This window comes from Gallinula chloropus (assembly GCF_964237585.1).
Source record: "Gallinula chloropus genome assembly, chromosome: 5".
NCBI classification, from domain to species: domain Eukaryota; kingdom Metazoa; phylum Chordata; class Aves; order Gruiformes; family Rallidae; genus Gallinula; species Gallinula chloropus.
The window spans coordinates 24,018,799-24,090,887 of record NC_140090.1 but is presented as its reverse complement, the minus strand read 5'-3'; positions in this window follow the sequence as shown (position 1 = coordinate 24,090,887).

Sequence of the window (72,089 nt, the reverse complement as noted above, 5' to 3'; positions counted from 1 at the left end):
ATGCAAAGTGAGCTGTTGGTGTTAATGCAGTTTTTAGTTAATAAAGGGTTATTGCACGCATGGTATCCTTCACTGTTTTGCACAGGGATTTGGGAACTGATGTGGCTTAAAGCTGAGTCACATTGTGAGGCAGAAAAGGGAAAGTCAGACGTGGTCTTGTGGCTAATCGTAAGGCGTTTGAAACTCTTCTATAGATAAAGCAGATTTGTGTTTGAAACTTATTAACATTTTTACTACAATATTCTTTCACTGACATTGCTTGCAAGAACCAGTGTACAAATAAAAATGTTTGAAAATTTAGCAGTAAAATATCTAGAAACAGCATCAACACTGAACTCACTTCACACGGGCCACCTAGGAGACATCAGATGCTAATGAACTTCAGCCTTTGCTGAGGTGGTACAGTACAGTAGGTTACTGAGCTGAACGAGTGGAATCTACCAAAAAAAAAAAATTATATGTAGTTAGAAAACAGAAGTATTTCTAACAACATAAGTTGAAATTATACATGGGGGATCAACAAATAATTTGCATCCTGAAATATGAAACAGAGATGGGCCCAGCCATGCTCCAGTGTTGACATAATACAGTCAGCACCCAGATCTAAAAGCATCATACTGATACGGTGCCTTTGCTTGCGCTTAGCCCAGAGTGATTTCACTGTGGCAAATTCCTTGCTTGAGCAGAGCTGAGGTGCTGATGCAATGGAGACACTGTAACGGGACGCGTTTAGGAAGTCTGTTACTCAGCCACGATGCTGACAAGCTTGAGAGTCAGTGAGTGCCACGAAGACCACGTGCCTTGGAAATCAAGGAGAGACAGCTAGTCAGAAGTAACTGATTTGTGTCAAGCTGTATCTCCTGCTGCATAATGCAGGCATGAGGATAAGTTGCTGGGTAGCCAGTGATATCAGCTATATTTTTGTTAAATAAATATGTATTTAGAAACCCTCTGTGACTCCACCATACTGCTCCCTATGAGTTTTTCCTCCTACTGAAACCTTCTTATACACATCTTCAACCTTTAGTTGATGTTCTTCCTTCTAACAAATTGCACTGGGAAAGAAGTGTCAAACTTCCAGGTTTTTCCTCCTTTCTGAAAAAAAGCAGGAAAGAAGGAGCAGAGGATTAGAAAATCCTCAGTCTTGTTTTGATGTCAGTAAGAGTTTCATATACATTAAAACAGCCGCTCCGAGCTTAGAAAGGACTCTCTGTGACACTGTTTTTATAAAGACATTTGTAAATGTTATGTAGGCTGAACTCATTTGCAAGACCTAAACTTTTCATTGCTTTTCACTGCAGAGGAAAGTAGATATTATAAATATGTAAAATAAGGCACCAGTACATTAACATAAATAACTCTAATAAATTGTAAAGCTTTGTAGAAAACAGAAAACTGATAATGGAATAATGCACATTTGTTGATTCTTGGAGCAGACACTGGCCATACATCATGCACCAAAGCAAGTGCTAAGAGCATCAGCACGTAACAGCATTATTTAAACTTCTTTTATGGGTGAGATTAAATAGTCATCAAAGCATCCTGTACCAAGACTGTTGATTTGTTCCAACAGCCACTGATTCTTTTTTCTAGTTTTTGTTTGAGTATCACAGGAACTTCAGTGTTTGGGGTTCTCATTAATGTTTACATCCTTTAAGCACTACCTTCATGGCAGTTGACCACCAGATTATCAATAATGAAAACTACCCTTCCAAAAGGACCGGCCTAGAGGTCAAAAGCACAAGATTCAGTAATTCCTTCTGTCACCCTGCCTCACTCAAGCTTGCCAGACACCCTCCAGAAAGGATTATCATGGGGTCTGTCACTTCATTTCTTTGCTGTTTTGACCAACAACAGCATCAATAAAATGTTATAATGGGCAGAACAGTGGTGTGGACACACAGCCCACGGGAACCGAACCAAACCCATCAACTCATCACATGTGCAGCACTGAGCACAGCAACAAGATACATGACATAGCGCTCTAATCTGGTGTGGATTCGAACAAAGGAGTAAAGAATATAGGCAAAGGCACACAGTGGTCAAAGCTCCTGCGGAGGTGGTTAATGCCCATATTTCCCAAAAATGTGGATTTGTATGTAAAGACCCTGATTCTGGAGGGCCAAGCATTCCCCCCTGCATGTTCCCACACCCTGCAGGGTTGCTCATATTCTTAAAACTAAGCCCCTTGCTGAAATGGAGGCCAAAACATACAACCCACACAAGCCTTCCTCCATTCAGGCAGAGATAGGAAACCAGGAACAACAAGTAAAACACTCTTCTGAGAAGCAAGCCTATTAAATTACATATATCCCGACAGGGCATGTGGAGAGCCAAGTGCCCTGGCTGCACTCTGGTGTACTCTGCAGCTTTGTGAATTTGGCCCATCCTCCTCGTTAAGGAATGAAAATACTTTACAGCCAAGTTAAAGGGATGAATCTCAGACTGAAAGTCCGTGGGTTGTTGATGCTCTTTATGCTAGATAAAATAAATAATAGAGCTCGATGGAATGGAAATCTCCATATTCTGCCATACATTGAATTTGTTTATGGTTCACTTGGCACAAATTTTTTCCCCTTTGGCACTAAATGGACTTTTAAACTGAAAGTGAATTTTGATATTAAAAAAGCTCTGGCTGTAAAAATGGACAAATTAACAGGAATGAGCACTTCCACACAGGAGAAAATGATTCATTAACTGCTCTTTCACCATTGTAGATGAGCCCATTTTTGGCTTGTCCTCAGAGAGTCCAAGGATGCTTATAATACGAGCAACGTTTAGAAAAACTTCATTACACAGAGAAAATTCCAGGCTTCAATTTTTCTTCTTGAGAGAGTTCAGTAGTTGCTTTATTCTCCGTGTGTGTGTGTGTGTGTGTGTTTATACACAAAATTAGGTTCTAGAAAAGGGAAAGTGCATTTATGCAAAAAGCAATTCATCAACCACTTCTGTGCTCAGAATTCACTGAGGTAATTTAGATACTTTAATGGCAAGGTAGTTTAGGTAAGGTATGCAATAAATGTTTCCCCCAACCCCTCCAAACAGTTAGAGTAATGGAAAATGCACTCTCTAAATGAATCTTTTCAGCAAAGTAATTCTTGTTTTAATTATTTATCAGTTAGAAAACATGAAATATAATGACATAGCAAACTTCTCTGGAACCTCTTCTCATGTTGTGGGAGCACTCTTACATTAGCTGGAGTTTTATGCTGGCTGTAACTAAAAGGCTAACGTCATGCAGCGTGCAGCACTAATCTGTTTCTCGTAACGTTAAATGTGCAGCAAGCAGCTACCACTATGAGGAGACCCTTGTAGGTGGATCTATTATTTGCAATATTTTCACCGTGGCCTTGACCTTAGTGATGTCAGGCATATATTACATCTCCACCATAATTTACTATTGGCATCATGGATTAAATTTGTTGTTTCAGCTAATGCAACAGAGCAAGCAAGGTAGATTGTGAAACAAAGCCAGCTGCTGAAATACGAGGGTTGTCAAGTATAAATTTACAAAAGATATTCAGACTGAGCGCAGAAGACAAAAATAAATGGACAGAGAAGCAGTTTTTGACAGACTGCAAAGGGCTAGAGACTTAAACTTGAGCATTGTAAATCCAAATGTCACAAAACACTGCTACAGAATGTGAGACATGTCTATTTCTCAGGAATATAAATGGTGATATGAAACCAAACTTTCAAGATGCCGTGCATTTTTGCAAAGTCTATCGCTACCTCCTGATAAGAAATTCAGTGATCTTTTCCTCTTAGCTTTGAAAGCGGGGAAATTAATCATTTAAATTCAGTGACCAATATAATGACAGTATCTGGGGCAGGTAGATTACAAAAATAGCAAAAAAGTAAGCTTTGTATAGTTTTCTGGATTTCTAGAAAAAAGTATTAAACTGACTGATATGTTGGTGAAATTTAGCCAGTGCATCTAATTAATTCTTATTTGGGTGTATTTTTTAGCTAAGTCATGTGCCTGCAGAAGAACAGCGCTATATAAAAATGAAATTCTTTATTATTTCATGTAAATTATGTTATCCCCATAACTCAGGGTGGGTTCTCTTGCCAAGGATTTACTCTGGTTTCTAGAATGACGTATTACCTCACTGCCTGCAGACAGGGCTCCATAAAGCCAGACACCCATGGAGCGAGGTGGGCAGCAGTGGTCATGCGTGCCTACTGCTGAGGCTGGGGAGCATCCTGGGGAGCATCCTTTCAGCTTCCAAATTCTCAAACCGCAAAACAAGTAACTGAGGCTGAGAAGAGAGGTGCAGCGTGCTGGCTGAAGCCTCCACCTTGGAGATTTTCAGCTCAGTGTCTGACTCGGCAACAAGCGTGCACTTTCTTATTTCTTTACAGCTTGAGGGAATAAATCTAACTTGAGGAAATTAAACTTTGACTCCATGACCTAAATAAGTTGTCAGCACAGATTTAATAGGAACATATCACAGTCACAGGACTATCAATGAAGTACCTGTGGGTCCTACCAAAATATAAATAGAGGGCACCGTTTGGGGATAAATGCAGAGACAGGAATGATACCTTCTGTGTGATGTTTGGAACACCTCCAAAACAACCGTGTTTTGCAGAATACTTTCCTCCAGTGCAAATGCAGTCGTGGCCTGACTGATGGGATGGATGCCTCTAGCAATCGAAGAGCGCAGGATGTGAAATAACAGCAATAGCAGACTTTGTTTCAAAGGGGCTCGTGGGGGTTTTGTTGGGTTTGGGGTTTTTTTTTTTTTTTTTTGCTACTGATCAGCCCTCACTTTAAATAAAAATTGGGATGGGTTAAAGCAAGGTTTTGACACATGACTAAAATCAGTGTTAAGACGGATGGTCTTTAGCCTTTTCCTATTGTGTCAAAGATGCTGTGGGAGATGATCAATGTAGGCCAGACCCAGAGAGATGCCACGCACCACTGGCTGCAAACACCTCTCTGGAGCAGCTCAGATACAGTGCTGCAAAAGGTAAGAGCAACAGCATGCTGCGTGAGCTTAGCATTAATTTTGATTCATTTTGCAGATCAAGCATGAAATGCTTTTTGTAGTGTTTTCTGGTGCTAAACGATTTACACCAGTTTAGAATTTTCCAATCTTAGCATCAATTATTTGTGACAATTTCAGATAGCTATCTAATTTTGGCGATGCAGGATTCGTACCTAGGGCTTCATCCAGCCTATATATTGATTTCCTCTAAGCTCTGCTTTTCTGGGAAAATCTTTTACACTGATACACCTGGCCAGCAGATGTGGCTCGGCTATTATATGTGATGCAATTAATCTGGAAGGCTGGCGTCACAGGACTTTCCATGATGCTGTGGCAGCATTATTGTGATTCATTAGTGTCACTTCCTCAGCAAGTTGTAATTGGCAGTGCTATATCGTTTCTGTGAAAAAACGGTCACTGTGGTGGTAAGAAAAAGAATGCCATATTTTCTTTTCCAAGGAAAACAAAGGTTATCCTTGTTTACACATCTAGTGTAAATGCAAAATGAACAAGCTCCATCCTTAATTTACCTCTTCTACCTCACTGCAAAGCCTAGGTGTTAGAAGACGGCGTTGAGATGCATTCACTAGACAAAAAGTGTTTCCTATTATTAATGGCTGGAGGAGCCCTCTGTGTAATCAAAGGGCACAGCTGCCGTGATATACGGCCAGTGACAAACGGAGAGATCTTTCCTTCTCACTGCTACAAGCTCACCAGCTTGCAGCCAGCAACTTCCAGTGCTGTATATCTGCAAGATAAATAGCACAAGATATGAATATACGCAGTGCTTACAGTCTTGAAAAGTATTGTTATATCCCCCACATACAATCATTCTAAGTATGACTCGAGTGCATTTTTCACAATTTCAGAGCTATTCTTGCTGTTTGTAAATAGATACAGTTTCTGAGCAGAGATTTAAAACCCTCTAACAGTGCTGCTTTCTGAGGGCTGGTTTGGAAGTGGGTGCCATACAGCTGATGGTGTCAGCAGAGCCGCTTTCATGAGATTCATAGCCCTCTTTTGCAGTGACAAGCAGCGCTGAACTTATCTGTGAAAGGAATCAGCTAACGAATATACAAGAAATCATTTTTATTTCTCTTATGCACCTATGCCAAAGCAACCTAAGGGAAGAACTCGTTCTCTTTAACACGTGTGTATTTAAGAAAAAGTGGTGTTAGCGGTTTCTTCTGTAGTTATTTCTAGTTGCATTTTAGTCCCATCCTTTTACAAAGCCAGGTATCCTGTCCAGTACCATTTCCTTCAGCCAGGGATGTATCGGAACAGAGACAAAACTTTAAAGCTAAATAGGGAGCAATTGCCAGTGAAAAGTAAGGCGAAAAAAGGCGCTCGGTAAATTAAAAGCAATGTGCCCTTTTCCCTGGTTTGACTTTGTTGCTGTGGGTACCAGTGGGTCCAGATTTCCACAAACGTGATGCTAAAGCTGTCAGCGTCCATGGGCACAATGGCAGGAGGATGTCCCCACGCGCACGCACACGCAGAGGAAGTCAGTGCCGCTCCGTGACCTCTCCATGAACTTGCTAGGAGATGCAAAGATCAGTCAAGAAGACAAAGGTCAGCATTCATGCTGGTCACAAACAAAAATCAGATTTAGCCAGTTGCTGGAAGAGTGTTTCTGGGCCCGTGGATTATCTGCGCAAAACACTAATAAATACATTCTGCATAGGGAATAATTGCCTTAGTCAGGGTTTACTGTCTCAGCATGGCTCAGGTTTGCTACATTCCTCTGGAATATTGTTAGAAGTTGTGTTCATTTTTCCTCTGGAATGTATCTATGCAGGAGAAAGATGGAATTAACAAATTTGAAGGAAGTTGCATAATGTGGGAAGAATCTAGGAGTTCAAAGTGAGCAGTGCCACTGCTTGTGTCCTGAGACACGAAAGCATGAGCTGAAGAAAGGAAATTATATGTTGATTGCCTATGAAGAAAAACATTGAGTTAAAAGCAAGGCCACAGTAAATGAAGTCTGCAGTTTCAGTTGTAATTGACTTCCCCAGCCTCTCGCGCAGTACTTGGTACCAGACTATACCACACTGGTATCTTTGTTTAAATCAGGGGGGGAAAAAAAATCAGGATGAAATACACAAGTAATACAATCCTACTTTCAGCAAGTCAGAAGTGAAAACAAATGTGGTGATTTTGGTTCTGCTCTAGCCCGAGGTGGACATTTGCACAAGTGACAGCATCCGAGATACATTTCAGCACAAAACTCCCATTGACTTCAATGGGGCCCCGACCTCACCCGGACACAGCGAGTGCTGTATCCTAGGAGAAGCACAAACCCCTGCCATACGAGCGGCTTTACCACAGCAGGCTGGGAGGATCTTGTTCTAAGAAATGAGCTATTAGGAACATAGATTATTTTGTTTCCCTTTGCCTTTGCTTCTCCCAGTGGTGCAGTCCAACAAACTAATGCAAATAGTTAAGTTCCACTTAGGGAAAATGATGGGTGAAGCTCAAGAAGGATTATAGAGATGTTAACTTGTGGTTACGGGCTGGAAAGGATACCTTTAGCTTGTAATAGTGTAATTACAGCAGGTGGTTCATCAATAGACTTTCATCTAAGATATTAGGAAATTTTTCAGTATACCTTTCCAAGTAAAACAAAGTAAAAGGAAAAAGCTTGAAACATTTTGCCCGTGTGTAATTATTGGTGACTTCAATTATTTCTCACGCTTATTCTTTTTTAGTCATCTGGATTATTTTGACCACTTCCCCACATCTTTTAGGTCTGAAAACAAGTGGGCTTTCACAAGTAATTGCTCACTCTGGGGCTAGTTTTACTGTGCTTTCTTTTGTTTAAAAAAAAACCCAACCACCAAACTGTTAAGTTTATTCTCCAATTTCTGCACTAGAATATGAGCAAATCTCTTTCTGCGAGATCCAAAGGTGAGAGCTTTGGGGCACTTCCTGCCCAGTCAATGAGAACTAAAGTGTTTTTCAAAACAGTGAGGAGCTGTCAGGAGCACTGGGGCAGCTTTGTGCCTGCCTGAGCACTGGGAAGGCAGCTCCTCGCTGCCAGGAGCTGGTGTGTACAGACCCCTGTCTGGACCAGAGCTGGGATGAAGCTTCCAGCTTCTCCATGAAGGGGTCTGGAGAGTATGGCCTGGACAGTAATTCTAGTTGAGGCTTGGGCTGGCATGGTGAAGCAAGGCACAAATTAGGCAAGTTCAAGGCCGACAGTATTTAATAGGTGGTATTTAATATACCTAATCCAAAAAGGGCTTACAGCCAGGGCTACTCTTCGGTCTCTTTTGCAGATCAGAATAATGGAAAATCTGATATTTTAATCTTTCTGCAAATATTTTAACTCCTTTAAAAGTCCTTGCAATGATACCATTCACTTCCTATTCCCGCCAGCACTGCTGAGTGTCGGAGTCCTCATAGATCCTGAAGTGGCTGTGGAGCCTCTTCTTGTCCCATCAGCCAGCAGAGAAATATTACCCAGCAGCAAATAAACAGCACTGGCCAAATTTTACTCAGGGGTACGAAAGCATCTTGCCAGGGAACACTCTGATCTACATACACTGACTTTTTAAAAAGCTGGAAGAGTCTGAGAGGAGTGTAAAAGAAGCCAAGGTCATGCAAATGTTTTAAAATGTTAAACGTGATGACTAATAGACATTCAACCTATTAAGCTGAAAAGAGCCGTCGCCCCAGTCTTGGAAGCTTAACATCAGAGACAATCAGTAAATAATTAAATGACGGCAGCAGAACATTTGTCTCGGCACATTTTCAGGGAAGTTAAGTCTTGTCAGACAAGTGTGATCTTGGGGGTTTTGATGAAATAGCAAGTTCTATTGATAAAACTAAAAACTCCAACAAAGCAACTCACATTAAATGGACTAAACCAAATAGACTATATTAAATAACTGAGAACTAAAAGCCACCATCCTCTACTGAGGCCTCACAGGCACTGGCCCTTGTTCCACTCCTATTCCATAGCTGAGGGTCACAGCAAGGCAGGAGCAAGCGGAGCAGGTCCAGCAACAGTAACCACATCTGCCAAAAGTTCACGCATCTCAGATGAGTCCGTAGGGCTAAGGCAGGTCTGAGGTAAAGCTAGGAAGCCAGGTCAGCGAGGCCAGATCAGGCTTGGCACAGGCACACTTAAAATATAATTGGGCTAGGACCAAGGGCAAAAACCTGAGGCAAAATGCAGCTTCCAAGCCAGTGGACAAAAGCCCCACACAAAGCTTCCTCCAACTCTTCCTTGCGCAGGTGTTTCTCACAGCATAGCTGTTTTCATGGGAGCTCACTCCAGGGTTAGACAACCACACCATGTTAGAGCAGCCCTGGAAGGCAGGCAGAGCAACTCAGGGCCTCAGCACGGATTTGGGAATAATGGTAGCTGAACAAAGGAACACAGACTTTCAGTCCAATATGCAGGGAAAGATGTGAAGACAAGAAGTTGGTACACATGACATTACCTAGATTTCAGAAGGTGCTATTATACCTGCATATAGCATTGTGAAAATGCTCATGGGAATACTCAGTCAGCTCTTGAAGTATATTATAAAACTAGAAAAAGGTTTAAAATAAAAAGTTCAAAGAAAAAAAGAGTCAGAAAAACATGCCTTAATCTGTTAAGGTTATCCAAGAAGGAGTTAAAAAGTGACTTAATCAAAGTCTGCAGGTATCTACATAAGGAAGAGATTTCTGATAACAAATAGCTATTTAGTCTAACAGAAAAAGGCACAATAAGATCCAATGGTTGGAAGCTGCTGTACTTTCTCTAGCATGGGCCATTAATCATTGGAACAACCTACCGCAGGATGTGGTAGATCATTTGAAGTCTTTAAATCAAGACTGCATCTTTACAAAAGAAATTCTCTCTCTCAAACAGGAAATCTGCATCTGATGCAGAAACTGCTGCTTGGTGTTTACACCCTGAATTGCTCAAGGACTGAGGTGAAAGTCTTTAAAATCTATTAAATTAAAGAAAAATAGCTCAGTAGAAAAATAGTAAAAACAAGTGGGGTGTTAGAGGGCAGCATAACAGATCCATGTGCCTTTGTCACTGAAACTCACACAGCTATTTACAAGAACAAACTTATGGAAAAGACGCAGAGAGGGGAAGGGAAAAAGGTATTCTTTCTGAAGTATATGTCTTCTGCCCTTTAAACACAGTGTGATAAAGACACGCTTTTTGATCGAAGTTCATCTGGAGGAGTTCTGACTGCGCATGGTGATGGGCTTACCAGTTGTTATTTATGAAGCATGGCTTCTTGGGCATGGTTAAAAAATACCAGTTGGCCTTCTTTCAGTTAAATCCCATTCCTTTGAGGCCAATTTAATCATGCTTGAAAGAGATCTGTAAAACAGAAGCACTTTGAGGTTCCTACAGAGAAAAAAGGAAGACACCAGCCTGTGGGAGAGAATACGGCTCTTATGTCAAAAAGAGCTAACGCATAGGGTGCAATTCCACGGATGCACTTCTGAGTTCAGACCGCCTAAGTTTATGGCCAGAACTCCCATGGGGAGAGGCAGGACTATATGAGGATATTTGCTGCTTTTTATAGGAAAAGCATCAAGCATTTATATAATTCCAGCGCTCTGCTTTATGCAGGGAGCTACACAAACACAGAGAAAAAAACCTGGGGGGGCGGGAGGGTAGATAATCCACACACTGAAAGAGTGCTGCAGCCCAAAGCCTCTAGCATCCAAACTTGAGCTGGTCTTTCAGGGATGCTGCCATGACAGAAAAAGGACTCTGGTTCCCTGTCTGCTTTGAGCAGGCGTGAAAAATCTTTCTCTCAGATTTTATGTACAGTTTTAGCCTCTGATATGGAAACAGCTGCTGGATGAAAGTGTTCCAAGTTCACTGGGCTTTTCATGATCAGAGAGTAATAGTAAAGAGCTGGATTCAGAGATTATGCTGGCTTTGCTCCATCTGTCCCTTGGGATCCAGTAGTTATGTCCCTAACCCCTCTGTGACCTAAGCATATGTAACACATGTAGCATGGCTCGAGATAGTGTATGAGGAAATGAAAATGCACAGGGATATACCTGCTAATTTGTTATCTGCGTGCCAAGGAGCGTGGCAGCACAGCTGCACGTGTGCGTGTGCGTGCTGCATGTGTGTGCATGCTGCATGCATGTGCTGCGTGTGTGTGCGTGCTGTGTGTGTGTGCTGCGTGTGTGTGCGTGCTGTGTGTGTGTGCATGCTGCGTGTGTGTGCTGCGTGTGTGTGCATGCTGTGTGTGTGTGCATGCTGAGTGTGTGTGCATGCTGTGTGTGAGTGCATGCTGTGTGTATGTGCATGCTGTGTGTATGTGCATGCGGTATATATGTGCATGCTGCGTGTGTGTGCATGCTCTGTGTGTGTGTGCACGCTGCATGTGTGTGCATGCTCTGTGTGTGTGCATGCTGTGTGTATGTGCATGCTGTGTGTGTGCATGCTGTGTGCGTGTGCATGCTGTGTGTGTGTGCACACTGCATGTGTGTGTGTGCTCTGTGTGTGTGCATGCTGTGTGTATGTCCATGCTGTGTGTGTGCATGCTGTGTGTGTGCACACTGCATGTGTGTGTATGCTGTGTGTATGTGCATGCTGTGTATGTGCATGCTGTGTGTGTGCATGCTCTGTGTGTGTGCATGCTCTGTGTGTGTGTGCACGCTGCATGTGTGTGCATGCTGTGTGTGTGCATGCTGCGTGTGTGTGCATGCTGTGTGCGTGTGCATGCTGTGTGTGTGTGCATGTTGCGTGTTTGTGCATGCTGCGTGTGTGTGCATGCTCTGTGTGTGTGCATGCTGTGTGTGTGTACACGCTGCATGTGTGTGCATGCTGTGTGTGTGCATGCTGCGTGTGTGTGCATGCTGTGTGCGTGTGCATGCTGTGTGTGTGTGCATGTTGCGTGTTTGTGCATGCTGCGTGTGTGTGCATGCTCTGTGTGTGTGCATGCTGTGTGTGTGTACACGCTGCGTGTGTGTACATGCTGTGTATATGTGCATGCTGTGTGCGTGTGCATGCTGTGTGTGTGTGCATGCTGCGTGTGTGTGCATGCTGTGTGCGTGTGCATGCTGTGCGTGTGCATGCTGTGTGTGTGTGCATGCTGCGTGTGTGTGGATGCTGTGTATATGTGCATGCTGTGTGCGTGTGCATGCTGTGTGTGTGTGCATGCTGCATGTCTGTACCACACACACCACACCACCCCCCACACACACTGGAATATGACAGATTTCGAATTAAAACTGGCTGCTCCGTGGAGTGTTTTATGCCTGTGCTATCCCTGGTAAACCTGCCACAGTACACATAAGAATCAGTCACAACGGTTCAGTAGAGTTCCTACTGTCAAGTCCTTAAATTCATCAGCCATTTCACATATTTTGCTATTTACATTGTCGGTTCACTTCTCCTCTATCCATAAGCTTATAAAAACAAACAATTAGTTAAGAAAATTTCAGGGCTTTTTTCCCCACACAAGCCAGTTTCAGAGTTCCTTGTTCCAAAGCCTGTTGTTGGGCTGAGCAGCATTTTCACCCCCTGGTGTCTGTTTCACCAGTGATGGCAGCCAGATGAGACACCAAGTATCATCTCCACAGCGGCCAAGCATCTCTCTGAATCACCCCACAAGTGCTGCTGACTCGGGGAGCCAGGGAGAAGGCAAGAGGCTCAGCGGCTGTTCAGCATGTCACAGCACTGTTGTCACAGTCTGTCCGTCACCACAGCCCAGATCCCACACTGAAACCTCCACAGGCTTTGAATCGAGCCTGAAGCGTTACAGTATTTTGGGACTGTGTGTGCATGTGTGTGGTTTCTGGGTGTATGTTTTAGTTTTGTTTTGTTCTGGAAATACCAAGTATGTCCTTTGAGACCATTAGAAATTAGGTTTATGTAGACATGGTAAAAAAACACTGTAGGCAAGAATAATAAAATATGAAATTATTATGAGAGACAAAACAACTGGTTTAAAATAGGAAGTGCTGAGTTTTTCAAGTTCAGCAAGTATGATTATTTTTCTCTTTCATTTTCTGAGCGCCTGTGAGTATATAGAGTCCTAATTTGAGAACTGGAACAAACTGGGTTTGTTTATGAGCAAGCAATATAAACTCATCTATCAGATTCATCAGTACATGGGCCAAATCATAAATTACCATCTCATTGTTGGCTTTAAGAGAACAATGACACTTATCCCACATGAGGATGTGCCCCTTATTTTTTGAATCAGGAAAGCTAAGAGCTTTGCTTCTGGCAAGGACAACTCTAAAAGGAATCATTCCTAATGCAATCTGTCCTTGAAATAAAGCTCCCTCTCATCTGCATTCCCTGTGTCATCTGATATGGGCTTCAAATATAAAATTTTCATTGTTTTTATATGACATTGTTGGGATGGGAAGAAATATTAGCAACATGATTCCTAACAGAATATGCATGAAGTCATCACACTTTTGACTTCCTGCTAGACATAAATCCATTATCCTCCAAACTGTGTTGTCACATGACATTCCTACTAAGCAGCTGCAGTTGATAAGAGCTACTCTACATAATTTGCTTTGAAGTAATTTTGAGATAGGATTAACCAGATGATGTGCTCTTTTTTTCTCTCCCTCCTTCCTTCTTTCTCTCCCATTGTTGTTGTTGTTGTTGTTGTCCTCACCATCATGGTCCTGTTCCTACAGAAAGCTTTGTGGACTGCAGACACCCATGTGATATATACGTACACCTTGCAGGCAGACTGGATCTTACCCTGAACACATTAATGTTTGAACTGGTAGAAATAGCACAGAGAAATCTGAAACAGCTAAAATCAGGCAGTAAACACCATCGCAATTAGCCAGAACGAGTGCTTGACAATACATCTGATCTACCAGCAAATGACTGCTCTATCTGTCTTTCCATCAGCTTGCTTTCAAGTCCAAGTATGCATTGTCTTTCAATCATTAGCTTTTGAAACATGATTTCATTAACAAGAACACTTTGGCACTGTCTGAAGAAAAGAGTGACAACATCTCTGTCTTCTGAGACACCGCGTTGTTTTGTAGCTTCTTCCAAGGGATAGTTTTGTTGAGTGAGGAACCACATCTTTGCCCACTCATTTTCTGCATCACTTGTCATCCACAATGCAAAGGAAGTGGCTATGGAAATGCAAAGGAATATCCTCTTCTAAGTGCTATTAATATGATACCATGCTGTACATCTGAATAGCTCAGAAAACTAATGGGCACCATTCTGAACTGGGGAAACATACACTGTGGTGAGAAAGCTGGAATTTGGGTTTAGTGCTTCTCCCTTCTCATCTCCAATCTGTGAGTGAAAGAAAGAAACATTTATAGGATGCAAGTTTAAGTACCTCATAGTTATCAGTTTGAGGGCTAGGGCTTGGCTTTTTGTTCTTCTATGTTCAAATGAAGCACCTCATCAAAATTAGATTAAGATGGTTAATAAAATCAAGGTCAACTTTTTTATTAACTTCTGAGTTTTTACCTCCCCTCTATTTACGCGTTGGCTCTGAAATCTCCTGGCTGCAGCGGCTGGATGTTTAGAGGCAATACTGCAGACTTTCAGGTTTTATGGATTCTACAAGAACAATATAACATGATACTGACAATCATAAACAGATACTAAGTTGTTTCAGTTTGGAAACAATTGCAGCCATATAACCCTTGGTGGGCTCTTTTATATGAACTTTTATTTTTCTCTGTACAATGGCTAACATGGGAACTATCCCCCATCCAATAGAGCAGCTTGTATTTGCTCAGGAAACGGTTAAGTTACAGCAGGTCACCCCTGTTACTTCATGGAAATGCTTTGATTTGTCTTCCATACTAAAACAGCTAGTCATTTGTTTTACTAACAACTCCCCTCAGAGCAGAACCTCAATACTATCTTAAAGCAAAATTAACTTCACACATGACTTTGTCAAGAGCCTTTTTCCATCTCAGGAGAGTTCAAATTTCGTAAAATCTGGACACAGTGTAGTTAAAGAGGACAGACTTTGGAAGTGTTATTTCCTTCCTTTTTGCTGCCCATGCTGCCCATTCACCTGTGGATTTTTCAGGCAACATAAATGGTTTCCTAAGCCTGTACTTGACCAGGCTGCCCAGCTCAGCCATTGCCAAGAGAGCACTGGGCAAAATACTCTTTGTGTCTCTGACCTGCACTCTGACTCGTTCAAAGCCCAACCTCCACAGCCAGCCCACAGCAGTCACGCTTAAAAGGCACTTCGTGAAAGTTTCTTAAAATTTGAAAAATATTCAGCAGGTCTAAAAATAGGGGATAATTCCAGACTGCTTAATCACTTTCAAAATGAGGAAACATAGCTGCAGCCCCCAAAATCTATTGCCAAGGCAGTTTAAAGATACAAACAGGAGTAGGTGGTCAGCAAACATGAGGGTTGTATGTATCTTATTCCATCCACCCATCTCTGAGGAGTCTTATGAGCATGAAGCTTTTTGCTGTTTTGAGTAAGTCCTGTAAGGGAGGGGAAAAAAAGAAAAAAAAAAAAAAAACAAACCAAACCAAAAAACCCCACTCACCAAGACTGTGCCTCCTACTGTTTAATTATTGTAGTTTAATGGTGACAAGTGTAGTGGTCTAGCATCTCCAGGTTGGCTGAGATCACTTTCTGGACTTGAAATAGGTGAAAATAAAAGATTTCTCTTTGTTACAATTTCAAAGCACTTCACATTCACCACAAACCGCCTGCAAACAGTAAAGCTCAGAATACCAGCCTGTATCAAGTCATTAACCTTTTAGGACTCAATCAAAGCAGTGTTGTGTGACACTTTATTAATGAATGCTTTAATGTGGTATATAAAAGCTAACAAACATGGAAACTGGCAATGATTCATCAAATTTAATATTCCATCAAACATTTAATTTTGAAGACTGACACTTTTTAAAAATAATCCAATGGAATACAAGTTGAGAGGAGTGCCTTTAATGACATTCATTCCCCTCTTTTTAGGACTTTTCAAAATTGTATCTAGAAGCCCAACAAAAGCAAAAAAAAAAAATTATGCAATTTTCTAAATAACATTTGAGCATATTTTATGGAATCTGTTGTGAAGAGTGAAGGAAGTTGTCCTTATAAATACACTAGCTGTTTAGGTCACACATTGTCTGCAGTCATTGCTAGGAGGCAAAAGCCCTGTTGTAAAACAGCTGGGCTCCTTGGCTTGGGGCAAAGGCAAATTCCACAGCCAGAAACCTAATTAGACACTTTTGGAATTCACGGCACCCTTTCACGCCATGACCTTTTCCTTTCTGTCTTCCCCTCTCTTCTCCCCAGCTCACCCCCATATGTCCTCCTCCTCCCAGCTCTCCCCTTCCCCCCGCACGAGCATTTGATCCTCTCATCACTAAATATGTTGCTTTTTTGCACAAATACTCTCTACTAGCCAAATTCAATCCTGATGGTAATAAGAACAACTTGGAAGTCAACAAGTTTATGTCATGGCTAAATTTGTCCCTGTGATCCATTTAACTTCTGAGTGACTCTAAGCTTATCCAGTCTCCTAAAAATTTCCAAAACCATGAGCTGCAGGGAAGTGATGTCAAAAAGGCAGCTTTATCTGTCCTGGAAAATTTCAGAAGTTCCCAAAGAATTCTCATCTTGTCCTGGAGGGAAAAGCAAAATATTCTGATTTTTTTCAAAACCCACCAAGGCGTGGTCTAACCATACACCTCCACACAGAAAGCCTGGAAGGACTTGAACCTGGGTCTTCCACGCGTCACAGGTAGATACACCAGTTCCTGGCTTCACGTGGGCTTCTTTTTGGACTGAAGTAGCAAGTCTGCTCTCAGCCTGGCTTTTCTCACTGAAAGATTTTGCACATCCACTAACCATTTTTCATGGTGCCAGACAGGTATTTTCCAATGAGCAATGTATCACCACAAACTTGCCAACCTCCCATATCCTCAGACAAACACTTTCAAAATTTTTTCTAAAAGGGTGATACACTTTAATTTAAATGTTACTTGTATCAAAGGGAAATAATATCCAAAACCACCTAAATACAAGAACCCAGGTGTCGTGTAAAATAAATGAGCAACTGATAGAAATGAAAGGCTATTAAATGTCACTGAAGATATATAATTTACAGTGAGACTATTATATATCATTTTCTTAAATTGTTTTTACAATGTAAGTTGTAATTCTTATCCAAACTCATTTCCAGCCAAAGAGCATGTTCCCTCACACAGATTTGTCACTTAACTAAAAATTGCAGGATTCATCCATTAAAAAAAAAAAAAAGAAAAAAGAAAAAATATGATAAATAGGATATTTTAACTGAATTGGGTAATGGAGAACTGTTGTGCCACTCCTGAGAAATGTCTATAACTCACTTATGCCTTCTGGTATTTGTATAGCATGTTGACTCATGAATCACAGAGTAGCTATCATAAAAAAAACAATGTCTCCCTGACAAAAAATACATTTAACTCAGCTGAGATTTGCAGTAAAGATTCATGCCTACGTTTTTTAAATCACAAATGTTATTATGTTACACTTGGGGAACTGTTTTTGTAAACCTGTGCGCTTCAGTAGTACATTTCCTGCTGCGAGTCCCAGAAAGCACTAATGAACAACTTCTTGCCCTGTTCCTGGAAGGATTATTCTCATTTCACAGAGGGAAAAACTGAGGCAGAAGACCTCACTAAAGTGACCAAGGGAGATGTGAGGATCAAAGCAAAGGGCAGGAATAAAGGCTGCTTTGGGCAACTTGTGCCTGCTTTCCATGGCTGCCAACTCCAGCAATGAGGACCTTGCTTCCACTCCAATGACCCACTAGCTGTACCTCTCCTCTAGCTGCCCTTTTTCACAGGGGCTTTTCAGACTTTTTGTTTGTTACAGAAATACCTATTTTTCCTAGCCAAAGGCATTCTGGTACGGTGTGGCTTTGTAAGGAAAGGAACAGGCTGATTTTGGAGAAATATGTTGAGCAGTCAGGATAGGGGAAGGTGAGAGGTGCCCACCACGGGATGTCAGTTTGCCTTTGTCATAGCTGGGAATGGTGGGAAACAGAACTTGTCACAGCCATTGGCAGTGGGAAAGGGAAGAAAATAGCTACAGAGTATGCAGGGGGGTGGGCAGAGTTGGTTTTTCCTCCAAAGAAAGAGAAAGTTCATCTCTCAAGGCTTGTGGGCCAGAGTGCAAACACCAGCCAGTACTTGGAGGGTGCCAGAGGTGCCGAGTGAGAGGAGATCTTGGTAGAACAAAGTCCCAATATCAACAAAGAAAGAAACAAAGACCCCGGGGCTTTTTGTGACTGCAAAACCACACGTTATCATTTCCACCACTGTGCACAGTCCTGGGCTTCTCCTTGCCACAGGGAGCTGCATGTGCCGACCATGGATGCTGGGCACCCCAGGCAGACTTCCGGCACACCCCAGCCCCATGTCTCCAGCCAGAACTGAAGGGGTGCAGATTCTCCTTCAGCCTGGGCCCTAAAAATATCTCTTATTTTATCTGCCAAAACAAGCATGTATCCATTACATGCTATTCCTATTTGCATGAGATTAAATATTTAAATCAGAGAAAAATATCATTCATTATCATTTGCAAGTAGCATTTTAATCATAAACCAAACCTCAAAGCAACACTACCTGGTCAGCATCATCAAGGTCCCCTGGAAAAACTAATTAGTATGTTACTATATATCTACATACCTTGGAGATAAATGTTGTTTGCTTCTCCTTCCCTGATGACAGAACGGAGATGGTTCAGTAAAACACCCTACCTCTTAATATGCAGGGTTTGTTGTAGGAGCAGCTCAATTCATATTTCCACCAGTTTGATGGTAAGTGAACAGCAGTAGCAATATTAATCTGCAGTAACCTGTCAGTGAACTCTACAGCTAATATGATGTAGTTATGATTTTACCATCAATCAGAACTGAACAGGCCCTGGACAATCCTTACAGCACTGCCTCAAAAAATCTAATTGTGCAAAAGCTTCATCGGTTTCCAACATTTCTTTTTTATCTGTCACAGACTTTTGGCCTACTACACAACCTTTTATTATTGGTCTTATTGCATTAGCTGGTTTGACAAAAAAGAAAAGGCTAAATCTAAGAGTTCCCCTGCATTCCATCATTTGTTACTATGTGGGATCCTATTTGACAGTTCCATATTATTTTAGATTTAGATAAATATTATTAGGACATATGGTATTGCATGAACTTTTGAACCACTGATTGCCAATGTATAAAAAAAGGCCAGTAATAGTTTTACCTCTGCATTTGCATGTTCAAATGTATAAGAAACAGATAACAAAAATGGAAGGATTAAGCTGTCACACAGGATGGGATTTTAGACGAAATATAAACCCAGACCTTTTTTTTTTTCTTTCTTTCTTTTTAAATTATTTTCACAGAGCAGGAGAATAGACAAAAGATAATGATATATTAATAACAAACATGAACTTGCCCAAAAGTTAGACTTCTACTAGTAATTAAGATAACTATTCATTATTCTTTTGGGGCATTTTTAGGACAATCATCTATTATGTGGTTTTGTAGCTTAAATTAGACGTGTGCATGTAAATATCATAAAAGAAGCAGAGACAGGCATCCTCAGCCAGAATCTTCCTTTCAAACACTGGCCGTAAGAGCTTACAACTTGCGGTAAGATACATTACAACCATACTATTTCTGGTGAGTTTACTGTGCAAGGAGTTCTGGTGTAACTTTTGCCATTTTAAACATATAAAAACATCAAGGAAGATGAACTATTAACATTATCTGTTTAGTCATTTTAATCTTTTGCATCTTAAATGTAATCAGGCTTTTCAGAAGTGAAATTGCTAATCAGCATGTTGGATAAATGTTTCCATTTCAAAATGTGCACATTTAGAGATAACAGCTGGCTGTAAAGAATATATTTATATTTGTGATTTAATGTATCACAAACTTTATATTTGATTTCATTTAGCTTTACCAAGAAACTGAGAATATTTTTGCTAGCATGACCTATTTTGACAGCAGTTTTACAGCAGCAGAAAACTACAGAGTAATAAATGAGGTGTGGGTACAATGCACTATGTAGTCTTTAAAGCAAGCATGTCCTTTTAACAAAACAATTTTTTTACACAGTTTCAGATGACTTCATCCCCTTCTAACATGAGCTCAATGTGTGCAAAGCAGTAAAGGTTGTGCATGCACAGAGCGCAGATGACACGCGCTCTTCTGCGCCACAGCGTTTGTTCGTTAATTTACCAAACTATATGCAAAATAGAGGGAAAATATTTTTTTAAAGGAACTCTAACCTCAAAGAAATATTTTTGACTGTAGGAACATCAAATGAATAGCTGAGTTTTAGCCCTCAATCAATCAGAATGTAAAGTAATTGTAATCTAATAAAAATAGCCATACAAAATAAGGAAATGGCTGTTGCATCCTGTTAAAAACATGCAGGAATGCAGCTTTGGAACTACTGAGAGAGCCGAGTTTGTAGAAAGACAAAAACAGGATGTAAAATTCTTACGACAATTGGAAGCAACTGATTTTTTTCAAGCACCTACCACCACCCACGATAATTTGTGCCGCTGCCTCTAGGGGGTTCTGTGCGACAAGAAGAACCCCACAATTTTAAGAGCACCTCAACCCAGGTTCTTCGAGATGCAGACAGGAGTGAGATGCATTTACACTGCTGGGGAAAATGTCAAACTGCCCCCCCACTGCTGCAAAGTTGACTGCTACATGGGCGTTTGTGTTGTCTAAAGTGAAAACAGCAGAAGAAAGTTCTTTGGAACCTCAGCCCGCTTCAAAATATGTACTGTCATTATGGCAATAATAAAAAAAATAGCTATAATTAATATAATTACACTAAACGGCATAAATTCATTTCTTAGGCAACTGTATTCAAAAACCAACCACAAAATCATTTACTTCCCTTTATGTTTTTAACAGTTATTTGACTTCTTGTTTTAGAAGCCTCTCCCTAAGGAATGTTAGTTTTGCTTCATAATTCCATGCTCCTGTTCTTGCAAGAGGTTAGATCTTTACTGCACAAGCTAATTCTCCTCTGTACTTCAGACTACAGCACGTTATATAGGGTTCCTGCTTATTAAAAAAAAAATCACTAGGCTGTTAATAACAGAATGAAAAAAAATGAAAATTTAGTGCAGTGCAATGTGTCATGGCTGGCCAACCACAAATATAGCAATAGAATTATAAGCTCAGTTGGTTAGAGAACAATAAAGCCACATCCATTAAAAAGAGTTCAAAGATTAATAACAGTATAATTAAGAAAAAAAGCCATTCTTTAATGAATATTTTAGCAAGAGTAACATTTGGGGATTTTTGTAACTAACAACAACTCTATTAGTCTGGATTTTTTCAAACATGAGAACATGTAGATAGAAATCCTGATTTTCTCCAGAGAAAGCCCGTGAAGGACAGGCTGAATTTTACCAGAGCCTGCTCAATTATTCTGGTTTGTTATGATACCTGTAAACAGCTCACAGGCTGCAAAAATCCAGTCCTCTTAGCCATGGTTGTCACAAGAGGGTGGCTCTTACCGAGATATACTCATAGGGAAAATTGATAGAACTGGGATATTCAAATAATTCAGATAACGAGGATTTTTTTAACCTTTATTATGCACATGGCCTCATTTTATGTAAAAGGGAAATAAATGAAGATTCTAACTGTCACAACCTTTATTGCAAATTATAAAACACCTCTTGCTATTCCATAATTGGGAGGCCCTATTTCAGCAGATCACTTAGAGATAAATGTTAATTTTTGGTAATTTTGAAGTCAAACCTAGACACTCTGCAGGACAGGGATGGACGAGTTCAGGAATCAAGGCGGCTGAGCTGGCCTCACAGTTCATAGCCAGACAAGCGCTTAAGGACATGTATTTTTGGATATCCTTCTTGTGATGGAGCAACACATCTGGGCAAGGATGTCATACCAGAGACAGAATTACCCTCTGCCCCCCGACACACTTCCCTTCACCTCACCTTTGCTGTTCTCCCTCTTTGGAAATCCAGATTCAAATGAGGATTGGCCAAAACCGAATGAAATACCCTGCGGTTTGAGCCGTCTGAGGGACTTTGGGTAAGTTTTGTCCTGGTCACAAACCACAGTTTACAGATAGCCCCCACCACAAGTATGCTGTAACTGGGTCAGGGGTTTGGCGGTTCCTGTTGCATGGGAAAGCTCCCGGGCAACCTCTTGAAAACACAGCCCCTGCCTTCCTGTGCATTTATGGCATGGAAATCGAAGTAAGATTAGTAAAAACAAAGTGATGGGCTATAAAAAGGACTGCAAAAGATGACAGTGAACCCTGATAGTGCCCAGCTCACAAGAGGGGGTTATGCTTTAGACAGACTACCCATTCCCAGCTCAATCACTGTATCTGCCCATATCCCTTTTGCATTATACTGTGTCTGCAATGCGAGTCTGAGTGAAACTGTAATCACCAAGCGGGGGAGTAGAACTTAAAAAATCACCAGGTTAGGCTGTGACAACACTGGCACATAATAGGTGAGATTTTTTTTCTCACTTTAAACATATTTTTGAAGATGTATGTGTGTTTCAAGACAGTTAAAACCAGGTTTTCCTTATACTCAGACTACCAACCCTGCGTACATTACACCAGCTACTACCTCTTTCATGCCACAAAATAGATAGTTATCTAGTGAAAGCGGATGAGCAGGACAGCATCTTCTCAGCCTCTCCTAACCAAGAGACAGTATAACAAATCCTGGATGTTCTGAACACCCAAAATGAATCCCTCTTGAACTCATTTTTCCCCAAATGTCATTCAGGGATGGGTAACATGCATACATGAATCACAGGGTATCTCAGAGCCAGCGCAGGAAAGAAGTAGGCAATGTAACAAATGTGTAACTCTTACTTTGTGGTCAATTATAGAGGACTTCATTCAAAGTACAGTCAGGTTAATAAAATTTTGTATACTTGCTCCAAATAAATTTGTCTCAGTGACTATATAACCACAAACAGCAAGTGAAAAAAGACTTCCTTGGGTTAGAAAAATATGAGAAAGCAAAATTCATTAAATTGAAAATAAAATGGGTGATGGTGAATCAAACATTTCCTTATTAATTTCAAATTTAAACATTTCAAAATATTCCCCTTCTGAGTCAAGTTTGTATTGAGTTAGCCTGAGTTTCAAAGGAAAAAAATTACTTCAAACAATTTCTGTTTTCCATTAAGAAAATGTTGACACAAGTCCTTTAAAAATAAAAATTAAAAAAAAACCCAACTTGTACTTTCTGAACCAAACAATTTTGAAACTGACCTTTCCTTGAAATCATTTTGGGTGCAATGACTTGCTGGTTTTATGAGAAACTAACCATTGTCTTCTCATTAAAAGTTCCAGCCCAGTCTACATGTGACTCTCCATTCCCTTGGGAAATCCCAAAGAGAGAGGATTCCTATCTTGTCACACATTGCATTCATTGCTTAATATTTCCATGAAGTGGGCAAACAGTTTAGGAGTATTTTCAATCTTCCTTTATACATCCAAGAAATAACACATCACATTATGTGCATAAAGTAGTAAGATTAATGTCAAGCTTAAAGGGAACATTAACAATAAAATAAGATTCATAATCAGTGCACGAAAGCCCTTAAAACTAGCTGCTTGACCGACTACTTTCTGATACATTGACCTTATGTGCACAGTGAGGGCAGTGAACACAAGCCTGTTCTCCATTCCCATCCGAGCTCAGGGGAACACTTACGGCCACAGCCCATCGTGCAGCCTCTATGTTTTTATTCTAAGCCAAGAGGCCAATAGTTCCCTCTGTAATTGAGCTGAAGTACATTTTAAAATAATTAATAGGATTAGGTGCAACTAGTATTATTTGTTGTGTTGTGTGCATTCCTGTTTTTTATTGCCTGCTTCCAGAGCTTAAAGACTTCTCTTCGGAAAGGTTGCATACCAACTGTTCTGAAAGTAGTCCCAAGGCAAGGCAGCATATAAATAGCTCTGCAAGCACAACAAGCTGAAGGCTCCGTGGAGGCAAAAGTACATCAAGTAATTAAAAAACACTGAACGATATAAATAGGGAATAGCCCTTTGCCATTGAAGACCACATATATTAAAAATACTATCAGGATCCAAGTTGGTTTTAACTATCATTCTGTGGGAGAAAGGCATAAACAGGAAGGGTAAAGGCAGAAGGGGGAACAGTCTGCTCCATATGCTGTCCCCCCACCCCCAAGGCAGACCCACCTTCCCTGCTTCCCCTCAGAAAGAAGCAGACTTCTGTAACCCCTAGTAAACCATGTGCCCCCTTCCTACCACTGCAGGTCCACCAGCACCACCGAACTTGGCAGTCCAGCCCTGAGCTGATCTTGGCTTTGTAGCCTCCAGCAGAGCTAGAGCTGCCAGGGCATTAGCTGGACATGTGGCCAGAGTCTGCAGCACCCCACCCCTCTCACCTACACCATGAGTGCTTGATTTTCACAGAGTCTGGTTTCTCCACAGTCTCTGTGGTGTCCACAGGTGGTGTAAGCCCAACCACATGTGACAGCCCTCTGCAACAGCCCTACAATACTTCCAAGTTTTCACCCACAGCACAAATAAATTCCTATTAGGAAACCTTCTTCTTGGATGAAGGTCTTAACTGCTGATTCTGCCAGCATATTGAAAACCCAAATTTGGCTGTTTCCCCCAGATCACATCGCAGACCCCTCCCTCCTGCATTATTTAGGGCTACAGTAACGGCTGTGGCTTCACTGAGGGGAGACCAGAGGTGGGAGGGCTGGGCTTCATGGTACAGAGAAAATGAGAAATTGCTGCAGCCAAGCTCAATGTGAAGCAGATATCCGACTGCACAGTGGAAAGCTGTGATTTTTTATATACATTTATTTGTTTGTTTGTCTCTCTTTTCCTTGGGCCTTGCAAACTGGGATTGACTTTCCTTCTCCATAGGAAGTCCTGACATGCCACCAGTGCACAAGGACTTCTGAAGTGTCACAACCCCGGAAGGGGGACTGGTGGTGGAGGGCTAAGTACAGCCCTACCTGAAGTTGCAGCACCATCCATCATGTCTGCAACCACCACCACTCTGGGGACATGACTTGTTAGTTAACATAGGCTTTGTTAGCCTGCTCTCCAGTAGCACACACCCACGGAGATCGACAGCTTTCAGAAAATTTCCAGACAAAAACTAGACCAAGTCCAAACTGTGCACTGGTTTGAATCAGTCAAAAATCCAGCTAATCATATTTATTATCCAGATGATGTTCCCTGCCACAGACTGAGGCAGGTTACCTTTCAGATTAGAATTAGACTAAGACCCCTTAAATCTAGTTTTCATCTCCTTTTAAACATACAGAAGGGGCAGGGGTCCTGAACAGAAACCTTATGTATGTGGGCTTTTCCCCGGTGTTTTTCACCCCTTTATTTATAACTAGAAGAGCGAGCACAGACACAGCACAAATATTCTAACAACTACCAGTGGTGCACTGTATGTTGTACCAGAGGAATAAAGAAGAGGGCTGAGAGGAACAGGGAGAGTAATTTACTGTGCACCGGTCTCAGCTGCCAGTGATTGCAGAGGGAACTCAGCAGATGTTTTTTTGATAAAGGTTGTTTCTTGTTGCAGCAGCGGCGGCAGCAAAATCCATAGCATTATTCTGTAGGACTTTGCACATCATGATTCTGCCATTTCAGTTAGTCTCAACAGCTGGTGGATAAAAAAAAATAATAATGTTCCACTGCATTATTTGAAATTTGTCATGTTGATTTAGTTTCATTACTGTTATTAAATTTTATTCTGGAATGGTTTACATATCAAGAATACATAATGGGTTTCTGTGTGGCCTGGGATTTATTCCTTGAATGAGGAAAGGACTCTACTGTGACAAAGTCGTAAAGCCTTATTGACTTGATCCTTTGCCATAAACATAGGATTCAGGGAGTTAGACCGAATATTAAATTGATATGATGGTTGTATTTTCATCAGGAGAATAACTCCTTCCAAAATAAAACCTCACAGTAAGTCTAGATCCATGGAATTGTTTTAGAAATCTGCTATTCCCAGGCATGAATAGGAAAATACTCTCCTGATTAGGCAATGAGGGTGAAGAGAACCAACACAAATATGTATATTTAATGTACTATCCAGATCCTAAAGCAAAATAAAATAAGATTAAAAATGTAACAAAAATAAAAAGTGCATAGACATATGGAAGGACTTAAATATGTGAAAGGATGTTCCTAAACAAAGAAATACTAAACAGAAAAAGGCATATCAAAATTCAAGCTGTACTGAAGACAAGATAAGCCGACTGAAACCCTACATCCAAACAAAATGTAATTAGAGAGGATACTCCAATTTGATTTGGATCCAGCTTTTGGATCTTTTTTTCTAATGGGACTACTCACAACTCTCAAAAATTTTTGAGTTGGATCTAAATTTTGCCGTGTAAGCCAACGCTCAAATGTGAGTGGCTGCCATTTTGTCACATTCCTGAAGGGTAATTTGCACACAGGAGAAAGTTGCCGTGTCATATAATGTAAATTACTCAAGATCACATGTCACCTCAGAGAGATGTACTCTTGCTGATTTGTAAATTAAAGACAAGCCACAAAAGTCCTTAATTCCTTCACAACATAACTACTCATGAGTTTCTGCTGAAAGGCTGCCATCAAAAGGCAATAAATCTTCAGGAAATAATATCACAACGCTAGCTGTAAAGCGCTCATGACTTTCCCAACTTTCCCTGGAATATTTCTTCCAAAAGAAAGCAGATGGCAAAATATTCAGTGGGTCAACTTTAGTGTTCAGATGCTCCCAGGGGTGTCTATTAATTCGAGCTGTCTCAGCACAGACACAGATGATAACAGAAATAGCTGCCCATCCTTCCTTAAGATCACCACATTTTTCCTTCTTCACTTTCTTAGAAGTAGTTTGAAACGAGCGTTGTTACCCAGCGCATTCTGCATGCAGGAGCATAATGAGAGAAAATGCAAATAACACCTCTGGCTGAAGTGGATTCGCAGATCCAGGACGTGCCTGGGACCAGCCCAGATCCATCCTTCCACTGGTGAAGCCCTTGGACAGGTGGCCTGACCTTGCTGCTCCTCTGCCAACCCAGCTACCCAACCGAGCAAAACCAGGTTTTGCTGGAAGTCACAGACCACTGCCGAGCTGAAGTTTCTCAGGAAGTTAAATCACTATAGAGTACCAGAACTATTTATTTACTGGTTTACTGGTGAAAAACAAATTCCTTGGAGGACAGAAGAATTCAGTGCTGACCTCATTCTGTCGCTATTGATGTCAGCAAAACCCGCTGAAACAAAATAAACCCAGTGATGGACGAGTCTGAAAATCTCACATGCTGTAAACCATGAAGATGTTTACGGCAGCTTCATTAGCTGCAGTGCTTCTAACGAACAAAGCCTGGCCAGGGATAAGGGCCCTGGCTGGCAGCAAGCGGGCGAGCATGCAGGGTGGCTGCAGCCCCCCGGGGTGGTGTCCACAGTCGGGTGGGAGCCGGAGACGTGCACCCGTATGCAGGGAGCTGCCATCCACCGTGTTTGTGCCGAGGTGCCAGGCGTTGCCAGGGGTTACAGCGCACACAGTGAGGGATGGGGCCGCACAACGCGGGGAAAAGCATTTCAGCCCAAAAAAGGAAAACATCAGCGACAGAAATGCAACAGCAGAGGCGAAACACAAGAGATAATCGAATGTTAATACAACTGCATTCCTCTCCAGTGTAATGAATAAACATCAGAAAGCATGAAGAACATGTTTCAAGCCACAGAGGGTTTTTTTCTAACAATAAATTCAGATAATTCAGGTTCAAGTGTACAAAGACCAGCAGGAGGGCCACCACAGACCTACAAAGTCAGCCTGGTGACACCTCCCCTCAGGAGAGGCATGTTGCTGGGCTGGGGACAGGCAGAGCCTCCCCACTCCACACCAGGCTGCTCCCAGCACCCGTGGCCACCATCAACCCCATCCTGGCAGACAGCGTGGGTCAGGCTGACATATTGCTGCTGACACCGACCAGCCACGAGGTTCAAGCAGTCCACAACTGGGAGGCATTAAACCTTTATGCCTCCACAGGCACCAAGGACATCTCCTGAGCAGCTGTGCAAGGGAAGAGGGAAGGAGCCCCACATGACACCTAATTTGAGTGAAGGCAGCCGGGAAAACAGCCTACACTTAAATGTTGACTGCTCTGTCTTCAGACCACATACATTTGCCACTCCATCTTCAGACCACATACCTTTGCCATTAGTCACCTAAAGGCATGATATTTTTCAGGTGCTTTCATTTCTGAGCTTGCACACTGTGCAGAAACAAAACTGAGCTGGTTCCAGGTCTAAAAAAAAAAACCCCACCTTTAAATTTTAATAAGCACACAAAGCTGTTAGCTTGATAGTCCTGTTTTCCATAAAATTCACATTCATAGCAAGCAATAAAGATGGCTGTTTGCTGCAATATAACCCATGAATTCGCCTAAAACAGATCTGAGTAGATCTCCATTAAAGGTAAAATGTAGCATAGGCTTCATGCCAGATCAGTCTTTTGTTTCTTTTCAATAAGAAGAAATAGTGCCAACTATGATAAAGTTTTATAAGGAAGTCCTCTATTTTCTAACAGCATGATAGCAACTACCCATTCATTACATGCAGACTCTCAACAGCCAATACTATTCATAATCGGCATCTCTTTCCTCCTCATCTCTGGGTAAGCCAAGAATATGTATTCTTAATTCTGTTTCTAACTCAACATTGAGATCTACTGCATTCCATATAAAATTAGACATTCCTCTGTTTGAAAGGATAGAATCAAATGAAAGCCAGAGACCTGACCTTCTTCATGTGGTACTTTTTTGCATTTTTTGTCCATTTCTTTCACAAGATTCACATCTAAGGCACAAGGTTGTAGCAGAACATCACCTGATGCGTGGTGCAGAATAAACACGCTTTGCTTTTGAGTCCATTCAGCATAAGCACAATGGATGCACAGTACATTGAAATCAATAGCAGACTTTGCATAGGTGGTATTGAACTTCAGCTGCATCCAGCAGTATGGGAAAAGGACAACATGCAGCAGGGCAAAACAATGGTTCTGTCAATTAGCCCATTGCCACTGCATATCTGAGGGACGAAAGACAGTAATTATAGCATATTCCAGAGGAACTTCTTCAACGAAAGAATGAGCCCTACCTGTAATCAAATTAATCACAGAAATTATCCCTAATAACTTAAACTTAAATGTTGATAAAACCAGACAGCATCCCAAAAGTTTGCTCTATCTGGGAAGGACAGGTATTAGAAATGTGAAAGAATTATTAACTCATATCTGTTGCCTTTCTCCTGACAATGCAACATTGTTCCCTAGGGCTTTTGTGTGCTTGGGTTTGGGGTTTTTTTTAACGTGCCTAATTACAGTGGTAAAGTAGCTTGGGTAAACACAGTAAGAAAGAGATTTTGTAATGGTCTGGTTCATGCCACACAGTCAATTTGCCTGACTTCCATCCCTTTCCTTCCCCATCTGCAATACGCGACATACAGCTGTCTGTTTATTCCCCAAGACAGTTATGCTGATCACTTATCACTTACCAAAATCTTCCAAACTGAAAGTGTCACAGGCGCAATAGGAGACATAATTTGGTCTTTCACTGTGTTCCTCACTTCCTTTTTGTGTTCAGAGCCAAGACTCATTTCTGATAGCTATCATGTTCTGCTCCTTCTCTCATCAATTATTTGAAGATGTTACTGCCATCCAAGGTTACATTTCTAATTATATTTCCAGTTGTGCAGTTTAAAGAGTGTAAAATTCTCACTTTCATCTTATTCTGGAGATCACTAACTGTAATTATACATGGAAAAGATGAAACAAAGAAAAACTAGATAAACTCCAATCCACATTTAGGATTTGAGGCATAAGAAATCCTGGCCAGGTATGCTTATTTCAAACAGTGAAAGTTCACCAGTGCTTCAGGACAGTAAGACTTGTATCAAGTTATGCTGCAAAAGTTTGTTCACAACAAAGATTTCATTTTCTTTACACAGATGGTGGAGTTGTATTAAAAAGAATCTATTTGATCAATTGAGAATTGCAAGTTAAATTTAAACACACCTAAAACACAATCCCCAAACTGAAAGAGACCCCTCCCCAAAACCTCCAACCCTCCCAAACCAACTGGAAAAAACATATTGCAAAACTTTATGTTAGCTGAAGAGTTCAAGGAGATTAACCTTGACTCTTTCAAAGGTTTTTATAAGTATTCTTTGAAGAAAAAGTCTAGTGAGAACAGATCTTTTCACACATGAGAGGAAAAAACGAGACTCAGAAGTGGATCTGACACTACGTTCCTTTTCAAGCATTTCCTCAGTAGGAAAACCCGAGGAGAAATGCCTGGAGCACTGAGGGACAGTGGGACGAGGATCCTGTGAAAGAAACTGCAACAGTTGGAAACGCATTAGGGAAATGTGAAGAAATAAAAACCCCTGGGCAACCTGCATTCTATAGGACTTAAAAGAATTAGCTAAAGCCCTTCATGTTTGCTGTGCATAAGCCAAATAACTGAGAAATGCGAGCAGCAGCAAAGACTAACATTACCAACTTCAACAAGAGCAAGGGTACTGCATCCAGACCCTCTCAGAAATCCCCTTTCTGTTCCTAACAGTTGCCTCTGGCTTGCATGAGCCTTGGGCACAGGGCCCTTAGCAGGGACAGAGAACTGTCGCACGTGCAGATGGGCTATAATAGAGGTATGATGTTGCATCTCACAGGATCTTAGCTGAAAAAGGAATTCACATTGGCTTGGCCATTTCCATATGGCTTTCAAGTTGCTGAAGTAATGAAATTACAGGAAATAAGCTGCAATGTAGCGAGGTGGTGGGAAGTGTCTCCTGGCTACCATGTGGATGACTGCTAGGAACAGTCTTTGTCGGATTTCTTTATTAATGATCTGGAAAAGGGAGTGTGCAGCACTTTGATGAAACTCACAGATACAAGTATGAAAGACAGAAAGATCAGTCTACAAAGAAAATAACAGAGAATTTCCCAGAGAAGACAGAACCATGGAAAGAACATAACTGAGACTCAGCTTCGAAAAAATGTGGGCTGAGGGAGCATCTGAGAAGGAATAACAGGAAGGAGAAATCTGGGATGCAATAATGATGAAAGAGATGGAAGGGAGATAGCTCATGCTAAATGACAGGAATTGGCAACATGATATGGTGTGAAAAGGCCAGTGCAATATTGGACAGAGTAAATAGTATCACATCACTGAGAAAGGAAGAAATAGTCGCTTTCTGTATGGTGCTGGTACAGCTCCATCTGGAATATTATACGTGTTTCTGGATATTGAAAGCTTACAGAGTTCAGAGAATAGAGTTAAGAGAATAGTGATCCCAAGACTAAAAGGATTGATTTATGAAGAGAAATTAGAAGAGTTAAATATATAAATTGCTAAGGAATTATTAATGGGGAACATGATAACAGCCTACAAATATTTGAAGAAGACCACCAGTGAAGAAAAGGCATTTTTCAGTAGGATTCAGAGAGAACAGCTAAGCGCTCATCTAGCGACCAAGAATAAACATTTCGAGTATCAAGAAATGCCTCCTGAACATGTTATAATAATCTGTGGAATCATTTCCCCAGTAGAAAGGACAGGGAGCTTTTTCTTGCGTTTTTTAAACACAGACTTGAAAAATCCCCTAGGACACATACATGCTCACAACTGCAAAGGTCTGGGCTGAGTGACCTCTCCGACCCATTCCAGCTTAGCTGAGCTGGGTGCAGTCTACACCTCCCGTTTCTGCCAGGAGATGAATCAGGCATGGTAGAAGTGACTGTATTTGTAAAGATGCTGCATTCTTACTTGTGTTTCTCCCTGTGCTGTTTGCTGCCTTGGCATTCATCAAACTGAAATAAACAATAGATGCTGTTGGAGAAGTACTTTTAGTACTTTAGAGTTGTGGTGAAAGTCTCAGCACCTGTCTTAACCACTGCATGCAGATAACAAATCAGCAGTCTGATAACCACAGAGTCTTTCAGGGACTGATGGGCTCCTGATGATCTACATTCAAGGTAAATATTAGATGCAAGTGCATCTTCCTTTCTTTCAAGGAGAAAAAAATAACTGTATAGCAAAACCTGACTACGCTGGTTATGTCAGGAAGCTCATGTTTGGCTAATAACACTGGAGAATTGATATGAGCCTGGCAAGGCATGGAGCCAGAAGGTAACGGGAATCCTCCTTCCTCCAGCCACAGGGTGTTACCCAGGGAGACACAACGCTGTAACACGTGTCAAGCAGCAGCAACAAAAGTTTTAAATCTTGCAGCTCCCTTAGCCAGATATATCTCCCAAAGTTAGATTAATTGTGAGTCTTTCATCTTCAGCCATCTCTGAAAGGCCTTATCTTTATCTCTGCTTTCAGAGGTCCATAAATTTCTCTGTGTTCAAAGGCTCCATCCCCTCCTCCAGCCCCTCTCTAGTTCAGATATCCTCAAACTCCATCATGACTGGCAAGTCTCTCTGCATTTAATCCCCTTAAATCATCTCATGCTTCATACTTCCTTCCATGTCTTCCACCAATTTCCTTCCAAGGCTTCACTTGCTCAGTTCATCCTTGATGAACCCTTCAGTTAGCAACTTCCCTTCTAACAAAAACTTATCCATCATGGGAATCAACATTGCTTCTTTCAACTGTGCTAGTCACCTGCCTGTGTGCTGCCCAGCTTGGAATACGCCTATTTTTGGGAATTCCCTGCAGCCACCAGGCAGTGTGACTGTGAGCGATTTAACCAGATTTTTTCTGAACAACTCTAGTACTGGAAACCTGAAAGATTTATAGGCAATTTAATTTTTCAAACCAGAAAATTTGTTTGAAATATTTCACTTTTTCTGTGGACAACTCTTCTCCCTCTCCAGAGGCAACATTATCTGTAAACTCTGGATGATGGTTACGATTAAAGCATTCACTGAAAAATCTGGTGTGAAATATACTCAACTTTGACACTTGCTTTCTGCTGAGTAAAGGGATTTAAATCACTAAACAAAACTAGATTTCATTTGTACCCGAGCAGCTATGTTTTCAGTGTCATTTTTATTGGCGTTTTTCTACATCAGATATGACTGATTCAGGTGGATCAGTCCCTGTACACTAGGTTACCATAATTATGCACTATACCCATTTCAAAATTAGTTCCAGCTAGTTAGCTTCACTGCAAGACAATTCACACTGCCAATTGAGAATTCAACCTAGTTTGATGATGGATACATATAAACAGAAAAATCCATTATTTATACACTGTAGGAAAATAAACTCTCTGGCTGGCCGGGGATATGAAGCATGTGAAAGGTTTTCATTTTAGATGGTTGGAAATTTTAAACTCAAGCAGCTTTTAATCAACACACCATTGAAAACAAATTTCAGCAATTGCATTTCTTATTCAGCAGCGGTACAATGTAACTGAAAATAGAAGCTCCAAAAGCTTTATGGTCTATTACTCAACATGTGCTTATAATAAATTAGATGTAAATAGCAGTTATTGTGTACCAAGAAAAGCAAGAAAAGACAACCAGTTTCAATAAGCTGCAAAGGCTGAGAAAAGGACCGTTTCTGTCCTACTGTTCTGAAATAATCCCTGCAATTCAAACACTCACATGTATCATTGTTTTCTATTATTACCAAGTTACAGTAGCATCTAGACACTCAAGTCCCGTAGTACTAAAAGAGTTTTTAAAAAGCTAATGCCAGTTTCCTAGAACCAGACACCGCTGTAGTTTAACCATTGGCGCCGACACCAAGGCTCAAGCAGGAGCAGTAGGAGGTGTGCAGAGAGGTGATGAGCGCTGCGGGGGGACTCCGTGCCCAAGCATCACACCCCGGGGGTGTGGGCTCCCTCCCACAGAGCTGAGCCTCCCCGGGTCTGCAAGGACCCCCTGTCATGCCCTGTGACACACTGCCAGTGGGCACCAGGCACTGAACAAAGCAGCCAATGCCATTCAGCGTTGCGTCTCAGATCTAATGGCCATGGGTAATCTACCCCCAGTGACACCGGGGTGTGTAAAGATCACTGTAATCTCAGCTTGAACAGCCGTGGTTACAGGAGTAACAGCAAACTAAGAAAGTGTTCAGCTCCCATGAGTGAAGCAACAACCGACATCCCCCACAGGCAAATTCACTGAAATAGAGTGGATGCCCTTCTGCCTGCAAGCAACAGGAAGGCACGCTGGCTTTATTCCTGGCTCTGAAGTTTTCCATGCTTTTAACAGCTTTCCTTTAATTGTAGGTGAAGAAGACTAATTATGAATGACACAGACTGTGAAGACTACACACCCCACCCAGTGACCAAGATATGGCCTACAGTTTTTCACACTGATATTGTAAGAAGAAACTATTATAAACAAAAATCAGTTATGGATTCACCATGTGTAGTGATGGCCTCCAACACCTCCCTTCCTTAACCCCTGTCCCACATCCCTGTGCTGCATTTCTGGAAGCTCATTCATTAGCATCATGCCATGGATCCCCATTAGTTCCTCACCTCAGGGTGCTGGTTGGAGAGAACTGGGTGCTGTGAAATACAAACATACACCAGAGGCTTAATCTACATTATTCACAGTAACAGAAAAGTTGAAAGAAGGGGATAAAAGTCTATTACTGGGTGAAAGTATGTCAATTCTATGGCTTCCACAGGAAAACATCATCACTGAAGACGCAAAGGACAAAACCAGAAAAATCTCAGGATGTTTTCCATAGCACAGTGACAAACTGCACCTTTTCTAGTCTGCTAGTTATTATCCCCAGTAAGGAAGGGCTCAGTGGCACATATTTATCTTTCTCCATTTACCTTAAGATGAAAGTCAATGGAAACATACGTCTGGCTTTTAGCACAAGGTGGCTAATCCCAGCACTTGTTGCCAGTATAAAGGAGAAATTTATCCAGGAGTTTGTTTAGAGGTGCTACAAAGCTGTTTTCTCCCGCTGTCCCAGTTTTGGCAGGGATAGAGTTAATGTTCTTCCTCGCAGCTGGTTACTGCTCTGCTTTTGATTTAGGTTGAGAACAATGTTGATAACACATTGATGTTTTAGTTGCTGCCAAGCAGTCAAGGACTTTTCAACTTCTCATCCTGCCCTGTCAACAAGAAGGCAGAGGGTGCCAAGAAGCTGGAAGGGGACACAGCCAGGAAAGCTGACACAAATGGACCGAAGGGATATTCTGTGCCATATGACATCATGCTCACTATAGGACCAGGGGAGTTGCCTGGGAGGAGATGAAGCTTAGTGACTATCTGAGCATCAGTTCCAGGTGGTGAAGTGCTTTGCATCACTTGTTTTGTGTGTTCTTTTATCACCATCATTATTGTTTTTGTTACTGTTGTTATTAGGATTCTGTTCCTTTTCTGTCCTATTGAAGTGGTTTTATCTCAAGCTGTGAGTTTTACCTTCTTCTTTTCTATTCTTTTCCCCATCCCACTCATGGGGGCAGTGAGCCAACAGCCATGGGGTTGTTTTAGCTGCCTGCCAGGTTAAACCATAACACCTGTATTGAATAAAATTACTGGGAAGAACATGGTAAGGCTAGTTAGGCATGGACCAATCTCTGAAAAAGACTGACGATGTCCTGTGCTGCCTGAAAATGAAAAGTGACACTGGGGAAAAGCTAAAACTCATGCCAAAATTAAACTAAATGAAGCAAAAGCCCAGAAAGCAACAATTCCTCAAAACCAAAGTAGGCATTGGCTTCATGTAGGCTGGAAAAAAAAGCTATATATCCTATGCCATTTTTCTTTCTTCTCCAAGCTAGCTCAAAGAGATGTTACAGATGAGTGTATGTGTCAGAAGCACTGAACTAGTTGTGATGCAGCTGACATAACTGTAACTGACAGCAACATTATTTAGTTTAAGTAGTTTGCAGTTAAGTATAGACTTGACATCATCTTGCCAATGGAACAGTTCCCACCCTAATATTTTGGTAGGAAATGGTGCCAGATTAATAAAGAGCTTATTGAAGAGCACCCAGAGTCAGAGTGTGATCCATATTTAGAGCAACCGAGTTCCAGAGCAGCACCATCGATGCATGGAGCTGTCACTTGAGGACATTTTTTCCTATGTAACACTGAAATCAAGACCAGCTATATTATTAGACATTGGAGATTTGTAGAAATGGAGGGTGAGATAAAGTAGTAAAGTCTTCAGTTAAATTCGACATTCTCAAATCAGACTCCTCCCAAGGTGGGCGTGAGAGCTGGTACTGATCTTCATGGGGATTTTTAACTTCCTGGCAATTGCAGATGTGTGGGTTTTACAGCACTTGTTGTATAAGTAAGCCTTTCATTTTTTCCCATACGTCCTGTCCATACCTTCTGCAGACCATCAGCATTCACTGGTTGTCACCCCTGACCTGATCCATTCTGTCAGCTTGCATTACAGCACTGCTCTTCAGAATGCATGAAAGACAGCGATTTTCTTTTATGTTACAGAGATTGGGTCAGTCACACATTTAATGCAAATCCGTAGTGTAGACTGCTCCAGGGCCCTTTCAGGTATTGCATTTATGCAAAACCTCGTATTTGGAATATGAATCTTGTTATGTATTCAGAGCGTTTGATTTAAATACAGCAGATCTTGTTATTTTTTCAAGTACAATTTCAGTAGGGCTTTTTAATTGTTACATATGCAAACAACTAATTGGAAGGTTGAGCATATAGTGTGATTTTGTCTTGATCACGAGTGGCTTTATTCGTAGAAATATCCAACTGTAAACATATTTTTGTTGTGCAAAACATACAAATACTTCAACAGATAAAGGAAAATAATCTCGACATCCAATGCCACAGTCTCTGACAACCTCTACCAGACAGTACTGAAATTGTCAGCTAAACTATGCAATTGTAAAATTAGTGTAAAAAACACACCAAACAAAGCAATCGTCTGCCTGTCACATTCTTGTGGGTCACCACCTGCTCACTTCAAAGCAGCAGATCAGCGGCCCTCGCAGTGGATCGGTCCTGCAGCGGCTCACTGACTCAGGTACAAATCTGCTGCTCCTGCCTGGTAAGCACTGGGCATCTGACTCTTTAAGAAGATGACTGCTTAAACACGCATCGCTCCTGGGGACAGGCCACGAGGCAGGGGTTCATTATCCCACGCCTTGACCCTGTTCTCCCTGTTCTTGGCACAACCCCCGAAGGCTTCGAGCTAAGTTATCGCTGGCCATGCTCTCCTCACTCCCCTTCAGCACAGACCCCCTCTGCTCCCAGCTAAGTTATCACTGGCCATCCTCTCCTCACTCCCCTTCAGCACAGACCCCCCTCTGCTCCCTTGGGCCTGAAGCGGGAGCTTCAGGAAGCCAGTGGGGAGCACCAGGAGCTTCTGTGGCCCCCTCCGCCTAGCGCCGGGCAGGAACCGCCAGGCCGGCAGCACCATTGGCGGCACCATAGGCAAAATTTAGCACGGCGGAAATGAGTGGAAACTCCGGGCAGCGTGGCGTGTTGGCCGCTTTCTCTGACGTCATAGCCGGTAACAACGAGTCAGGGTGGGTCATCCCTCTGCCGTCACAGACGTACCAACGCGGGACAAAGGCGGGGGAAACGCGGGCGGCGGGCGCCCGCGGCGCGCCGAGGCGCCGCTAGGTGTCGCTGTTGCTGGGCGGCCGCGGGGGCGGGGGAGGCAAGAACAATACAGGAGACGAGGCAGCCGCGGCGCGGCCGCCGCCATCTTGTCTCGCCGCGTCCCGTCGTGCGAGGGGAGGCGGGGGCGGTGTCAAGCGGAGCATTCTCGCTCTGGAAGGAGGGGAGGGGTCGGCGGCGCCACCGCCCCTCGAGGAGGGTTTCGTCACTCGCCCAGAAGCCCGTCATAGAAGCTCTTCGTTGAGGGTGGAGGCGGGCGGCGGCGGCTGGGGCTGGGCAGATGCGATGAGCAGCGTGTACCACAAAGGAACGCAGCCTGCCGCCTGTGCTCGGGGGAGGCTTTGCGAGCAGCTGGGATAATTTGCTGGAAAATTGAATTTGGGGGCAAAGAGAAAATCAAATCAGGGACAGAAAAGTGATAAGAATGCTGAACAAGGGCTCGTCCTAGAAATCACAGATGAAGACAGATTTTGCTGCTGTAGAAATGGCAGAACGTGCTGAGCTGCCTGACATTCAGAAGCCAGAGGACACAGGGAGGTGGTTTAAGGTTTATGTCCAGCAGGTGCTTTTGCATTTTATCTGTCTTAAACCTGGAGTCAGAAGGGAGTCAAAGCTGGGCAAATTTACACCCTTTTCTCATCCATTCCCATCCATGGGGAGGTCCCAGCGAGGGCCATTTTTCATCGTGTAACTTAGACCTTCCTCCACTTTCTCCCTGGATTCGGTCCCTGGAGATGGGTATAGGCCATGCTGTTGGAGAATGTTTGGTGGCGTTACCAGGTCCTGAGTGGAAGATGGTTTCTCGTCCCAGAGTAGCCCAGTGTGATGGGGTAACATTCTGCCTCTGCTGAAAGGGGGTAGGTACAGTGTAGGCAGCAACACGAGTGACCACAGTACTGTGTGTGTCACACTTTGCAATTGCTCTTCAGGAGTATTTCAGGATTATAGTTGAAGGAGCATTTCTGGCTAGGGCTACCCTTTAGCAATAGGCCACGTTTAGATAGCTCCCTATGGCATTGCCACTTGTAACCACTCGTGCATGTAGGGATATTCTGAGCACTTAATTAAAAAAGGTGAAGAAAAATGACAATTAGGACATGAGAAGCTTGTAGTAGAAATGATTTGTCATGACAGCTATGAGCAAAGGTGAAAGATGCTCAACACCTTAGTCATGTACAGAGCTCAATTCTATTCAGACATAAGCTGTTGATTTTAAAAAGTAGACTCAATGCAAACCAGTGTAGAACCAAGGTTTTTAACTGTTAGAGGAAAGCTGTTCAACATGAACAAGGGTTTGTTAAGAATTAGATGTTGTCTCTTTCTGTATTGTTCAAAATGACAGAACAGTTAAAGCAACAGTTATAGCAAAACCACTCTGAAAAGTGGTTTAGATTTTCTCTGGGCAGGAAAGGGAGATGTCCTTGGATTTACACTCCTTGCAAAGCTGAGGTGGAGGGGAGCAGAATGCAGCCCTTCATTCATGCCTTTGAAGGTCTTCACAGAGCCACAGCTGTCACCAGCCACACACTGCAGGGCTTCTGGTCTTAGAGAGTTGTAGAGGGGACTTGGGGCAGTTTGTTACTACACTATTAAACCAGAACACATTCTTCTGCCCATCTCCTCCTCAGTCCATGAACTTTCCAAAATAACTGACTACGGCCTTTCACCTGAGTGTACAGGGAGAGGTGTTACGTATGTCCTTAATGAAATGAGACATTTGAATAGTGCTGCAAATCCCCTTTAGACTGAGGGAACCTTCGGAACTCTTCTTGTCACAGCAAACTGCTGCGTAAATTCAGCTTTAAAATTCTGCAGTTCAAATGCTAAATCTACGTTCCACCAGCACCAAAGCATTGGCAGTCTATGAGAAGACATCTCACAGTATCAGCAGGGACAGGTTGGGAGCCAGTTGTCTTGTGTTTAGTCTTTCTTCCTCATATGCATACACAGAGGCACACACACTCAGCAGTGGTCTAGTGTGGCAGCAAATCACAAGTGTGTAACGACATGCATTGCTAGCCAGCCTTCAATCATCCCTTGTGGTTTTACCTATGCACTTCCCATGTTCATTACAAGTGTGAAATTTACTAGTTCCAGCTAGAAGTGATCTAAAATACCCATGTGTTGAAAATGTCTTTGTAAAACAAACCAACCAACTGGACTTGGTGGCCACCAGTCTGCTAACCTTCAGTAAAAGCTGTTGGCAACTGGACTGGATGTCTCTGCAGCTGAACATGAATCAGAAAGTGCAGATAGCTGTAGCAGGTCTTGGGCATAACCTCAAACGTGTACCAGAAAGAATTAATGAATACAAGGTGTTTTCTCTCAGCTTTATGTTTTGTCTAATCCACCACGTTTAACGGCTTTACTGATTTCCATGGTTTTAGGAAAGAGCAATCCCATGTTTTATGGACATCCTAAACACCGCTAGAGGAAAGGTGTCAGGGTACCAAAACCCTCTGTGTGCAGTTCATGTCATGGCCTGACATCAATAAAGACATAAAACCCAAAGGAGCATCTTGCAACTGCTGCAAAATTGGAGATACTGAAGGCAGTGCCCACCCCCAAGAATGTGTAACTGTTTCTCTACTAGACTGATTAGACTGTAGTTCATCGGGGGGTTCTTATGAGTGTTAATTGTGTATTTACCTATAGCATAAATAAAACGTGAACACCAGCAATGTGAATATTCACCTGAGGTGTGTCCATCCTGAATCAAAAAAGCAAACAAACCGTCCCACCCACATGCTAGCAATGCTGTCTTCCCCTAGCCCAGATGTTCAGATGTACAAATGACAGCAGTCTTTATGCAAAGGATTGTGTGTGTGACCATCAGATGATCACACTTTTCAGTCCTTTTGGACTGCTGAACTGAATGTTAACAGGCAAGTGAATTTCTTTGCCTATCAACCAGCAGTTGTAGCAATTGTCCTAGGCACAGTTGATCTAAATAAAATCACAGATGTTGAAGTCTTCCTCTGTTTTGCTGCTGCAGCTGATTTTCTGGTGCTTTCAAGCTGGTTTTGAGGGACATATAAAAATGAGTTGTTTATTTAACCCCAAGTAAGTACAGAAAAAAAAAGGTCTTTTGCACAAATGGTGAAGATCCTCAATCCAGTCCCTTTAATGTAGCAGCAAGGAGTCATAAAAGTCCCAGTTCTGCAGCGAAACTATTCCTTTGATGTAGAGCATGTGGGATAAGCTTTGTAGAGATCTTCCAAACTCCAGTGCGCGGTATGTGTGCTGAGGTGCAGGGGTTCTAGGTGGGGGTGTTGTGGAGTCCAAGAAGCATTGTGGCCCCTCGAATCACTTGGGAAACTCATGCAATTTAGGCAGTCCTCTGCATGACTACATGTAGTGAACTTATCAGAGGCTTCAGAATAACTCAGGCTCTGGACACCAGGGAAATTCTTTTAAGTCATTTTACACCAACCTTTCCAGTCCTTTCCCAATAATTTAATGTGTCTAAGGATGACAGAGGTCTTGGCATCACCCATATGCTTGAAGCAATTGTAATTTGTTCATACAGAAACACTTTGAGTATCAAGTAGACTTCAAATGAGCTAGGTTCCTTGCTTGGTTTTCCACTTTATTCAGTTTGTGTTCACTGAAGCTATTCTGGTCTATTTGTAATTGTTTCAATTCCTGGTTCTCATCTACTAGCTCCATGCTTCACGTGAGTGGGAATGGAGAGTGTGACATACCCTTTTTTAATCCCACAGGTAAAATCCAGCCTGTAGCAATACAGCTGCCAAATCTCCCTTGTCCTCAGAGCCATATACCTGAATCTTCATTGAGCCAAGACCACGTGGGCAGAGGAGAGATGATGAACTCACGGAGATGTTCACAAGTGGCAGGTGACAAGAGGTTGTAAGTGTCCTACCAGTCCACCGTAAGATAGGGCTAAACTAGGCTGGGCCATTCCCCTCCTCCTTTCCTCCCTCCCACTTGGGAGTTCAGATTGATCACTAGCTGATTAGTACTGGTTATGTGGTACAACCCCAACATGAAAACAGCATTCAGGCCAAGAGAGGCAGATCTTCTTAGAGGACTGTGGCCATATATCTAAGATGGCAGAGTACTAGGACTGTAATATGAATAATTGCTGTGTGTAAAATCTGGTGATATGTGTGTTTGTGTCTCAGTTCTGACCATACAACCATTCCCTTTTTTTTTAAAGCTTCTCCTAGCAAATGTGCGAATTCTAAATTGCTAACTAACCCCCTTCAGCTTCTACAAAGAGGTAGCTGCTAAAGCATGTATTTTTCCACTCAGACAAGGACTTCAAACATGATGAGCACTTCTTTTCTTTGTTTTCCACTTCTCCAACAGTAGAATGTTCCACAGAAATAAATTGGCCCATGTGAATTTCCATGATGCCATATTCCTCTTGAGCAGAAACACTTTCCCTCAACTGCTTGGCTCTGGACCATATAAAGGGTATAGAGGGGGTCACTGAGATAAGAAGGGTTCATTTTTTATAACAAATAATGAAAAATTGCATTTAATGCCATGGAGATGGTATGTAAAAATTCACTTACATTCCTGCTGCACAGTAATCGCCTTACTTCCAGAATCTGTAAGACAACAGAATAAGTAGCACAAAGCATTGAACCCTTTTTTTATGATTTTATGAAAGATGCTGGTTTGTGCCAGTGGTGGAAAGGAAGAGAGGAAAAATACCTCCATCACACTCTGCTTCCTGGTATATTTAGTGCATATTCAAGTGCTTCCTGGTATATTTAGAAGCAAGCAAATAACAGAAAAATGTGGTTTGTCGTTAAGATCCCTTATTAACACTTTGTCTGAGTGCAGAATAAGGAAATATGCAAGATTCTGCAATGAATAAATGAATATTTAACAATTCTGAATGAAGATAAATTGAGGAAAACCTGTTATAAAGACAAACAAATACATCTTTATTCTTTATAACCTAGGCAATAGCTCCACATTGCACATGACAAGGTATGCTTTATGTAATAGGGTGAATATGTATCGCTAACTGTGTGGAATACAGTTGAATTGAGAAAATACATTTTAAAATTTCCATAATGGAGGAAGGCAGCATGTCTGAGGTTACTCACATTTTAGATTATTATTACTGAAGACATTTTTTACATCATTAGTTTTTAATATAGATGCTCTTTGCTTCCACTTTACAATTTACTCTGGTTTGGAGGCTGAAGATACAGCATGTGGCTGCATGGAATGCAGGTTCTGTTAGAACTAAGTAGGTATTTTACAGAATTGTACACATATATCTAGGAGAAAAACAGCTTTCTACATTTTTCATTAAACAGCCCATCTGTTCCAGTCTTTTTCCATGTTAAAAAACCCCAACATAACAAAGTCACCATACTAATTTTTTTATATATCTGTTTGGGCAAAGACATTTTCTTTCTATAGTGACATTTATCAAGAGGAGATAAATATTATTGGAAATTTGCAACAGAGCTGTGAGTGAGTGCATTTCTTCCCCTCTCCTTTGTACCAATTATATAGATTCATACTTCCTTCCTTTTCTGAAAGAGTGTAATGCTGCAGAGGTCGTTCCATGAAGCTGCTGTATGAGGTTTGCCCACTAGGTGGTCCTTAAAGACATATTTAGAAGATTGGTTCAAGTTTTAAGTCTTCATATTTAAGTATATACAAATAGATGCTAATATCTAGTTTAATATCATAATTAGCAGCTATGGCTAAAGCGATTGTAAACATTTTACTACCTCATCTCATATTCAATATGTATTCTTCAAAGATAAATAATCTGCAGAGTACTTCATACAAGATTCTACTGTGTATGTAATGCACCAGACTTCTAACAAAGCAAGTCGTTCAAGTGATTTCAGCAGGGTTACTCACAGAAGCCAACCCTATGTCTGTGAAGAAACCCCATTTGCAGCTCGTGTACTCCATTTATAACCCAGGGATCTCAGGCACTCAGAAGTAATACATTTCATTGGCATCGTAGTGATGTCAAAAGTGGGGGGCAAAAAAGGTAAAACATAGCATTGGCATAGCTGTAAACAGCAAGATACAGCACTGACAGGAAAATGTTTGGATTCCAAGCACAGGACTCATTTTACTTTGAGACAGTTGGAAATTAAATCTACCATGCACCTAAATCTTGCTGTAGAAGGTGGAATGGCACAAATGTCAGCTGGTGTGGAGCCACTGTCAGATGGCAAGTGACTCTGTAGACAACCAGGTCACACAGAGCCACTGACTCTTCCACCTGTTATTGCCAAACTTGAAAGAAACATCATCATTACAGATGGCACGTGCAACTGGGGAAAACTCTAGTCCATTAATGTTGTAGAACAGAAGACATCATCCACTATAAAAAACCTGAGATGTATCAGCAACAATAAATTTTTTTCTCACAGTTAAGCAAAAAATACAGCAATTGACAGCCATTGAACAGGCAATGATTATGAGAACCAGGTAAAAATACTTTTGTCTGTCTATCACATATGCTAAATGGTTTGGGCATTAAAAATTTCTCATTACGCAGTAGACACATTTTGCAAGAGTTTAGAAATTAAATGCAAGAAATTTAACTCTTCAGACACTTTTAAAAGGTATATTCTGTGATGGAAAGGGAAGCTATGAGTCCATGAAATAGATCTGCAGCCATTATGGGCCCTTTTTTATTATGTTGCTGTAGTTTTTTAGTGTAGTAATGGTAAATTTCTAAATACATTGTTCTAATTTCCATATTCATTTTCAACTTGGTTCTCATTTCGAGTGTGTAAAGTGTGATTCCATTAGTTTTCATTGATTCATAGGAAATGTAGCACGGACTGTGTCTTTTTATTAATGAAAGGAAAAATAAGAATGAAGTTATAGAATGTAATGAGGTTTAGAAATTAGTTTGCTTCATCTTATAGCAGTTCTGCTGCAAATTATGACAAGATTGGCAATTCTAAGCAGTGTATTGCTTGTAATACAAACCATGCCTAATGAAAAAATGATGTAATCAAAAACTGTAGAAAGACAAGGGATTCAGTATTCCTCTCTTTCTTTATGAGCAAGGTTTCATGCTATAAAGTAGTGAATTTACTTAGGTATTAGAAGAAAGAAGTCGCCACTGTAACAGAGAAATGGATATATCATTCACAGAGTAAGAGCAGGTATTTCCTTCCTGTTGCTTCTTCTAATACCAACTGAGCTAAAAAGTTCAATCTAGTTACAGTATTTTCCCAAAATGCTTCACAAACTGAAAGGGAAATCACTGCTTGCTCCAGTGACCCTTTGGTAGTCCAAACCCGCTGTTTGATAGGTCATAGAAATTTAATACAAGTGTTTTGGAGACCAAGTATGCTATGTGATCCTGTGGGTAAAGTTTAGATTGGAAGAATTGTTTAAATTGGCATTGAGTCAAGACTAAAACCTTCATAGGAATTAGAGAAGATATTAATTTTCATAATTTGTAGCTTGTGACAAATGACTGTTTAAAGAAAAACACAGAAGTACTGGGGGAAAAATGGAAAGGTAAATCTTACAAAATCAGTTTTGACTTCTGGTATTCTGGTAAAACACAGTCAAAGTAAAAGTGTCACAGTAGAGAGAAAGGCACAAGCCATGGGAAACATAAATATCTTTCTGTTTTCTTCCCTGCAACAGTGGTGATACTTCCTATTTGTTCAAATCTTTATGTAGTGCAAACAAATATGGCCTTTAATGCAACAGTCTTTTCACATTAAGCTTCTGAACAGGGAATTATCCTCCTACTCTAGCTTCTAATTTCCTCTTCCTGTCCCATATATAAAACAGCTGGGTGCGGTTGTCTGATGAGACCAGCTGCCTTGGTCTCTCAAGCTATTTTACCCCTTCCTGCCTGTTACATGAGCTCTGCTCAATTTAGGGGAAAAAGGAGGGAAGTGAGTAACTTTCAGTTTGTTTTGTTATGGCTGTTTTAATCTCAGTGTTTCTAAGCATCTCAGAAATCAGATGGGGACTGTGTTTGTTCCATCAGCAAAAGTTAAAGGCAAATACATTAAGGAAGGAGCAGGAGCAGCAGCTCAAGTGATGCTTGGTGAGCAGCCCCAGAGCTGAAGCTAGAAAGCGGGTCTTTGTAACTTGCTTCAGTTGAATAAAGCTGCTTCAGCTGAATAAAGAGACCTACAAAAGGATGAGAGCCATAAGGAGTTTCAGATGTGAAAAATAGACCTGGCCTGAGTGTAAAGGCTAGAGAGGTCAAGACAAAAGATATCTTCTCACAGAGACTAGTAACTGTGTGGGGTAGCTCACTGCAATTGAAATCAAGAGATGGTGGAAAGTGCTTAAAGGAAGAGCATACTGAAGTTATGCTGGACCTTAGCTGGTGGCCACATATCCATTAGGTTTCAGTAATGCTAATGAAGAATCCCACCATGAACAGAGGGAGTTAACAAGCAAGTCTTTAGCCTCGAAAAGAGGCTGAAATTTATTAAAGCATAGCATAATTTAGATGTGGTACAGAGGGGAAGAAAACTGGAGGTAAGAATGGGAGACTCCTTATAAAGGATCAGTTAAAGAAATAAGGCAGTTGGGATACAATGATGTCAGTGAAACTAGAGGTATCAGGAGACAAATATTTATTTGAACATATGCACTGCAGACTGTTGAAAATAACAATACATAGAGGGAAGCAAAATAGAGTAAGTGGCTGTGAGATTTGTCTAGGAAGCAATCACTTACAGCTCTATGTAATGGTCTTGACAACACAGAATGAGCTTTGAGGTAAGAGAAGTCTGTTGTGTTTCTGTCTGGTTGGCTTTTTGTTTATGTGTTTTAGGAGGAAGAGATTGTTCTATGTTTCCATTTTAAGAGAAAAGAGTATGAAAAGAGTGCAGCAGGAGCCTGAGGGGGAAGTTCAGGAAGTGGTCATGGGTTGGCTGGAGGAAAGCAGATGAGATACTGCAGTAGGAACTGTATGGAAGAGACCTGGGGGCAATCACTGAAGGCAAAGGTAAACTGGTAAGAGGGAAGACTGAGTACAAGCTCTGTCGAGCTGCTTTTGAGACACTTACAGCCTTAAGTAGTGAAAAGGGAATTAGAGAAAGTCAAAGCAGATCTGAATTGAGGTCACTTCAGATGCAGTCCAGAGACTGACGTTCTGGGAGAGGTGTTCTGTGGGGGAGAGCCCAAGAGAGGAAAGAATAGGTTTCTGGTGAAGAAAGTCATTCTGGTCACAGGCGTTTGCCAGAGACATTCTTGTGCACAAGAGCAGGGGTGGGGGAAGCAGATGTTTGAGGGACTTGGCAAAGTAGACAAAAATGCTGAGGCACAGAAGAGTTAGAAGAGGGGGATGGAGGGAGCAGCATTCAGTGAGAATCAACAGCAGCGGAGGGGGCTGCTTGAGAGCAGATGCAGAGTTGTCTGCCCTTTGCTGACCCAGGCAGGCCCTGATCTTAAGAAATGTGAGGTAGTAAATAGTAAGAAGAATGCATCCAAACACAACAAAGCAACCTAGCAGCATCTGTCTGGAAAAATAATCAGATTCAGAAGGGTAATTTTATAACTTGGTGCAAACTGTTACATCAACAATGAAGAGCCACTTTAGGGTGCGTGGGGAGGGAAGGAATCCTGAGAACAATGTTTCATTCCTGTGCTTCCCAGCAGACTTCCATTGCCTGAGCTTGCAAACAGGGCAGAGAGGGCAGAAGGAAGCCTTGGCAACTGCAGGCAGTGCACAAGGTAGAACAGAATGGTCACTTTTAAAAACAAGCCCGTACAAGAGCACCCAGTTTTCCTTGGGGAAAACAGTGGGTTATTCTTGCACCTAATGAAGCATCCCCTTAGACAGGGTGCCCTAGATGTGGGGAAGGCTAAATAAACAGGGTTGCAGCTGATTTGTTTAGCTCTACAAAGTTGAAGAAAAATGGTCTCAAATGACATCATAGAGCTGTTCTTCACAATTTTTTCTTATGTTTCATGACATTCTTAGCAGCATGTTTCCCTTCAAACATGAATTCCCATTTTATGAAGTCTTCCCCCTTTTCAGTAAGGGAAAGATGATTTGGAAAGTCTTTAGCAGAAAAGCTAGCTCTATCAACCACATCTGTAAACGTTCAGCTCTGCTTCACACAAGGGTGTTTCATCTGTGAATGCTCCATCTAGGAGTCAAAAGCAGAGATGAGGCAGGATATTCTCAGCACCTAGTTACAGAAAAATGTATGAAATACTATAAACTTTGCCACATGTGACCAAAGCCACATGACCCAAATACTAAGCTATTCACATGAGCCTCTGAAAACAGCAGAAGCAAAACAAACAGCTTAAAAGCCAACATGATTGAACATAAAAACACCATCACAAAGCATGACAGAGTCCTGTGTCATTTCATGTTTCATGCAACACAAACATGACACCTTATCCTTTAGGTTGGTAGACATTAATCAAACATACTGCCACACTTGAAAGGATAATGCTATCGAAGGGGAGAAGCCTTTTGTATATTCACTTTGTATTCTTTAAGAACTGCAGACCAAGTAATGAATGGCATCTTAGACCATTTTTCACGTGAGAAGCCAGTGTGTCATACAAAATTTCTTATTCCATACCACACTGTCCTTCCAGGTTATGATGCTTGTTTTTCAGTACTAGGATATCCTTTATTATGTGGTGCATTTTTTGTTGAGTTTTTTTTTTAAGATTACTTTTGGGTAAAAGAATGGTTTTACTGAGCTGCAATGCTGTTAGCATTTTGTGTTATGGAAGCAGCTCTAACAGCTAGGTAAGTGTATTGTAAATACCTTTGCCTTTCCTTCTGACTTTGCTCTGGGCTTTCCCTAGGAGCATCACAATTCCTGACAGGTCATAATAGAGCTTGAAAGAGTCCTGTGTCTGCTGCATGAAAACACTTCTGAGGGATTCAGCCAGGTGTCAAAGTCAGATTGAACAGAAGTGTCTGTTCTATTGACCTCTTCTGGTGGATGTGGTTTATAAAGAGCATAGATAGGGCAAATGCAAAATATTCCATTTGTATTCTAGTTCTCAAATGAAGCATGTCTTTGCAAATTCCTTTTCCCTCTTTGCTACCGTTCTTTCCAGTGTCCATCCTCACATTCCTCAGCCCCCACCCTCCTCCATTTCTAAGACAACCGGTTTTGCAGCTGGAAACTTACCAATGCCTATGTGATGTATCCCTGCTATCAGAGTTGTGGGTAAAGCACAGTGTGGTCCATAATCTGAGTCTCACACATCCATGTTGAGATCAGTCTTATAATGCCATTGCAAAGTGTCCTAGAATAGTTGCTGGAGGATGCGGGCCAAAGCCTTGCCTGACCTTGGGATTGCAGGCACAGAATTGCTGAAGCTTGTCTCTTGCTTTAGCCTGATGAGCTTAAGCAGAGACTTGTCCAATCAGTCTGTAGGCTAGGCAAGTTAGGATGACAGCATGGGTTCAGGCTTTAAATACAACCGAGACTGGGATGCCTCTGGGTCCTCCCTTCTTACGTGGTTTTTGCATGGTATGGATTCTTCAGTGGAGAACTCCCCAAAAGAGATATATGGCCTGACACAGCAGAATGACAGGCAAGCTTGCAGAGTCTGCTAAAACATTTGTGGGAGTCTGGAGCACTTTAGAGGCTGACAGATAAGAAGTTAGAAACATTTGAAGTTTTGAGGAGGAAAATAAGATTTATGGTGACTATGAAGAGCAGGAAATCGAACCTGTTAAGAAATCAGCTTCAGGTCATCATAAAGTTCTGATCCCTAGTCTCACATTAAAGAACAGAATACAGCTAAAAAATCCTGCCTGTGGTAATAAATAAAATTAATAATTAGCTACTATATACTGCTTTTCATCTATAGATTGCAGTGATAAGAAGAACACAGTGAAAGTCTAATTTATTGCAGCTAAATAGTTGACTGTTAAACATTTCTTTTTGTGGGACTGTAAATTCTACCTGTTGACATAAGCTCAATCTTTGCTGCTTTCTGGACTGGATTGCTTTATCGTTTAGAATTAACTCCTTACAGACATTTTCAAGAGTTACTGTTTCTTACAAGTGTATTATGAAAAGGAGAAATCCCAAAGGAGAGAAAGAGAAATAAATTGGCAAATAACTGTGGCACTAATTGTAACCATGGCTACGTTTATTGTTACACAAATCAATTAGAACCATATTTTGTGAGTCTTAATTGTGGAAAGCTCTCACTTTTTACTGCAAAACTTGGTCTTAGAATATGTAGTCTTTTAATCACATCATATGCCTACCACTATAGGAAACACTTTCTTTAGTACACTCTAAAAATGTAAGATCGTGTTGTGAAGTGTACCTACTGTACATCTTTTTAATATCAGTAATAGAATTCTGAAGTGCTTGTTGAAACAAAATGCTAGTGAGAATTTTTTTATTACTTAAAGGCTTTGGAATTTGCCCTATATTTAACCACAGAATTTGGCCCTAACTCTGGGAAATTATTAATAATTTCGTGATCCTTTGTTTTTGTTGGCCCAGCTGAAGACCTTTCAACTGAGCTTGGGGTTCATGCAATGAAAAACCAATTTGAAACTTAAGTTGTTTACAGTTGTCCAAACTTGGTTGTCCAAATTATTGGTCAGTGTTGCAATATACATTTATAAATATATACTTTAATGCCTAATTCATATGTCCATGTTACTATGAAGAATTATTGTAAGGGTGAAGAAGACATGTAAAACTGGGATGATGTCTTAGAGAAACTCAAATATCTTTTGGTGTCGGGTGGTTGGTTTGAACAATTAATAGGGAAGTATGTCCCTAAATGTGGCTGGAAGCCATGCTTGAAAGCAGGCCAGAGCTTGCATACATATCTGATGGCTCAGTGTGATCACAGAAAATAGACCGGTGACACTTAGCTGTTGAGTATTTTCTTTAGAAAATTGTATCAAAAAGGGGGCAGATGGAAGCAGGGGTCCAAACCTGTTTTATCTAAGTCATTGGTATTTTTGCTAGACTTCTTTTTCAAGTCTGATGAGAGTCATATGAAGAAGTGTATGTCATTTTTAAGTTACATATGACATGGATACTGTTGACAATGTTAGTGTTTATTGTGGTCCTGAACAAAAGCCAGCCAGATGTTTTGGGAAAGTTGGATACAAATGCAAACTTTGAAACCATGAGTCTTATCACTTAAGTTGTTAGTGTGATAAAGGTGTGTTCATGTAATTAGTCTGAGGAGGACTTCTTAAAAATTAGATCAGTTAATTTCTTATGCCAGGCAGTGAAGTCATCCTGGCAACCAAAATGATCGAGCTAATAAGGACAGCCAGCAAAAATGGACTTTTCCTTTTTAAGGAAGTATAAGTTGGAAGGGGTGAGGGTGACAAGGATCTCATGGGCAAGCAGAAGGTCTGTTGCTAGCACAAAAGGAGGACTGCAGGAGGAGGTGCTGCTCTGGTGACCTTCCTTTCTTTTTTTTTAGGAGGGGCTAAAGGGGAACTTCCTAAAAATAGTAAAATATGATCGTCCAGTACTGGCTTTTGTTACCATCACCCACTTGAGTTCTGCTTTCAAGATTTATTATATCACTCTTAAATCTCTTGGAGTCATTACAATCTTGCCTTTCATCTAGTCTGTATATAAATAATTGATCATCATAAGGATTGAAAACTGTGGAAATGAAGACAGCTTAACACAGATATTCTTTATGACATCAATTACAGGGGGAATCATTTGATGAGAACAGAGAATATTTCAAATGGTACAATAATGCTAGCTCCTAAAATTACTTTGTATTTGAAATGAAATGTGTACACTGATTGGTTCTGTTGCCAGTTTATGGAGAAAGTATATTACGGTTCAATGAAAAAGATGGTTAATTATCTGCACACAGGGCTTGCTTCACCCCTCCCCAACTTCTCTTTTACACTAGTGTAACTCTGTTGAAGTCAGCTGTGTACAACTGGTGTAATGCAGTGGTGAATCAGGCCTATATTTTGTAAGTAATTTATTGCAAGCATTTGCAGTACTGAGAGAGGAAACATTCAAGCATGTTCACTGCTGAGATTTAAACTCCCTGAGTGCACATTCTGCTGGCAGCAGTCACGTGCATGGGGCCAGGGGTGTTGTAGGGTTAAACACTGAGTACTACAACAGTAGCTGAGCACATTTATTGTATTAAAACCTGGTAAAATGCTGAAATACCATAAACAGCACCATTAAGTATGTTGAAAGGAAGTTGAAACTTAAGTGATTGTTTGTTTGGGTTTTTTTAAATTTTTTTTTAATGTAGTGTTGACTGATTAATTTATATTCAATTTAACTGGAGAGGACACTTCCTCTCCCTTTTGTTAGCTGTCATTGCTGATATTTTGTGTTGTACCACTGTTCATCCATGTGCAAGTGATAGGTGGTTTGGACCAGAAATGTAACAGTATTCAAGCCGCTCTAGGAAGTGTGCATGTCATGCCAAAAAAAGCTCCACTGTACTTTAATATGTGTGAACAAGCAATAGGGACTTTCTTGTAAAGAGTACTGAAAGAAATTAATCTTAAGTGTCATATGTTAAGATTTTGGTTTATATGATCCAGTTCTAGAACTAGACAACACCAAACAGGAACATTTAGTATGTGTGTTTTACAGTGGACAGGCCCAGGAAAGGATAGGAATTGAGTTGCAAAAGCAGAGTTCAATGGTGAGCTTGAGTTCCCGATCCACTTCCAGTCACTGAAGAAGGTCTTGGTTAGTGTGAGTGAGACAGCATTAGCTCTGAGTGTGCTTCATGTATTTTTCAGAAGAATCTCTAGGTTGAATTAAGATGTGCTATCTAATGTACTCCCTTTGTCACATGGTTAATGTGGTTATATGTAGTAACTGCAAAGTTTGGGGAACTGGAATGAGAGATTCCAAAAAGATTTCTGTTCCTGGTGATAACTAAACATTACCATTTATCTCTCTGAGGATCCAGTTCTGCAAAATACTGAAGTGTGTGCTTTGAAATCAGGTCTTCAAACTGAAATATTTGAGTACTAATTTTCCACAGATACTGTGTGAATAATTTGTGTGTAGATTGTGATACCTACTCTTTCTGTCCTTTGCAATTGACCAAATAGTCACAATAGATTATAATAATTCCATTTCTTATTGTTATTTAGTCCTTTTGGGGCATACTTCAGTAGCCCACAGTACTTAAGCAATCCATGTAGTAGTATTAGTTGCTACAAAACATTTTGCAAGCACAGCTGTGTAGGGATATGCAAACTGTGCTTGGACATCTTTGGATGTGTTAGTCTGTGTGGTGTGAGGAGTTTTAAGGAGATACTTAATTTTAGTACAAAACATTTTGGCCTGATATTTTGTGGTATTGTCTTAGACAAAGTATATTTCTTCTCTCTTTCACAAGCAAGCTAGCACCAGACACAGAATTACATCAAAGCTCTGCTTCCAGATAGAGTTTTGAAAGGCCATGGAAGACTGTTGTCTCTCCCAGTTTAAAGTGATGCCTATGTATCTGGAGAAGAATGTGTTGATATTGTTGAGAGGTAGGAACAATGGCCCACCACTAAACATGAGTAGGTTCAGCATGGAAGACTCCAGTGCTTGCTATGGATTTAGTTCCTTTATGAAATATTATTTATTCTGGGTTGGTTTTTAGAATTATTCTTACTCCATTTCTTTCTTATCTTAGTGGTGATCTCATCTTCCAGAAGCAGCTGGAAGAACACATGTATTGCATATTCACCCTGCTAATTATGCTGCTTTGAAACCTTATATCCTACTGAATAACATTAGACCTTTTGCAGAAGTTTTTGTGACCTTGTTACAGATAGCATATCATTGTAGGTGAAACGGGGAAAAAAAAACCCAAACAGTAATAACAGTGAAACATGCATACAGCCAGGCATAGCAAATGAGCTCACATATTTTCAAGATATTATGTTAGAAGGAGGGATGGGCATCCAGGAGATGAAAAAGAAGATAAGGGAACTTTGTAGGACAAAGAGGAGTTCAGAGACAGACTGGGCAGCAAAATATGTTTCTTGAACTGACTGGAAAGAAAATTGTGGAGCTATTGTACAGTAACAGCTATTTTGAATATCACTTGCTCATTTTCCAGGCCAGTCTTGTGCAAATCACAGTCTGAATACACTTCCAGATTGTGGTACCAAGGACTTGCATTTAGGTGTTCTTAATTGTAGTTTTACATAAAGAAAGTTAAATGCATATGGTTAATGATAGGGTTTCATTTCCAAGAGTTTGTGATTGCTTTAAGTTAAAGGGAACCACGAAGTGTAATATAATATCTTGTTGATTTAGACAGTAGTTTATTTTCTGTATTTCTTCATTTGAGAGACACTCAGGTATGAAGAACAGATGTGCAGATGTTAGCCTGGTGTGTAGTGTGCCCAGAGGGAGAAGCGTAGGTCAGGGATGATTTTTAAACCAGATCTCTTTAAGGTGTGAGATGTAGTACCTTTAGGGGTTATCTTTCTGAAACTTCTAGATGACATTTCTAAATTGCTGCTGAGAAAACAAGCCCTTCCATCTCCATAAAATCAAAGGAAGCTGTGCCTAAGAACTAAATGTAAGATCTGTTCCCACTGCTGACAGATGTAATTATTGTTTGCTATTTTGGAAGATGTTCAAAGTTGATTTTCCATTGCAAATTGTAGCAGTGTCTTCTGGGAAAACAAGTATAACACTTCTAAAGTTGCATCCTTCCATTTACTTCTGCAAATAAAGGTGTAAAGTTAAAAGTGGGGAAGCTATCGCATTCAATTGATTATGAGTAGTGTTGGACATTCATATTCTAAAGACATACACTGAAAGAGAGGAAGCAGAGTTTGTCTAAGCAAATTTAATGACAAGTTACATCCAGTGACACCAACTACTAAACTTCTCCAGCAATTCACTTAAGCAGTTAAATCTAATTGTAATAATGCAGCCTTTTAATACTCTTCAGTAATTTCTACTCCAGGATCTGTATGTGTTTCATAAAACATGGCATTATTTTACCAGTTGCTGTGGTGTATGTGAGGCCAGATCACAGCCTGGGACGCTAGCTAGATGTGCACTGCGTTAGGCTCTGTGCAGGTGGGACAACCCAGAAGTTACACTCAGAGTCAGGACAGGGTGCTGGTGCAGTGCAGTTACAGGTTGTACAACACTGCTCTCTGGGACCACGTGCAGTCCTGGGTAGAGCTAGCTGAAGGTCTGTCATTCATTGAAAATTTGCCTCATCTTAAAATAATTATTAGCTGACACTCCCAAGGTGGGTTTCATGTCATCAGCTGCCTCCACTCTATTCTCCTGGAACATGCTCTGCAATGGAATGATGACCTAACAGCACACAGCAATGCCTTGATCTCTCCATTAATGCTATAAGGGAGGATGGACAGCCAGCTCGCATGGGACTCCTGTAACTGTTAGGCAGCTGAAATTAGGGGAACCTCACCCTGCCTTGGCAAAAGGGGAGCAGCCTCCCATCGTTATTTCAAGCTCAGCTTTTCTTCTGAGTGTTCAGCTTATTTTAAACCCTTCCTACCTTCAAGGACTGGTTGCTTTCCTCTCGCAACTGAATACCGTAATGATTACGTGGCTGGCTGACTTTACAGCTACAAGCCTTTTAGAACCTGTGTGTTTTCAGACAGAAAGGTATCTTCTAGCAAGGAACTGCACCAGTCAATATTTTCTTGATCAGTAAATCCCCAACTTCTCCTTTTCTCTGCAGGACAATGGTCTGAAGACACAAATTTCCATGTGGTGTGACAGTATTGGCTACACAGGTTCTTTTTTGCTACAGCCTATATACTTTATCTTATTCATCTGTATTTAAAAATAAATAGAAGTGAGGGGACAATCATGGACATAGCCCACTTCCTAAGCATGTTTTAGGCTAAAACTAATGTTTGTAAAGCACTTGGAAAGCATGTGCAAATGTGAACTTTGGTGCTATTGTAATGTTCCTTGAGAGCTTCTGAAGTTGAACAATGTAACTCTTTCAACAGCTTTTGCATTTAGAAAGATATGACCCATTACTAAATTCTTGTATGAAGTTAATTCAACAGAATATTTAAAAGTTTGCTTGAACTTCTAGACCTATTGGGTTAATAGGAGCTTTCTCTTCAGCCAAATTTTACAGCCCAGATTGTCTAGATATCCACATAAAAATACAACTAATACCCCTGTAAATAGCAAAGGTGAAGTACCTCCATGGTGGAACTTTCAGAATTGCTCTGCTTGCTTTCCTTTCCCATTAAATTCATTGGAAAAACCTGCTCTTGACTTTAAGGGGAGCAAGGTTAAACTAGCACAGAAAGTTTTGAAAATTCCAAACTAGTAATTTAATCTTCAGATTTAACCATAATGGCCCTTGCAAATTTTTTTCCAAAGCTGCACTCAAAATAAACGATGTGTTAGTCCCTAATAAATGATCCTTAGTAAAAGCATGTATTATGCTTCCTTTGAAAAGTCATTCATTTCTTATGGTGGGTTTCTGATTCAGCTGTGTCCCCAGCATGCTGTTTTCACATTTTCTCCCTTCTAGGAGTTTGTATAAACGCTGCGACTTGCTGTGTTTCTGTACAGCAACACATGTGCATCTGTGCGTAAAAACATGAAGAGGATAACCTCAGACTTATTAGCATGGTTGTCTTCAGATTGAAAAATACTTTCTGTAGCTTTATTTCTTAGAATCAGCTTCCTGATTTCTTGCTTATTAAATCATGTAGTGTTTATGAAATAAAAGACTCCCAGGCTGTCAGTCAGAACTCTAAAGCCTTTCGCAGACCGTAAATTCACATTCCAATAGTTATAAATAGAAAACACTATTGCCGTGGTTGTAAAACTCTCTTTCTGATGATTGTATGTTGTACTGCACCAACAAATCAGAAAGAGAGATGGTTGGGATACTGTTGTCAACATCTTTTTGCTTAGAATTTCCATCGAGTCAATAAGTGAGCTTGTGCTGATGATTTGTAGTATCTGTTATCACCTTTCGTCAAACTCTGATGAGAAAGGAAATACAGGATATTCCAGATGGGAGTCTGGTACATGTGTGCTGAGGAATCTGTTTGTGTTTCCTCTGATTGTTAGTAAAGGACAGTGGGGGTGCTGTTGCTTGTTGCATTATTTTTTTTTGTACTAATGACCATATCCAAGTGACTTCTGTTAATATGCTATAATTTACAACTCTCTTGGGATAAAGTATTCATCTTTTCCACAATTCCTGCTGCTTTTTGTATGTTTTGCTACACTGTAGATTAGAAGCTGCAGAAATTACCCTGCAGAAGAGTAAGTTTCTTCTTTTTATCTGTGATCTGATGTTCCCCAGTTTCATTAGTTAGACTAGGTCTCACTAGAATTCTAACTTCTGCAATGTCTGATTTAATCAATACTAATAGAATTTTCTGAACATGTTTCCCAATTAAGTTTCTGGCTCCTTTAAAAACAGAAGTATTTGATACCAAGAATTAAATTTGCAACACACCAAGGTTGGACATTTCTCTGTAACTGCTGCTATGGAATGGTATATATCCGTCTTGGATTTGTATATTCACTCATGAATCATTCAGCCACAGAAGAACATCCATACCCAGGTTATAGGAGCAATGGCAATCGGAATGGAAATGGTAAGAATGACACAGCTTGTTATGGGATGTGCTTCTTAGCTGAGAGGGTAAAAAGGCAACATAAAACAAGCTGAGATGTTGAAGCAGGGCAGAAGTTCCTTAAAAAAATGCCTGACTGCATGAGACAAGTGATAGGTCTAGTCTCCTTCTGTCTCCAGCAGAGGCAGTAGGAGAGACTGTGAACAGCATGCAAACTTGGCCACTTCCATGGACTGTTCTCATGCTCATGTCAGCATCACAGCTGGGATTATAGGTTTTAGCAGCCTGTGTAGTCTTATTTGTGTTCATGGACCTGTTTCTCATGAATTTGCCTTGTTCCAGCTTGAAACTGTTGTTACCGTCTGCCTTAGCAGCTTCCTGTGTTGGCAAGTTTCAGAGGTTCAGTACTCACCAGGAAAGTACTTTCTGAATTAAATCAACCTCCTGTTAGTTTCATAGTGTCCTCTATTACTTCTAGTATTGCAACAATGTATTCTGTTTAATCCTGCTTGCATTCAGCTATCCACCTTTTTCTGGTGTTGTAAACTGCGATTATATCTCATTTTTGGCTGTCCCCCCTCAGGGGAAGGGTCCCGGACTGTACTGTATGAGACGCTACCTAGATGAGAGCTGCTTGATGGCTTTACTTGGTCTTATCTAAATTTTCTTCAAACTTCATTACAAAATTTTACAAAAACCTTCTTGTCTGTGTGCTACAAGAAGTATGTCAAGCATGAGAATTTCCCAAACTACTTCATCAGTAAAGGTGGAAACAGCTCACTGAGTGCCTGCGGTGGCATTATCAGCCTTTTAAATGCCTTTGTCATCAACTGTTTGCACTAATCACACGATAGTTCCCTGCTTTTGATGTGTTCAAAGAATGCTTTACTATCAGTTTGGGCATCATTTGCAAGTCACTCCTTAAATTCCTTTTTTAGTACTCTTTATTTCCTGTTTATGTTTGAGCTGCTTTATTTTATGGGATTTTGCAGACCTTGATTCAGAAAGCTTTCTGGTTTGTTGGGGGTTTGTTTGGTTTTTGTGGGTTGGTGTTGTGGGTTTTTTTTAATGCTGATCTTCTGCCTTTGAAAGCTTCCTTTGCTCTCCTATTGAATCATTGGTGCAGAGGTTTTTGGTCTGCTTTGTTTTCTTCTTGTTCTGTCACACACATTACTGAAGCTTCTAGTATAGTGTATTTCATGACTATCAGGCTTTCTGTAAACTTCTTGGCTTTTGAACTAACCCTTTCAGAGATTTTTGGAGGGGAGACAGAGTGTTGGTTTTTACTTTTTTAGAATTGCTAATTTTTAACAATTTTTTTCTTGCAATTGGATAGCCACAAACTAGATTTATTTATTCTTCTCTCTTTTTCTGTTTTTAAACCATTGTGTATGATGGTCCCTAATGCAGAACACCTTTCCCATTAATAGCTGTTGTTCTGTGCACCAGCTGAGACTAATATGTGGGGGGTTTTAGGTAGCAAGCATTTATGTGTCTAAAAAATTACATTTCTGTGTCTTAATGAAGCATTAATTCAGTCTGGTGAGGTTAATTGTAGTCTCTTTGAATTTGTACCTGACCTAAATTTGCAGCTTCTCTAATTTCACGAAGCTTTTCCTGAGCCGATGATTTTGGCATTGCCCTCATCAGAAGGTTGGTAGTACACCTATTAACATCTGTGTTTTCCACCCACAAGGATTCCCTTGTGCTTCTTTTCCCCCCATAATATTTTTGTGCTGTGGTGCTGTATATCCTTCACATACAGTGCCTCTCCCTGACCTTCATCATTCCTGTCAAGTAGGTAATACCACATCTCATTAGTTACTCTCATTCCAAGAAGCCTATTATATTGGAGTTATCATCTGATGCCAAATCAGCTCCCCCTCTAACTTTTTAGGCTTTAAGCGTTAAGGTTGAAGTACTCCCAAGTTTGGCCTTTCACCACTGCTTACTGTTGCCTGTGCAATTCAGTGAGCATAGTAGGCAGTCTAGTTTACCCTTCCTTATTCACTGAACATGTATGTGCCCATTACTTTCTTTCTGACTCTTTCAGAGACACGTTGCACTTCAGTTTTAGTAATCACCTCGTAGGGTGCCTGAGTCTGAACTGAGCGCTGCCGCCCCTGATGGCTTCTCCCCTGCAAGGCCTTGTGTGTGGCTTTTTAGAAGATAACTGCTGTGGAAGTCCAGCCCAGCCCCTTTTCAGCTCTCTAACTTGAACTTTCACAACAACCCTTTTATATCATAGTACCAAAGTGAACAGTGATTATAGGCTTCTTCCCTGCAACCCGGGTATTTTGTGAAAATTCCTACCATTTCACCTGACAGACATTAGCATGGGGTCTTCTGAGACATCAGAAACTCAGATATATGTACCTGAAAAAATAACATCCTACATCCAGCTAACTCTTCCTATTTTTGACAATTCCCTTCTGGTGCAGAAGGATCCTGAGCATGAGGGGACACAGTGACAAGGATTTACACTGTGGATTAAGAACACTGAATCCTTGAATCAGTTTAGTGACTAAAATGAAGGTTAATTTTACAGTCATTCATTTCATAAGCATCCTGTATAAGCTTCTCAGTTGAGCTAAACTGCACCAGCACCAGCTAATAATAGTAGTTCATGTTTGCACTTAGGAGAGGCTCATGCCCAGATTACACCACATCAGCCTTGGGCACTGCCTTGTACTTAACCAAGACTCATGGCTGACTGTGTTGCAAAAGAACCACTGACTCAGGGACCCTGGTTTTCTGTATGGAAGGGAGCATTTTTGGTAAAATTTTGTCAAAGCTGAGGACTGAAGTTGGACATTCTACTTTGAGAAGAAAAAATAGACCAGTTTGGAATGAAATTGTATTTTCATCCCTAACATAGGAAATTATTTACCTTCAAAACTTCTGCCACTAGCCTTACAGGAAGCAGAAAACACAAAACCTCTGAAAAGATTTAAAAGCAATGCAAGTGCTTCATATTTTCATTAGAGAGGAGAGTCGCCACAAACAAAAGGGCTTTCAGAACCTAAACACCTTCCATGTTTCAGTAAACCAACCGAGATTTGCCTGACAGCTGAGAGATATTCCCTGTGGGTCCTTTATGCTCCTGTCTGCAGAGTTGATTGAGTAAATATGCAGCAAGAAGAAACATTCTTATACCCTGTGTCTGGCATTTGCTGGCTGATATTTTTAACTTAAGGCAGATACAGTTTGATAATGTTGCTTGCACAGCTTGGCAGTATTCATCAAATACGGAAATGACTTTGATAAATACACCTTGCTGCATCTTCAGTTTCTAGCAGCAGTCATGTTACATTTTAAGTTTGAAGAACTTAAGTGTGGACTTGTGGGAGGGTGTTAAATCACCACAGGGGCTCTGAATAAGAAGTCTGTTCCTGGAGTCAGAGCTAAAACACCTTAACTATAAAGTCTGCCTGAAGAGTTTATGAGGATACTTTAGGTAAGATGGCAGGAAATTAGAATTCAGAAACTTTTCTGCTTTGGAAAGAGAAACACTTTTTCAGCCTAAACAGGAATACTTGTCATGGATACTAACTCTATGGTGAGCCACACCAGTTTTCCTGACTGAGTGCCAGCAGGCTGGTGGACAGCTTGGTGGGTGACAGACTGATTGTGCTTTGAGTGTGGCATCATAGCAATTTCTCTGCGACAAAGGTGTGGCTCTAAGTTGTCCTCTGCTTTCTCTAACCAAATGAAACCCACTGCAGGCATTTGTATCACTGTTCAAGCACTGAAGGCTGTTTTCAGAATCTGCCTCTTGACATGTCCTTGTGTTGGTGCCAGCTATTTTTAGTAGATACATTAGTGATGTTGTTAGATCCATGAACATTACATTTCTGTAAAAGTAAAAGTTCAAACTAGCTGGTAATTTGTGCATGGGTGTTTTTTAATAAGAATTTTCACATAGCTGGAGATGCATTTGCCATAGAGATGTTCTGTGATCATGTTTGGGTGAAGAAATGGACAATGATGCCAGCAGCTGATGGAAAAACCGATTGTAAAGAATTTAGGTTTTGAACAGCTCTGTAGTAACACATTGTACGTTTCCTGTGAGGGCTGATGTTTGTGCTAAAAACTTTCACTTTTTGTGAATATTTTCATGGATTCACAGCAATTACTCAACTATTTACAAGGGAAAAAATGTGACCCCCATTCATCATAACTAATCAAATTCAGCATGTTCAGTCATCAAATTTTCAGTCACTGTTTTTACTACTTTCATCTTTATTCATATTTTCCGAGTTACTCATGATTCATAAATTAATATTTACTGCTACCATGTGCTGCTATCTGGGAGCTTTTTCTCTTTTTAATAGACATTTAGTTTAACTGGTGTGTAGCCTGGAGAGATGACCCACTCTAAGCTAGAATTGCCACCTTTCTGGTGAGTTCATGCAAACTGCAGGACTGACAGCTCCTGAAGATTATAGTCCTTTATCTATAGAAGAGGGAAGAGAAGTAGTGCAGAGGGAGCTTGTGCTGTGTTTTGTCAGGGTACCTCAGCTCCGCTTTGCAGGGTTAGGGGAAAAGCACAGCCTTCAGGTTACTTGAATTTAGTCACCTCAAACTGCTGCCATGTAGCAGGTGGTGTGGTGTGGGCTTTTAACTTTTTGAGTCATTTGGTAGAGGACAACTGAGGACTCGCTTCTGACGCTTTTCTGTACAACGGTTGTTAAGATACAGTAGAAACTTCAAATGCAACTAGTGAATTTGTCACTACTGGCTGATGGCTGGCTCCACTGGTGGTTGGAGACCTGCATAGTGCTAAACAACAGAGGCGTGCTGTGCACTGGTGTGTGCTTGAAGAAAGGCCATTAAGAGCTGAAATGTCAGCAGTGACCCCATGCACCTGTAATAAATGTAAGCTTTGTAATTAGTAGCAAGCTGTCTCAAAGGGCTACAGATATACAGAGATTAATTTTCACTGTGGTGCGCCCAAAGTTCTTGTATAACATAAGGCAACCAGTTAACACTGTCAGAGAGACTATCAAGTTACAGTGTGTCTGTCTTGATGACAGAGCTAGACTCTAACATCCTAGTGGCAGCAACAGTCTTTCCATGTATTTTTCTGGAGCTTAGCACACCATACAAGTGCAGAACTGATTATCTGTAGAGGCACACCTCAGTCGTGAGCATATGTCTTTTGATGCATAATGAGGCAAAAGAACAAAATTTACTATAGCAACTAATATTTACATGGCAAAATAGTGCCAAATTGCATGTGTGTGTGCATATATAGAGAAAAAATTTACTCTTAAATGCCAGAAAGGTAGCCAGCAAACACCAGCCTTCAAAAATTCATGCACTGTTTCAGGCTTTTTTACTGCCTGTGAAAGGCAGGTGGCTCTGGGTCACCTCAACTGAGGGTGACTGACACTGGAGCACACTTTAGGCAAAAAAAAAGCATTTCAAAAGATATCATAAAGCACGTCTAGACTGGAATTTGTAGTTGAAAGGAAAAACTATTATCCTTTGGGTTGAAAAGTGTCCTGTGGCTTTAGGCATTAGTGATTTTTGATAAATGACCTGGTCTTCCCTCTCCCTGGTGTGGGAGGCAATTGGTTTTCACTGCAAACCTGGACTGTAGACGATTTGCTTTATTGTATTTGTAGCAAAGGTAGCATAACCTAATGCAACAGAAAAGAGGGAGCTTGTGAAAATGTCTTCCTTGTGTTTATTTGCAGAAATAATCTGAAGTAACAAAAAATCACTTCAAACTTGAAACTTTTAAGACATTAATGTACAGGATCTTTTTTCCTCCTAATTTATGAGGTAGTTGTGTTTCATGGAATACATATTAGTATGATTTTTGGCATGTAATAAATGTGACATTGCTATCGTATATGAACTGTTTTGGTCAAGAGCCATGTTAACTGCCCCATCAATTACACTTCTAAATGCCTGTCAAATTAAAAAAAAGTGCAGCTCTGGGCCCCTTAGGGTTTTTCCATCTTTTAGGCAAAGACTTTTTTGTGTTCACTCACTACTTTTGATCTCCTTATCATCTGGAAATTTTCTTGCTTGGGTTTTGGTTTTTGGGAGTTTGGATTTTGGTTTTTTGATGAGAGAAGTATCTTTGTGTGGGAAGCAAAAGGAGCATTGTGAAGTACAAAACTCCTTGGGATACTGAAAAAGTCATGGCATTTAGAATTTCTTATGGGTGGGTTACTAGTGTGAAGGCACCATTTAATGCAGTAGTGCAGCAAAGTGGCAAAGGTAATTGTTGTTATATCTTATTTTGTATGTTAAAAAAAAATGTTTACCATACTGGGCAGTGTATCTGTTAGCAAATGTTGCCATTTCAGCCATGGTCACATATAAATTTGCATATAATTTCCCAGTAGTATATTTTTGTGCAGAACTTCTTCTGAGAGCCTAAGACAAAATATCTATGCCACTTCAGAACACACAGGTACTTAATTCTGTATGTTCAGTAGACCAAACATTATTGAAATGAATGTGGTGGAACACAGCTGGAGTTAAATGAACTATTGTTCTCACAGGGTAGGGTAGATTAAAACCCAGGAAAAATAAAAAAGTTTAAAATCCTGTGTTTTTTAATGGCTCCAACTGCAAGCCTATCTCAAGCAGCTGGCAAACATATGACATTTTTCCCCCCACAGATCTTATAAAAATGAATTTCACATTCATCCAGCCATGTCTTTCTAAGGGTGCCTGCTGGCACATAATTCCCGAAGGAAGCGATCCATCTGGGAAGGTTGTTAGGAGGCTGGCAAAGCACCAGTCCTAGTGCAGAGACAGTGCATGGTAACTGGGAACAAGGCACCCCCAGGGAAAGCACAGAGCTTGCCCCCAGCCTCTAATGGACAGGTATGCAGAGGAGCCTGGTAGGATTCTCTGCAGCACTGCTAAATGTTCTTTCCCTCGCAGATAAGCTACCAGCAGATGGGAAGAGCTCAGTGCTTCCTTTTCTACTTGTACTGCAGTATTTTAACTCTGATACTGCAGGACTGCATGGCTGTATGAGAACCTCAATTAGTCCTGAGAGCTGCTGTGTAACATTTATTTGGCTTATACATATTTTATTATGTTTGGCTGTCGGTGAGAGTCAGATGAAAATTATTTCCAGATTACAATAAAGGAACTTCAAACATAATAAGTGTTGTTAGATCATTGACCATATTAAAATAAAATTTTAAAAGGCTATACATCAATGTTCAGAGGAAACTGCTTAAAAAAAAGAAAAAAAGAAGTGTAGCATTATTGGCCTAAAGATACTGCTGATCCTTGGGAAAAGATTTGTGCCACGTTTCTTGTGACACTAACATCACGGAGGATATAAACCAGTCACTGGCACTCTCTCAAGAAACACATCACTGTAATTCATTATAACAATACCACTGTGGTATTTGTTCATAATATTTATGAAAGCTAGGCTATGAAAACAGTATGCACTGACTGTCAGTGGTGATGTATCATTCTTTAAAAGAGAATATACATGACAAAATGTTTTAAATGAACTCTAAAAATATACTGGCAAGTTAAAACAATTTGGCTGGTCTTGCACTTCGTGCCAGGAGGGGCTTCCCAGGATATGCTTCTGGATGACCTTTTTGAGGACATATATCAAATAGTCATGTATTTATTATGGTCCCAGTCAGTCTTCAATAGCAATGATGAATGTTGTGTAGTGCACATAGTCATTACAGCTCTGTGTAATACTCTGCTCAGTTTCCAGTTGTTGTCTTTTCTATGGAAAACAGAGCTGCCTGTGTCTTGTCACCCCAATAAACCCAACTTTTCCCCATAAAGTGTTCCCAGTGGCATAAAGCTTTATCTGACCTGGTAGGAGGTTACAGATGCCAGGAGGCCTGGAAAGGAGACTTCTGCTCTGCTTCTGCAGTTGTGTCTGTGCCCAACAGAGTCCAGGGAGCTGCCTGGCTTTTATGAGTCAGGAGGCTTTATAAGCCCTCACAGCTTCCAGTAGCGTGCTGGGATTCACTGCAGTTCTGATGTCAGTGTAAATCTGGATTACTGGGCACTGAATAAAGCAGCACACTTACTGTACAGCTGAAAGGTCCTGATGCCATGCATTTTTTCCGTCTTCCCCATCAACAGTGTGGGGAACACAAGCAGCATGAATGTTCTGACATGTTGGGCATAGGCTCAGTCTAGTCCCTAGTGGGAGGAGATCACTGGTCCTAGATAAGCTCAAGCACAAGAATAGCCTGCTTCTTGAAGGTGCTGACATTGGGGTGAGACTGAGCACCAGTGGCAGGCAGAGCACAGGTTAGTTTCCCACCTCACAAAGAGGTGAGACATTCAACAGGGGGTTTGAAATGTAGTTTACTAGGAAGGGAAATAGAAACCACAACCTCTGTCTTTTCTGTCTCTCCAGGAAAACCTGCTCTGACCAATTTCTCCCCAGTTGCTTGATTACTTGCTGAGCTGGGGTGAGGAGGGAGAAATGAAGAGCAAAAGGAAAGGCACTTGCCTCTTACCACCATACATAAAAGGCTCCATACAAAATTGAAGCCTGTGGCAAAACAGTGGACAAATCTAAAATTACTTTTAAAGCTCAGTTTTCTGGATTCACTACCTTTTGCATGAGTACTTAGATTTAAGAACAATAAATACCATCACTGCAGGAAGCCCCCAGTTTGAATTGTGTGCATGCACAGCTATTTAAGAATCATCCATTTCTACTTAGCCACTTCCGTTGAAGGTAACTGGCTCAGTTTAATATTGAAATAGCCTCTCTAGAAGTTCTCTGCCAGATCAGCTTATTATTCTGGGGATAGGAATCTCAATGCTAGTTTTCTGAAATACTTTCTCACACAGAATTTATTTAGAAAAGATGAGTTAGATGCCACACTAAACTTAATGTGCTGTAGTCAAGGTCTACAGGTTGAGAACATTAGAACAGAAAGAGGAAAAAGAAATGGCAAACTGAGATGGAATTAAAGAAAATAAGAAAAGCATCTAAGAGACTGTGGTTAAAAGGAAGGGAAATATTAAAACTGGAGCAGAGATGCTTCTGTAATACTTTGTGCAAAAGAATATATTGCAGGTTCTATCACTGTCCCTTTCTCAATGTCTTTATTTATATAATAATGTATTATTTATGCTATCCAATTCGTCTCATGAGCTCTGGGGCCCTGGGAGTGTAATAATGTTTTACCACTTTTTTCCAGTTTAATTAAATGTTGTGTTTATGCATTTCCTTAAATTGACATTGTTCACTGGTATGAAAATTTCTATTCTTTCTCACTGCTCAGTGCATTGTTTATTTGGAAACAATACCAGGTATTAAGAATCAATTATCGGGTACACACAGCTGGGATTGCACCTATGCCAAAGGTGATGCAGCAGTGATTTTACCTGATAATTTAGACATGTGACTGTGAGCACAAATAACTGTCCATGTGTAATGAAGCTTCATCTGCAACACTAGAATCAAGGCCAAGGTGAAGCAGGCCAGGAGCAAGGCTGTACCCACCCTTCTGATTTTACTGGTCTAGAGGAACTGAATGGTATTGCTTCAGATCAGGGAAGTAAGAAACTCAAGGCTCCTGTTAGCAGTAAAGAATTGGTAGTGAATCTTTCTGGTTGAAATTGTCAGTGTCCTTGAAAGAAAAATTACGAATGGAAACCAGTACACACTTGGTAGCAATTTGGTTCTCATTTCAGCTTTAATCAAGAAGACTTAGTAATCAGTATATCAATATCAGTGATTACTTCCGTTGGAATAATTAATAAAAAATATGATGTTTAGATTTAAGTGTGAAAAGTCAAAAATGGATTGAAAAGCAAGATGCAGATTAAAAAGAAAAGGCTGAATATCTTCTTCTGTCCTAAATAAGGGTTGCTTCAAATTTGCATAGAAGTCAGATGAAAATTCACCTATTGGATAGTTTGTAGATAGAGAATATGTAAAGTAACAAATAAGATGTAAAAAACTGAATATATTTGTCAAGCACTCTATAACACCTTTCAGGTGATCTTGTGAAATCATCCAAGCTCTTCAACAAAAAATCAGAAAAGCCAATGAGATTTCAATATCATCCAGTCTGAATTTTCACTCCAAGTCTCAGTTTTAATCCATTCCTAGGCATTGTTTTCTCAGTCCATTCATAATACTGATCTCAATGTTATAAGCATTTTATTTTATGCAAGGCAAAAGGACAAAGATATTTTAATATAATTACTGTATAAATAGCTGAGGCTGTGAAGTGCCTGCATGACAGCTGTGTTCAGTGGAGAAAAACTATGGATGTTGCTATTTGTTCTGAGTGTCAACAAACAGTTGGAATAACAAATACTTGTTAAAGGGGGAAAAAAAGGGGGGTTGAGGGTGTGTGTGCAGGATTTTACTGTCAAACAGCACATGTAGCTCTGATCCACTAGATCATCTAGTCATGCAGAAATAACAAATTTCTTAGGAAGTAGTGTGTTATAAGCCATATTATTGTAGAAATCTTTTGTCCTGCAGGAAGTGATGACTTCATTTTCCATTTCCCAGTCAGAGGGAAGTTTGCTTTGTGAGTGGGGAGAGACAGTTACTTGTTTGCAAATCACTTCTTTTTCCAGTTATTTTGACTAGTCACAAACTGTGCAGATGGATGAAGAGCAAGTGGTGGTTCTTCACCTCCATACGTACTCTTTGTAAAGATTCTTCTCTTTCTTTTCTAATCTCTACAATAATTTATAATATTTCTTCTTTAAACACTCCACTTTTTTTAAATGGCAAATTGTATTTCCATGACCTCTTTAAGTGCAAACAGAAAGAAATGTTTTCCAGCCAAACGAGAGTGCTCTGTCTCAGGCTGAGTTCTAATAAATGCCTACAGTTTATAATTGATACTTCCAAGATGGTCTCAAGGAATTTAAAACAATCTAGAATTTAATAGCAATCAACAGAATCGAGACAAAGTGAAACTATTACACTGAACTTATCGAAAAGCAGGGTTTAAATTGATGCTGCATATTATTCATTTTGACAGCTGCAAATTCACATTAAAGATAGCACAGACCAAAAGACAGCAACTAGAAGAGGAAACGCTAATTTATTACTTACAGAGAAACAACTCTGAAGCGAAGCTGTTCAGTTAAAATTATGAAATACTTTGCGTTTCCAAGGTATCTTTGATCCACAGAAGCCCCAAAGCGCTTTTCAAATTACGAGTACAGTCTTAATTTCCTATCATACCAGGTGATAGGCAAGTGTCTCTGGAGTGCAAATGTAGCAGATATCATTCAATAATGACCCTATGCAAAGACATAATTAACTTTTTTTAAAAGTAAAATGACATGGAAAGATCATATTGCTATAGCATATGTCTTCATCATGCTATGCTGCTTGAGTTGGAAGAACCAGAAAAGAAATCCAAAATCCATTCCCAGCTGCACTACTGCTTGGTGTGTGATTTGAGACAAGTCATGTAATTTCTTATGCTGCACTAAAGAAAGGGAACAATTCTGCTGAATTTCAGTCGTAGCGTGCTGACAGCAAAATAACAATGTAGTGAATTCCTTCTTACAGGAATTGTACCTCAGCATTTGGGAAGGCTGAAATCATGTAGCTCTAAGTATGCTCTGTAAAATTATTTTAAATCATGAAGGTGGAAAAAACATCTATACTCTAGAAATACAAATTATTACTTAATTTAGTAATTTATAAGCAGTGGGATGAAAGGTTGATGTTTTTCTATGCAATGATTTCAGTTTCCTATACAAGAATAAAATTATTTCCAACAATTGTCACTTTAGGGTGGTTCATATGTGTGGGAAGACTAAACAGGGATGTTATACTAATTGATCAAAGTAGAAAGTCTTTTTAAACCTTTAAGACTCTGGTAATATCACTCTTTAATGAAAAATTACTGGATACAAACAGAGTGTCCTGTAATGATTGGAAAGGACTGTTAACTTTCTAAAAGCCTTGAACAAGTCATAGCTTAAAGGTTTGATGAAACAGGGAAGGATCATTCTGATGCTTTTAATGTCGTTTCATATGCATGTCATTCGATTCCTAAGGTACTGTGTGGATGAAAAGTCCTGAGACTCCATTTTCTCTCCATAGCATATTAAGCCATCTCTTAACTGGCATCTTAATTGATTAACATTGTTGCTGCAGATTCAATCTGATGTCTGTTCCACTTAGCAGGAGTCAAAATGTTATCTTGAGAGCAGTGAGGAGGGCAGCAACTACCTCAGAAACCTGTGGGGTTCATCCTGTCCCTTGAGAATATTTATAGGTGGTGTCCATGTTTGCAAATGCTAAAGGCTGGGGATTTTGAGTTGGTACCTTTGGTTAATGACAAAGTTACAGAAGTATTAGGTATTCAAATATTACACTCTGCTGAACAAGTCTTAGGGCACTTCTAAGACATGCACAGACATCAGGGCAGTTTACAAGGGTGGTCCTGCGTGGCTATAAAGCACCAGAGTAGCACCTTCTTGTGGGATCAGGAGATATGACTGCCAGAATTGGCTCAAGTCTATTGCTAAGAATAGGCCAAACCACTTCAAAAATTAATGAGCTGTATGAGTTTAGGACTACTAAGATTTATAGGCTAATGGGTAGCCATCAGAAGGAGAAAATACTGTATGAAAACAAACACTGGGGAAATTTAGAGGCCTTATGTCTCTCCTGGCTTACACTGATGTAAATCAGGATTAGTTAGACTGAAGTCACTTGACTTACAATAATATAAGTAGGAAGAGAATGGGTAATTTATGCTTACTTTGCAGCACCACACAGATAGAATTAAGTGGTCATTTCAGAAATAAGAAACGCATCTTTTCTGAGCCATTTTACAAGGAATTAAGAATGGCAACCAGATGCTTCATTCAATGCAGATTTTAGATGGGAAAGAAACAAACCTTGGGAGACTTTTACAGTATTTCTCAAGAGCATGTGCTATGTATTTGCCAGCTATAAGTCTGTGAAATTTATATACACTTTGGACTATATTAATTTTCAAATAAATGTAAAATATACACAGCAAGTAATTCTGATAGCTTCCTATAAACACTCTAAAATAGGGTGTTGTCTCTAGGCAGCCAAAAATGCAATAAACCTACAGCATGAGAACTTTGCAGCTTATCCCTGGCCATTTGCTAACTCTTTCTCTGTTTATGAAACTACTGCTGAGTGAATCTCAAAAGGAGGCCAACTATTCACAGTATCTGCAGCTTCTATGTCTAGAATCTTATTCTGGGAATTGACCCCTCCAGTCAGGGCAAGAAAGGGGTGCCCAGCCATGTAATGCCTTCCCTCCTCCAGCGCCAAATTAAGAATAAAATAAAATAAATCAGACAACCAAATACACGGCAGTAAAGGAAGATGAACTAGCTGGGATCATACCTAGTGCAGTAGGAAAAAGGGATGCATCAATGCAGAGACAGACTTTTTGTTGAGAAGTATTTTGCCAAATTTCTTTTCTATACATTAAAAACTGGATTTTGCTTTTCTCCCCTACTGATGGGCAATTACTCCTGCAAGTAAGTGCAGTTGTTTGAGAAGCTGCTCTCACAAATAGAATCCCACAAATAATGTATCAACTGGCTGATAGTTTATGCCGCACAGATGTGCTAGGTTAACAAGGTGCCAGAGCAGCCTAAATTCCTGTTTAATTTGGGCACAACATTGGACTCCAAATTATAGGGGCTTTTTTCATCTCTTTTCCAGGCCATGAAACCAAAAATACTCTGTCCCTTGGAATGCATCTTCAATGCTCAATTCTCAGTCAATCCCAGGATGTACGTGAAATTAGGGAATTTGTCTTAGAAAGAAGTATTATCTTACAGCTTGAAAAGTTGTGATTTGTTGTGTGAATAATGTCCATTATTGAGGTAACTGAGACACTCTAATGCTGACCGTGCTTTATTCTCATTCCTTAATACAGCAGTGTGTTTTGGAAACCCTTCATCCTTTTGAGTTGAACACACTGAAGGTGATTGTCAGGACCACTTTATTCATACCTCTGTTATCTCAAAATTAGGGCACGGATGCATGATGAACTTTGGCTTTTATTGACAGAATGAACACCTGGGCATCTGTTGTGCTTTTTCTGCTCTGAGTTGTCCACTGTCTCCTGCTGTGGCACAGCTCTTCTAGGTTGCCCCGTACACGTAAACAGCTTGGACTTTCACCTTTCAGGTGAGAGCATACAAGCCTCACTCAGCATGATCAGGTAGTTTGTAATCATTGCCGTTTAGTTTTGGAAAGTTCATCGTGATCTTGTGGCACAGTCAACAGCATTGCAGCTATGAAAACACACAACTATGCAAGCACATAGCTAGAAGGCAACTTGGAGCTCAGGGAGCTTACAGTGTATGTATGCAGAGAGAAGTAAAGGAAACGGCAAGGAACAGGCAAAGAGAGAGAGCCTGATGCATGTTCTACCTCAGGCCTTGCTGTGTCTGTATCCACTCAGTCAGAGTGTGGAAGGCAGGAAGAGGTGCCATGATGCAAAGGTCTAAGTTCTGCGCTGGCCCTTCTTATCAGTTGGGGGCTGAAGCTTTATTTTTTCCCTCCCATTTAGGGACCTTTCTTTTCCCCTTGCCTCTCAGTCCTGGCAAGCATGTCTCCACCACTACCAGGACTGTCATGGCAAAAGACTTCTCTGAGCTTCTCTGCTATGAAGGAGTGAAAGGCAGAGCTGTGAGCAAAACACAGCATCAGCAGACGGGGTTTTATGGCTTAAGATCTCAGAGGTGAAGAGATATATGACTTTCCTGGGAGGGGTGGCAGGAAATCACCTCTGACAGAGATACTGGTAGAATAGAGGTGGGTGGTTTAGAGAGCAGCTCTATCCAACACCCCCCTGTCCTGAAATAGCACACTGGTTGGTATGGGTCACCCCCCCACCCCAAACACACAGACCTTTGTTACCTCATCACACAGTGAAGAGCCTTTGATGGTGCCAGGAAAAGATAAATAGGAGCAAGCTAATATGCCCCTTTGCCTCTGCTAAGAGTTGAGTCCTCTTTGGAGTAGAACTGGGGATCCAACCTGAAATTCAGCAGTTCTCA